Source organism: Dipteris shenzhenensis, chromosome 16, assembly GCF_047967505.1.
Source record: "Dipteris shenzhenensis isolate YYH24624 ecotype China chromosome 16, Dip_SZ_1.0, whole genome shotgun sequence".
NCBI lineage: Eukaryota > Viridiplantae > Streptophyta > Polypodiopsida > Gleicheniales > Dipteridaceae > Dipteris > Dipteris shenzhenensis.
In genome coordinates, this window is record NC_141611.1 from 41846620 (window position 1) to 41918708 (window position 72089).

General features: G+C 40.9%; 1 protein-coding gene across 1 annotated transcript; it reads left to right on the forward strand.

Annotated features, from left to right (window-relative positions):
- Window positions 1-45598: 45598 nt before the first annotated feature.
- On the forward strand, window positions 45599-56859 carry LOC147892970 (peroxisome biogenesis protein 2-like). The gene is made up of 7 exons (XM_087387243.1): window positions 45599-45864; window positions 46970-47032; window positions 47131-47248; window positions 47356-47514; window positions 47737-47873; window positions 56193-56310; window positions 56480-56859. The coding sequence occupies exons 2-6, from the start codon at window positions 47018-47020 to the stop codon at window positions 56271-56273; spliced, it is 510 nt and encodes a 169-aa protein (XP_087243369.1). The 5' UTR covers window positions 45599-45864; window positions 46970-47017; the 3' UTR covers window positions 56274-56310; window positions 56480-56859.
- The last annotated feature ends 15230 nt before the right edge of the window (window positions 56860-72089 follow it).

Sequence of the window (72089 nt, forward strand, 5' to 3'; positions counted from 1 at the left end):
CTTCCACTTATCTTGGACTACTCACTAGCACTCATGGTCCCCTTACTAGATCTTGTATAGACCATAAAACAGTGGAGCTATGTCTAAACTGAGCCTCCCTATTTTAGGACAAAATTTTTGAAACTCTGATACCAATGTAACAGGGAGGTAGACTGATTCACTCTCTCTCTTGCTCAATACTATTTAAACTAAAAGAATGATGTAGTAAAAACACAAGTGATACTATGGAGTGAGTGTGAGAATCAGACGGAGAGAATTTATAGGGTCTCTAGAGAGGGAAAGTAACTAATGAATAATGGTTGTCCAAGAGGGCTGAATACAATTGTAAAATAGATAAGTACTATATGGAGGAGAATCCCTCATTACAAAAGAGAGAACTAGAAAACTGCTATAGACTAACTGAAGGGTTGGAGGTGCTATTGGTTTGCCACAGTCTTCTACTACCATAATCCTGGACTCAAGTGCTACTGCTATGGCTAAGTGCTAGAGCTCAATGAGGAAGATGAGGAAAGAGGGCTGAAGGCTGTCCTTCTATAGGGCCCTTTGGACCCTTGAAATGGTCGACTAGCTTCATGCTACTCCACCGACTGAGACACACCATTTGCCAACCTACTATGGGCAGTCCCTTCTTGGGTGGCAATCCTGCCTGGTGGTGGCTAATATGTCTGCTACATGTCTGCCTACATGGTAGCTAATGTGGTTGCTATGCTAGCTACCATGGATGATTTTTTCCTATAGTTTTGTGAAGAGACGAAACTTTTATATTGGTGTTGAAAGTTTGTATGCCCTAATAAAAATAAAGGTTTGAAAAATTCACAAAAATTTGAAACTTTTATGAGAAAAAATTTAAAGTTTTGCCATAATTTACAACTTTTTCTTTAAAATTAAAAAGAAAAAATATAAAATTGTAATATGTTATACGAAAATTGCAAAACTAAGAAAACTAGCTCGATAAACTTTCGCCAAGATTTTATATTAATAAATAAGCATAGCTTTGATAAAAACATCCCTACTAGCTACCTACGTGGTAGTCCAACATGTCCACAGGCTACGAATACCCATGACAATTTTGTGCTAGTAGAATTGTGCCACCAATGAAGGATGGTGGATGAGGCCTCCCAAGGGAAGGAAGTGGGGGGGGGGGTACATTTTTTTCACAAGCTTGTTGGACCATCCTCTAGTACTATAAAAATTTTATCTTCCATAGGAGGTAGGCATATCATATTGTCGACATTTCTTTTAGATTCAATAGAAGATACCACAGTGTGGCAACTTTTGTAATGTAATCAAGCATATCTAGAAGGAGACTAGGGCTGGTCATGAGATAACCCATGTGCCAAATGTGATGCCTGCAATTATAGGGGTAGAAAGGTAAATGTTAAGGCCGAAAAGGGGATATCCTTTCTAGAGCTCAAATCGCAAAATGCATGAAGATGTTAACATAGTTAAGGGAATCTCTAAGAATAGGGCTAATTTCCTCCCCATCAAATGTAGTCCTTTTTACCTTGGTAAATCGTTAATAGACCATGTAGATTTGGAATTGGAGAAGGTAGAAAGGGCAAGAATTAAAAGCTAGATAGCTTTGGCTATCAGTGGGTGATTGCCCTTCCAATATTTTTTTCCAAGATGTAAAAAGGAAGCATGTCAAAGAATGAGTTGATAGAGTGGTGGACAAGAATGGCAACATGATTGTAGAATTTTGGCACATTGCGAAGGTGTTCAAATTAGAACTCAACAGCATACAGTGGGTCAAGTTGCAAAACAAGATGTTGAGTGGCTTTAGAAAGCCTAGGATGTGCTATTCACTGTGCAATGTAGGGTTTCTAAAGTGCAGGCTTTCGAAAGTCTATGTTGTGATATCTATGTGAATGTAGGGTTCTAAAGTGCAAAGACAAGGCCTTACAAAGACCTTCCACCATCATTAAAGAATAATGGAGGCAACAAATAATATGGAGAGTGATAAGCCCCCCAAGCTTCATACAGTTTCATAGTGGAGTTTTTTGTAGTATTCTGGGATTCCAAGAACAAGTCTAATATTTGAAGTTGGATATTCTCTCTCTCTCTCTCTCTCTCTCTCTCTCTCTCTCTCTCTCTCTCTCTCTCTCTCTCTCTCTCTCTCTCTCTCCTGCTTCATTTGAGCTTTCCTCTTATGAGAGTTCTCCACCTTCGAGAATTCTCTTCTTTGCACTCCATGTTTTGCAACAAGAAGTGCTTTGGGAAGGTAGTCAAACTCTTTACTTCTGGTTTTTTTGATCATCTTCTTCGAAAGTGGATTTTCTCTCTCCCTTTGCAACTTATATCCCTTTTAAATACAAGCCAATTTTGAACCATCCCTTTCAAATACAAGTTAGTGTTGAACCATCCATATGGCCTATAGAGGCTGGCCCTCAAATAGGGCTAAATAATTGCTATGGTTGACATAAAACCTTCAGTGGCCCTGACTCGAGTTTCCCTCAAGCTCCTCCTATAGCAAATCCTTTCATCAACATAGCCTCCCTTACCGCATTCTCCAATCTCAATAGACAGCCCATACCATTGGGTAGGGCCAAAACAAAGTGAGAAACTTCCTCCCTAGACTTCTTGTAAACAAAAGGGCCAACCAAGGTGTATATTTAACCAATCTCCCTATCACTAGCATCCGCTTATGCATGAGCTTCCATACGATGAATTTTGAATATATTCTTGAATTGAAAGCTTCTCCAAATTTCCCACCATCTGTATCCGCTGTCTTGATAAGGATATCCCATTTTTCAATGGTGACTTTCAATATCTTGATTCGTTGGAACCCAATGCCTTGTGTCTAATAATTGCTCCCAACTTTTCACTCGATGGTACAATTTGAATGAAACTATATCAACAAGAAGCTCTCTTCAAAGAGAATTATCATGTATCTTTAGTTATTATATTAGATATTAAACCAAAAATCTATGACTCTCTGTGTGTGACTGTTTCTTTTTCAGACAATTTTTACCCCCGCCCAGTAAACTGCCCATATCTTTCCGACCGCTTCTCTGTTTCTTATGAAACTTATGTCAAAGCGAAGCCCATTTCAAGATGCATCTTAACATGGTTTGAATATTTGATATCATGTCTCTACTGAAAGTTATAGTCCTCTGTGTCTAATGATAGTTTACAAAGTATTTTGAGCTAATTGTAAAGGTATCTATGAAGGAGGTGCAATGTTTCCCCAGAACCTACCCATTCGACCTAATAAGTCCCTTCAAACTCCTCCATATATATAAGTTCATGCCATGTTGAGCCACAAGATCTTCTTTCAACAATGTATCACACTTCTCTTTGGCACATACCGGCTTGCTGAGATTATGGCCTCCGTTGATTCTTTCCTTCTCCCTATGCTTTGAGTACAGCATCACTTGGGATGTTACCATCTTCATTCTCATATAAGGGAGGATAGTATGGTGTGATCTCTTGGTATAAAAGCTTCTTTTTAATGTCCCTTTCCTAGTGATGAATATCTCTATCACTCAGTTCGAAAGCAACAAGAAGGGAAGAGGTGCGTGAAGTTTATTACCCCCAACTTCATGTCACATCTTTTGGTGGAGATGCCTGGTATGTTTGGTATTGGATTCATCCCACCTTACTAAATGGTCTCGGGTGTACTTGATTTCATGTAAAGCCTAGTATAGGTATGTGGTTTCTGATGTGATAAAGAAGATGCCTGGAAGAAGTCCGTTAAAGAGATTGTAGCCCGTTTAAGAGAACTAGAAGATTGTGAAGGTGATGTTCAAGCTATTCGCACGGTCACCATGATCATATCCTTTATGTTTACACTCTTGAATATGTTGGTGAATCGACAATGCCATCAGTAGGCATAATGATAGATTGGGGATTGTTTCATGCACTGGTAGCTTGGTGCGAAGAAGAGTTGAGTCTTTGGGTAGTTTTTGACTATAACAATGGAGTGGTGATTCTCAATGCTTTCAACTTCTTTTGCTATGCAAATGATGAAGAGTACAATATCTTGAAGTTGTTATGTGCACTTCCAATTGTGAGAAGGGTGATTCTCGAATGCATGTATACACAATGTTTTCATGGTGCTGGTTGGTCACTTATTTTTGAAGATTTTATTGAGGATCACATTGTGGAGGGCTTTCAACAAGTGGTTATGTATAAGAAGTCGGTCTTGGTATACTAAGGCTCTGTGGTATCTTGTTTGGGATATTATTTGGATCTTGATGTTTCCTTTTTGTGTTTCATCATGGTGAAGATTCTAGTGCTTCGAGGGACCCAAGGGGAAGACTCGAAGTCTTATCTTCGGGATTTTGTTTGAGGATGCCGGCTTAAATTTGGATGGTCCATGAAGGATCAGGCCGAGATTTTGCCTGATTTTCTTGAAGGTGTAGCCTTGAGTTGGCATGAGGCCTTGCCGGACTCTACCAAGGAGGACTGGGACCAAGTGGTGGCTGCAATGAAATAGAGATTTGGGGCAGTGGAGTCGCCAAATGCTTTGATGTTGCAATTGGACCGGTTCTATCAGGGAGAGGGTGAGATGGTCTCTACATTGGCAATCCAATATGACACTTTATGGACAAAGTATAAAGGGGCAGCTTTGCGAGCTGTGGCATCTGCATCATCGGCCCCTCAAAGTCTCGTAGGGATGAAGCACTTAAAGATGAGCAAATTTGTTATGGCTTTGGAGCCTCATCTTTGCTCGAAAGTAATGAGTAAAAATCCAACAACATACAAGGAGGCACTTCGCATTGCGACCAAGTAAGAAGCTTCTCTAAAGATCGAATCCTTTTTTGTGTCTTCAATAGCTTCAACTTCTAAGGTGGAGGTAATGGGCACTCCTTAGGTACCAAAGTCCTCTGAGTTAGATCATAATATCTCCCAATTGATGGCAGAGTTTGCTGATTTGAAATTGCATTTGGTCAATGCATGACAACCTAGAGCACCAAAGAGTGAGGATAGGTCTTGAGATAAGAGTGGGATCACTTGCTATGAATGTAATGAAAAAGGTCACTATTGCCCTGAGTGTCCTAGATTGAGAAAGAAAGAAGAAAAACAAGTATCCTTGTTAGAAGCTTCTTCAGGGGATGAGGAAAGAGAGGTAATGATGGCTAAACAGGGGCATGGTAAAGCAAAAGAAGAAGAAGAAAGCAAGGAAGAAGTAGATGAGGAACGTCGTAGTAAGAAAAAGAAGGCAGCTAGAAGGAGAATTAGCCAGCCAGAATTTCATTTAGGACAAGGAATTGGAAGCTATGACTTTGTAGTATTTTGAGTTGCATTGGAGTGGAGTATCACTCTATTGCTAATGAAGGTCGCTTCAGGTTCTCTCTCTTGAGTGTCTGTTCCCTTTTTCCATTGTTTTCTCTTTCAAAGTACTCAAAAGCATTGTCTATTTGGCCGCTCATTGCACATACATGGTTTATCTATTTCCCAAGTCACAAAGGGAGCTCTTCCTTCCCTCCTAGGCAACCTCTATGGGACTTGGATCGTTGATGAAGTCTAATCATGGAGGTAGGATTGTCCCAAGAGCACCAATAGAAGGAGTAGGTGTTTTTCATGATAGTTTGACCCCTTGTCAGTATTTTGCTCATAACTTTTCGCTCGATGGTACAATTTGAATGAAACTTATATCAACATGAAGCTCTCTTCAAAGAGCATTATCTTGTGTCTTTAATTATTGTATTAGATGTTAAACAAAAAATCTATGACTCTCTGTCTATGACTATTTCTCTTTTAGATAGTTTTTACCCCCGCCCAGTAAACTGCCCATATCTTTCCGACTGCTTCTCTGTTTTTTATGAAATTTATATCAAAGCGAAGATCATTTTAAGACGCATCTCAATATGGTTTGAATATTTGATATCATGTCTCTATTGAAAGTTATAGGCCTCTATGTCTAATGACAGTTTGCAGAGTGTTTTGAGCTAATTGTAAAGGTATCTATGAAGGAGGTGCAATGTTTACTCGGAACCTACTCATCTGACCCAATCAGCCCCTTCAAACTGCTCGATATATATCAGTTCATGTCATGTTGAGCCACAATATCTTCTCTCAACAACGTATCACTCTTCTCTTTAGCACAGACCGGCTTGCTGAGATGGCACATCAGGTGCATCAAAATCCCCAAAACCCAAATCCCCCACAATGAAATACCCCAAACCACATGCATGCAATAAATTATAAGGTTCATAGTTTCTTGATGCTAGGAGGTGTCTTTTTGTAAGATCCCCACCTTTAGGAGGTGTGTTTTGTAAGAACAATGATAGAGAAAACTCCATTTGGTCAATCACATATATAATGAAGTATCTCCCTTTTCTATTTATGCATGACTCAAAATCTTTTATTGTCGTGTTTAAATACTACAACTTTCTTTACAGGAAGCTTTGCTCCGATTGGTTGTATAATAGTTATCTAGATACCTCCCTTCCTATGCATTGCCATTGATTGGTCAAGAGGGGGTGTCATGCATGTTGTGTGGGTGCCACAATGTTTGCTTTGACATATTTGCAAGCATACATGCCTCGTAATTTCTTCCATGTGTGCGCATACCAACCATAGTGTTTCATGAAGAGTTAAAGACATTGTTGTGCCCCGGTCAACCAGAGAAAAAAATGACATTGTTGGCTCTTGGAAAACCAAAGAAAAAAAGATGCCAAGAGAGAATAGTAGAGGAGGACATAGAGGACATTGTTTGAGTGCTACCTATCCGGTAAAATGTTGTCCTTGTTGTAAATCTTATGCCACTTGCAAAGGAGAATGATTGTAAAGAACACTGTATTCATAAAATTTGGACTTTCTCACTTCGTTTGGACTTTTTTTTTTGAACCGGTCACCTCCACTCAATATCACTTAGTAGACTCATAAATTGGGTATTTTGGGAGCACTAGATGTGTAAGTTCCACATAATAAACCTAAGAATTTCCTAAAGTTGTAAGTGGTGCCCTCTACTTGAAACATCATGGGTAAATTTGCAAAAAAATGGATCATCCCCACACAAATATGGTTTGATAAAGCTTAAAATGTTGTGCACCTCCACTCAATATGCAATATATGGAAAGAGTTGGTTGAATTAAATATAAAGGGGGTGTATAGATACACTATTTTATTGTATGGAAAAGAGTTTGTCGAATTCAATATATAGGGGGTGTATAGATACACTGTTTGATTGAATAATATGTTTAAAGGTCACGGTGTAAAGATATACCATTTTTAAGGAACAAGCCATACAATATATTATCCTATGCTTCTTAATCTCATTCATTGTCATTAGATTCTGCTATTGCATTTTCACTTGATGGGTTAAGCCTAGCCAAATGATGTTTTAATATGTGCAAGGCTAGGATCACAGGAATCATGATATATTTTTCAACATCATGGCCATGCTTATTTTTGTAACTTTGAGTCCTTGATGTCCAGCAATGAATAATGCTACTCACTTCCACCTTTGTCAAGCCCTTTTTATTTGGAATCCATTCACGTTTCTTTTACAAGCAACCCTCATACAATTGTTTGATTGTGTATTTTTTGGGGTGACTTTTCAAAGGATTTGGTTCATACCATAAACTTGTTGTGAATGTTATTGGCATTCCCTTCTAATCCCTTGCTATATGAGCAACCTTTGCCACCCAAATTGGGCCACCTTGTTCATCCAACTCTGAATCTACATAAGATGCCCAAACTGCACAACAAACATATCCTCTTCAATCTCATTAGATGGTACAAACTCTAGTAAGGGTTTATCCCCCTTCCTAACACAATATTTTCGAGGTAAAAAGCATGGCTCAGCTTTTGTTGAGATATCCAGCTCCACTCATGATATGCTAGGGTGACCATTGTGCATTTATGTCAGTGACTTGTTAGCTACAGATGTGGTTGGTACACTGCCCATGAATAGATGATAGCTATCTTTATGTACTCTAGTGGCTCAGTTAGTATGCCACCTTAGTTACCTAAGTTTGGTTTGAGACCCACATATAGGGTTCACCTATTCTTTTGTACTTAGAGTTCTTTTGGATTTCACAACTAAGAAGAGAAAAATTGTTTTCAGCCTCCACCTTTGTGTATATTCCCCCATTGTGTATGTCAGAAAGCTGCAAGTGAGACTCCTTCCTTCTCTCCCACTCTCTTCACATGGTATCAGAGCTCGGTTTATGGAAAGGAGCTCAAGAAAGCAAACCAAGTTCGCGATGTCCTAGTAAGAGGATCAGTATTACTTTCCTTTTTTTTCGAGTTTGGGAGCAAATCTCTGTAGGTAGCACAGTTGAAAAGTGCAAGAGTGCACTATCCCAAATTGGGATGCCCTTCGCGGTGTGGTGAGAGGGTGGTGAAATTATTTTTTTGATTTGAGGCCATTTCGGGGCCCGTTTTATTGGTGGAAGTTTTCCGTAGGCACTCAAGAAAGTGCCCTGTTTTTGCTGTGCAACCACTTTTCTACAGGTCCGTGAAAAGTTATCACAAAAATAACATCATATGCCTGTGCACAAAGATATTGGGAGAGACCGAATCATTCTTATTGCCTGTTGATGCATAATTGTCACTAGGAAGTGCCTGTGTGGTCAAATACCACTCTCGTCAATTTGGCAGATTTGCCCTTGTGAGGCAGAAGTTGTGTTTTTTTGTAGTGACAATATATTTTGTAGTGTTCTATAATGGCATCCAATGCTCTTTCACAGATTGTCATTGAAAAGCTTGACAAGGACAACTTCCAAGCATGGAAGTTTAGAATGATGAATTTCCTTAAGGGAAAAGGCTATTGGGAGCTCATTACTGGAGGTGAACAAGAACCAGTTATTCCTAATGTTCCCAATCAATAGGTTTTGTAGGAATTCTCATTTTAGTGCTAGAAGACCTATTTCATGTGAAAGCTTAAAGACACATGCTACTGCACTTATCACATGTAGATGATTTCTTTCAAGGATGCAGTCAATCAGCTAAGGACCCAAAGTTTTGGTCTTCATGGAGCATCTTGCAACTGTGACTGTCAAATATGTGGAAATAGTGAAGATTGTTGAGGTTTTGGATAGGCTTACAAGGGTGTCACCTTGGTGTCACTCCCCTTTGGTAGTCTATGGTGTGCCCCAAATTTGTTGGAGCCACATCCCACTATTGTCAATGTCTATTGGGTGAGTGCAAAAAATGTGGTCCAAAGAACATGTCATGTTGCCCTCATGAGATGAATCAAGTTTCCAAAAAGGTGATGGTGAAGGTGTTTTAGAATGTGGACACAGGAACCACTGTGAATGGGAAAAAGAAGCAAAGAACACTATTCTACACCATTGCAAATGAAGTGAGAACTATTTCGTAGAAACGAAAACTGAATGGAAGATTCTTTTTTACACCGTTAAAAATTGCCATTTTTAACTCATTTTTGAAAAACTGGCTTCCTATTATATGTCCCAACAAAAAAAAACATTGGAAAAATGGAATTCTTGACTTGAGTGGATTTGCATGAATACATTAAATTGAGCATGTTCTCCATTAAACAGATGTACACACAAGGAAGAAAGTTAACATGATTGCAATTTATCATATCAAAATAAAAGAAGAATGTACCCATCATACTCTCTGCATATTTTTCTCTCCTCATCAAGCACATATTTTCTAATTCCCAGATGATGCCAGCATGTATTGCATCCTCATCTATTTGTGAAAGTTTAAATTTGATCTCCATCCTATGATAAAGGCATCTATAGGTCATCAGGAAACTTGATGTTATTATGACTCATAGCTCATGATAGAAGTTGATGATGTTATCAAGTTATGTCATAAGTTGCAACAAAATAGCAATGAGCCATAATATGATTTGTCGAACATGGGAAATTAGAGCTATATTTATGCTAGGATTATTGTTTGGTGCTTGTACGGTATATGTGTTGGTTGGATGGAATTTCCTTTTATAAGGAATTTTGTAGTAGATAATGACCCCCTTACCTTTCACCAGATTTTGGAGTGCATTCAACTTAAAATTATAACAAAGTGCCAAAATATGATTGTTGAGCCACTCGTGATCTAAATTTTGAGTTAGATAGCTCCCAAAATGGAGTCTTGGTTTAAAAGTTATCATCGTTTTACTATTTCTATATTTGTTGTGACGAAATTCGGTGATGTTATCGAATTCTATCATAACTTATGACGATATCATCAAGTTTTGTCATAACTTATGAAAAACTCGATGATACCATCAAGTTTTATCACAATCATTCCAAAATCTGATGATATTATCGACTTTAATCATAACATTCGCTACAACTTGATGCTATCATCGAATTTAGGGTCAACTTTATGACATGGCTCAATGATATCATCAAATTATGTCATAATTTGCAATTTTTAAAAGGGTTCAGCGTACTTTTTAGGAGAAAAGAAGCCTATGTTCTCTGTTTTTCTCACATAAAGTGAGAAATCTGCCATGGAAATCTGAAAACCAAGAGTGACAAGATACTATCCTATCTTGTCAGACCATGCTCTGGGTGCTTGCTTCAAGCCATACAAGGCTTTCTTCAACCTGCAAACAAACTCAGGATGAACATCATGCACATAACCTGGTGGCTGCTCCATATAGACCTCTTCTTGCAAATCACCATGCAAGAAGGCATTATTTACATTCATCTGATGTAGAGACCATCCCTTCGATGCAGCCATAGCAATGACTACTCTTACAGTTGCCATCCTTGCAACTGGACTGAATGTTTCTTCATAATCAATGTCATATGTCTGTGCATACCCCTTGACAACTAATCTTGCCTTGTATCTGCTCACAGAACCATCTGCATTGTGCTTCATCTTATAAACCCACTTGCAGCCAATTGCATTATTGTCTTTAGGCAAAGGCACCAATTCCCATGTAGCATTTGCTTCCAAGGTATCCATTTCTTCATCCGTGGCTTTCTCCCATTTTTCTTTTCCCATGGCTTGCTCAAAAGAAGTGGGTTCTAGTTCTTGTATCACTTTGACCATATGGGCATAGTTAATGGCTATAAATCCATCATATTTCAGCCTATCCACAGTATTCTTGACTCTGGTAGACCTGCACAAAATAGGCTCACTACTAGGTGCTCTCAAAACATCCCTTGTCTTCCTTACTCCAGGTGTAATAATAGAAGGAATACCCAACTCATCATCAAGGCTCTATTCTGAGCCATTGGATTCACCATCCACATATGAATGACCTGCATTCACATCAACCATGGGCTGATCTACTTTCTCTTTTCATTTTCATGATACTTGCATACCACTATCTGCATTGCTTTGAGGAGATTCTCCTGATCTCAATCTCCCTATCCATGGCAAAGTATGTGAACCACTGCTAGAGGACACTATAGGTCCACTAATATTTTGTGATTGTTGCTGTGAATTCCGTGCAGCATTACCATTTTGTGCATCTACATCATCAATCACATTTACTGGTTTATACCAATTGCTCATCTCATAAAAAACAACATCTCTGCTCACTGTAAACTTACGAGTAGAAGGATTATAGCATCTATACCCTTTCTGCTGCAAAGAATAACCAATAAAGATGCACTTCTCAGCTTTTGGATCTAACTTGGAGCACATGAACATAGGCAATGCAACCAAAAACTTTCAAATGAGAAATATCTGGTTTCCTACCAGTATACCTCTCCTCTAGTGTCATGCCATGTATTGCTGCAATGGGAGTCCTGTTCATTATGTAGACTGTTGTAGCAACTGCTTTAGCCCAATAATTATCTGGCAGGTCTTTTTCGTTGAGCATGGCATGAGATACCTCTCCAATATGCCTGTTTTTCCTTTTTGCAAGTCCATTTTGCTTGGGGTATGACCACATGAATATTGCTGCTTTACGCCATGCTCCTATAGGAATCTTGCAAACTCATTTGAGAGGTACTCTCCCCCTCCATCTGACCTTAGGCATTTTATTTGCAAGCCTATTTCTTTTTCAACCATAGCTTTAAAAGCTTTGAAATGCCCAAGCACTTCACTTTTCTTTTTCATAAAATACACCCAAACTTTTCTGCTATAGTCATCAATAAAAGTGACAAAATAATGACAGCCTCCAATAGATGCAGCTTTAGTAGTCCACACATCAGAGTGGATTAATTCCAATGGCCTCTTACTCTCTTGAACATGTTTAGGAAATGGTTTCCTTGGCTGTTTTCCAAATTGATAGGCTTCACATACCTTATGCATATTTTTGCAACCTTGAACTTAGGCAATCCTGCAACAATATTTTGGGCCTGCATTAATTTAAGTCGCTGTACATTAACATGACCAATGCGTTTATGCCAGATATCAATATCTGCAACTACACCATCCCATGTGCAAACATTGTTGCACTCAATTCAGGCATGTCCACATCCAACGTAAACATCCTGCCCTTCTTCTTCCCTTTTGCTATCAAGCAACCTTTATTTTTCATATCCTCAACAAAGCATCCATGAGGATTAAATCTGACCTGCAAGCCTTGCTCAACCATTTGACCAATAGAAACTAGGTTCTTGGTGATGTTTGGGACATGAAATACATCAGACAAGTATTTCTTTTTCCCATCCTGCATAAACGAAGGAATTTTACCAATCTGCACAATTGAATGTGTAGGATCATCACCAGTCTCCACAAATCCTAGCTTTTCCATTTTCCTTGCATCCTGCATCCATTTTGCATGACTTGTCATGTGGTTTGATGCACCTGAGTCAACATACCACATATCATTGCTTTCTTCTGCACTTGTCACAGAATTGGTCATGTGTTGCACCATAAACAAATGCTCATTTCTGTCATCACCCTGTCTACTAGAGGATGCATAATTGCCTTGCTGCAATTTTCCATTCATAATGTCATTCTACTTTTTATAGCAATCTTTAGCCATATGACCCATTTTACCACAGTAGTAGCATTCAACATTGCTATTTGCATTTTGGCCTCTCTTCCATCCACCATGACCTCTTTGGCTCCCCCTGCCTCTAAGGCTACCACGTCCTCCTCCATAGGATTGGTTTTCTTGAATTTGCTGCATATTCTGATTTCTGCCACGGCCTCCAGATCGGCCTAGTCTACCTCTACCTCTACCTCTTCCAGCATTTGAGTAGAAGATAGTTTCTTTTGAAGTTCCTCCTGAAGATCTCAAACTTCTGCTTCAATAGCATTTTCACATGAAAGATATCTTCATCACTATCACCTGTGATGATCAAATCATCAACAAAAATGACAAGCAGCATTGGGAGAGCTGCGTTAATTCTTGGGCATTGAGGTGATTAGATCCACAAGTGGGATATGGCTTTTGCAGTGGTAGTATGGATTGGACATGCTGTCCAAATATGGGATAACAGGATGTAAGCCTATTTCAGTTCCTTTGGAGAAGAATGTGAAGCTGAGTTCAGACGCAAGTGAGCTTCTGGAAGACCCTACTATGTACAAATGCATAGTAGGAAGTTTGATTTATATGACTATTACCAGGCTAGATTTGAGCTATGCTGTTGGGTTGGTAAGTCAGTTTATGCAGGCTCCAAGGAAATTGCATTTGGATGCGGCTAGACACATACTGAGGTATGTGAAGTCCACATTGTAGTATGCACTATTTTATGAGACTGGGGCTTAGATACAATTGCATGGATACACTGATGCTGATCGGGTTGGTAGTATTTTTGATAGACGATCTACCAGTGGATATGTGCTTTCTTTTGGGAGTGCTGCAGTCACTTGGAGCAGCAAGAAACAACCTACATTTGCCTTGTCAAGCACAGAGGCTGAATACAGGGGTGCAGCAATGGCTGCATGTGAGGCAGCTTGGTTGCATAAGCTGCTTTATGATATGCATCAGTCTATAGATGGGCCACTTGTCATTTATTATGACAACAAGAGTAGTATACACTTGGCAAATAACCCAGTCTATCATGCTAGAACAAAGCACATTGAGGTGCATTACCACTATGTGCGGGAGGAGGTTCTAGTAGGCTTTATTGATCTAGTTTATGTCAGCATAGAGGATCAGGTAGCTGACATATTCATGAAGGCATTGGGCACAGAGAAGCTGCACAAGTTCAGAGACTTGCTTGGTGTGCAGGAATTGGGATTGAGCTCGAGGGGGAGTGTTGAGATATTGAGCTCCACTCATGATATGCCAGGGTGACCGTTGTGCATTTATGTCACCAACTTGTTAGCTACAGATGCGATTGGTACACCGTCCATGAATAATAGCTGGATGACAGCTATCTTTATGTACTCTAGTTAGTGGCTCAGTTAGTATGCCACCTAGGTTAGCTGAGTTTGGTTTGAGACCCACATATAGGGTTCATCTATTTCTTTTGTACTAAGAGAGAGAGTTCTTTTGGCTTTCACAACTAAGAAGAGGAAAACTGTCTTCAGCCTCCAGCTTTGTGTGTATTCCCCCATTGTGTATGTGAGAAAGCTACAAGTGAGACTCCTTACCTCTCTCCCACCCGCTTCACAATCTCGTCCTGTCCATCATTGATGATCGGGACCGGAGAAAGATTTCGTTGGCCCACCCATCTAAATTCTCTTGTTGTGGGAGGTAGCTGACCACCTAGCTAGGGGAGGTTTTCTCTGGCCCAAAGAGCCTACTGTTCCTTTATCAAGGGAAGGTGGAATCTAGTTAGTCTGTGTGATTTTAGTAGGAAATAATCGTAACTGTGCCACTTACCTTGAGCATGGTCCCATAGATCTCCCCAGACATTGACCCCTCTCTTAGTCTGAGGACTGCTTTAAGTTGGTCCTCTCATAGTAGATGGGCACTAAACATGATCAAGAACAAAATTGAATCTTGGCTAGAGAATGTGCCTGTTTTCCTTGTAAAACCCTTCCATTTTAAAAAGGTTGCATACTTTCCTAGGCTCTCCACATCCCTTTCGAAAGCTCTAATCCTTTTGTGAAACATCTTTCTTGCCCGAAAAGGAGGGATCCTAAAGGAATCTCTTTCCAGTGCTTGCATCAGTCAGGTTTGACTTTCCTCAAATTATTCAAGAGAAGAGAAGCCCAAACTAAATCTGGGTTTTGGTAAGCTTTTAGGATCCACTGAGCCATGAATCTTGTCGATGAATTTTCGACATCTACCATTCCTAGACCCCCTTTCGTCTTCGACAGAGTACAAAAATACCATCTAACCTTGGCACTTCTCTTGTGCTCTAAGGAGCCCCCCATAAAAAGGTTTGAAACAATCTATTGAGTTGGTCAAACTATTTTTTTGTAGGGAACCAACAAGCTATAAAATACAAAATGGACAGGTAGATGTGATTTAGCACAAACTTTCTCTTGGTAGGTGAAGGTTGTAGCCCTTGCCATCTACTGATTTTGCTCCTGATCTTGTCAATTACCCAGTCCCATCTGTCTTTGTTTGTGCATCTAAAGCCCATTGGGATTCCGAGGAGACAAAATATCTCACCCTCCTTGAGGATCTTGCATCTCTTATCTATGAGAATTCGGGGAGAAGCCTCCCTAGTTCGAAAGACTCTTATTTTCTCATCATTAATTTTAGACCTTGACCCTGTGCAGAAGGTGTCCAAGCACCTAAGGACTCTCTCAACTGATCTGGCATCATTGCTTGGTGTGAAATTTGTGTCTTTTGCAAATTGCTGGCAGACTATTTGTACTCCATTTCCCACTTGGACACCTATGATATTCCCATTGTCTTCTTCCTCCTTGATGAGCCAACCAAGAGCATCTGTGGTGGCAATGGGGCGAAAAGGAGAAGCGCTAAGGGGCAACCCTGTCTAATAGATCTTTTAAGCAAAAAAGAGGAGGAAATAGCTCCGTTAACTTCCACCTTGGCTCTGGCTTGGTTCAGCAAAGTGTCAACGGATGATATAAACCCAAGACTTGCACTTATGTCTTGGAGGGAGGACATAACAAGTCCCCACTCCATTCTATCATAGGCTTTATCAAAGTCTATTTTTTCAAAATAGATATCTTAGTTTGTCTCATCAGCATGCTCCAGTCCTTCCTAAAGAGTTAAAACGGCCTCTAGGATGTGTCTGCCTTGGATGAAAGCTTTTTGTTCTTCCCTTATCCGGTCTTTCATTTTGAATTTGAGTCTGATGGCTAAAGCCTTAGCAAAGATTTTGTAACTAGTATTAAGCATGATGAGAGGTTTCCAATTCTTGAGTGTTTCCTTAGGGCCCCCTTTGGGTATATATTTAATCATACCTGTGTTTATCCGTGAGTCATGGAAACCTTTTGACTTGGACTCTTGCCAAAGGAGGAGGAGGCACAATCCCACTATGTCCCAAAAAAATTGGTAAAATTTGATTGGAAGTCCATCTTCACCAGGAGTTTTTCCCCTTGCCATGGCAGTAACTGCACTTTTTAATTCTTCGATGGAGAGTTCCTTCTCTAGAAAAATGGAGTCAAATCTTTGGATAGTACTCCTTCTAGACAGTCGACATTTTTCTCTTGCTATGAGCTTATCTGTGGAAAGAGTTTCGGGTTCCCCAAGAATCCTCTGGAAGTGCTCCGCCATGACCAATCTCTTTTGGATCTTGGATTAGTCATCGTGTGTGTAATAGAGTATCTATCGATTCTTGAGCCTGCTTTTTCCTAAGGCCTCTAAACATGTCATCATTTGGCCTGTCACCTCTCCTTGTCCACCATTCTCTTGTGAACACTTTGGATTGCGCTGCCTCAATGCTTGCTTCTATCCTGGCTCTGTCTCTAATTGCTTTGAGTCTTTCCTGTCCCTGGGTGGTTGTGTCCTCCTCTAGAAGCTTGATTTGATCTTTAATTTTTGCTCATCTGGTAGCTCTAGCGATATCCGATCGCTTCTTGATAGCCTTGAGGAAAGTACTTGTTTTTTTTGTAGCCCTAACCCACTTTTCCATTGTAGTGGCTATGCCATCAAATGCTTTTTCCCAGATCCTGACTACCTTCTATTGGACATAGGGAAAACGAAAGAAGAAGGGGTTTGATTTGAACCAAGATCTACTTCTGTTTCCCTGACTTTTGTCTAGAGTAATTAGGATTGGTTTGTGGTCTGAAAAGGGAAGAGAAGCAAGAGCTAAGCTCTTGGTACACAAGGTTGCATCAGCGATGTCTCTTCAGAAGTACATCCTATCTATCCTTGCTTTCCTGTGGAGAGATCACGACTGATTGTTGGTCCAAGTGAAAGAGGTATCTTCAGAGATGACAATGAGAACCGCAGAATCTTTGAGGGCAGTCCAGGAAGAGAGTATCTTGTCTCTTAGTGTGTTGTTACCTATGCCATTCCATCTATCCCTATGGGATTCTACCATGTTGAAATCCCCTATTAAGATAGCATTGTATCTTCCCCTCCCAAAGAAGAGCTCGATCTCTCGTGGCATTGCAGACATAAATGGAGAATATCTGACATGGAAGTTGAGGGTGGGAAAAGTCAACTCCAATCCCGATAGCCTCAAAAAGGGGTAGGGGGTGCATGACTGCCTCGCCAAGGTGGCCAACTGCACCTAAGATGGCTCCACCTCTCCCTTCTTCACGGGTGGTGTAGAAATTTTGCCTCTTGTTGTCAATAAGGTTGAGATGCCAACATAGTTTATCCCCAGAAACTTTGACCTCTTGAAGTGCTAAAAAATTAGGTCTCAGGCATGACGTTTTTAACCACCTTTTAAGGATGGCGGGCTTGAGGTCGTTTGTTAAGCCGTGAATGTTGATGCTAAGAAAGGAAAAGTTGTCTTGCATCATTGAGGAGTGTTTTTGTTTCTCTTCTTCTTAAAGCTTATAGGACTATTCTGTGGAGAAAGATCGAAGCCTTTGGACATCCTCCTTTTCTCCCTTTCAATTGAACTTTCAATTGAATTGAGTTCCTTTCCCCTATCATATAACTTGTGCCTTTCCATTCCTTAACCCTGTTTCTTTTCTGCCTTTGACAACTGTGAAGGGAGGACCATCTTTGTCAACTGACTCATGCTCTGCTTGCTCCAATTGTGCCTTGAAGTCTTGGGTGGCAACCACAAATTCTTCCTCACCAGAACTATCTTCCATCTAATCTTGTCTTCTAGTAGTAACCTCTTTACCTTTCCTTTCCGTCTCTCCCCTTGATTTCTCAATAGTTAACTTGCTCTGAGCCTCCTTTCGTTCCATGGGAGGAGAAGGGACCGGATGCTTTGTAGGTGTCTCAGTGTCCTTGCTTTCTTGAGGGTCCTGTTGGACCGTGTCTAGTTTTTCTTTTTTTTTGATTATTTCTAGATGGACAGTCCTTGATAAAGTGCCCTCCCATACCACAGAGGAAGCAGGAGTTAAGAATGTTCTTGAAACAAACTTTTTAGATCATTTCAGCTCCATCCCCATCAAGGATATGAATGGCACTAGTAGGGTCAGAAGCGAGGTCCATCAGGACACAGGCTTGAGGGCTATCTCGAGGGCGTATAAACTTTTCTGTTTCCACACCGAGGAACTTGCCAAGCGGTGCGCAGAGAGTCTCAATCTGGGGAAAGAGAGATAACAATAAATCAGAGAATTCAACCCATATGGGGGCCTTAGACAGAGGCAAGGAATGGGGACTAAAGGAGGGCTCCTAGAGCTGGACTGCCAGTAGCTGATTTCTAATAGTCAATGTCCCTTTTGGCACTACTTCTGTCACCATCTCTGGTTTTTCAAAGATGAAGATGATATACTTGTTCTTGAGGAAACGAATAGTTGTGACAACTAGACCTTTATGTGACCAGAATTTACAGACCCAACCTTCAAGGAAAAGTGCAAGTGGCCTTGGGCCATGAATATATCCTACAACAGTGCATGAATAGAGACATTTCATCATTTTGTTAAGAAGTCCATTGTGTACTTTGACTGTTGGAATCTTACCTTTGAGAGGCTCTGCAGCCTTTGCAGCATTTGGATCAGTGGCAGAATGGAACTTTGTGGGTTTTAAGGCAAAGGAGGGTGGGGTGCCACTAAAGATTCTCCTAGCTCGTAGCGAGAGCTGCTCCTAGGTTGACTATCTCGACATCGGTGGAGCCTTGAAAAGGCCTCCTCCACTGACAGCACCAACATAGGTGCTCTTCGGCAGCTCTTGCACGGGGTTCCCTTTCGAGACTTGCTAGTGCACTGTGGACTTGACGGCTCCATTGGGTCGTGGATCCTTTGCAGCGAAGGGAATGAAGAGAGGTTTTTGGCTGTTACTAAGAAGATTACCGGTCGGAGGGGTTTTGAACTCAGAGAAAAACTTACGCAAAGTGTTTGCCTCTCTGCCACCTTGTTTAAGTTGAAGAATGTCACTTTCATCTAGGTGAAGGGTGAAGGAGAGGACAGGGGTATCACGCTTATCATGATCTAGATCTTGCATGACAAAATCTGATGCACTGCTGATGTCTAATTGATTAGACTCCAGATTGATAGGAACAAGACTGATGGGATGGGGAGAAGGGGCGGGATGTGAGAGCTTCAAGAGAAGAAGATAGAGAACCCTTGTCTGCATCCCCATAGCTAGGGCCGCCATCGCTAGAGATGCCATCGCTAAAGGAAGCCATCGGTGTAATATTTCTTGCAACCTTTAAAATAAAATTCATAATTTAGTATGTGCTTTGAAGCTGGTATTCATGTGTAGTAAAGTGTGAAAGCCTAAGTATATGTATCTAGTTCATCTTAAGAAGTTGTGTTGCATAAATTTGTGCCCTTTTGTAGAATCAATTATTTTTGGAGATGGACCAATGATAAAATAAAATAATTTTAAAAAGTGGCCAATAATCTTAGGACTTTGAATGGAATCTTTTTTTCAGAAGCCATGCAATGTTCTCACTTCATATGCAACAGTACATTAAGGGAAAGACCTTGTGAGGAAGGAGATGAATTGCAGTGATCTTATACAGTTAATGAAGAAGAACCTAAAGATATTCATCAAGCACAATTACAGTTATAAGTGGCAAGCTGAACAATTCAAAGAGTGCATGCTAAGATTTCCTGAAGATGTGGTATTTTCGCTAGACAACTTCACAAAAAACTACTATTTCAAGGAGCAAAACGAGATTCCGTCCATGCATTTGCACTCCAGTCAGATTATAATTTGTGTGCACATATATATGTTTGTATCAAAAGTGAGGTGGATAAGACATTTCACTTATTTATTTCCAGATGACAAGGTGCACGACACCCTCTTTGTCCAGCCTTGTTTTATGCTCCATCATAGGTGCTCGATACATCAAGGGTTGGAGCTTACCAGTCATTTGGTTTGGTCAGACGGTGTAGGTGCCTCCCAATTCAAGGGTAGAGGCCTTTCTATTTCCGATCTAGATTTGAACAGTGCACAGGTTTGCAAGTGACATGGAATTTCTTTGGATCTGGACACGGCAAGTACGAGCATGATGGAGCTAGGGCTATTGTGAAGAGAGCATTGACACATGAACAACTTAAGGAAAATGTAGCCACCTTATTGTGCATTTGATGTCGTAGGTTTCTTGATGACCAACTTGTGTCATGGGGCTCAAGCTAGCTATGCATCTAAGGAAAGGAACGTAGCACGGATGTTTTGGGAGGTTAAGGAAGGAGACATTGATAGATCTATACAGTGGGATTGTCAAATTGTTCCCAAGACAATCCATGCACTGAATTAGAGGAGCTACACAAGGGGCTAGCAAGGAAATAGGATTGAAAAGGTTGTCACGCTACTGCAATGCTTGTATCCAAGACTCAAGAGTCTTGGAGAAAGTGCACCAATAAAAATCATGTGTCCAATTGGTAATATCACATTGTTGTTCCTAAATTATGATGTCGCTGATTTGGGTAGTGATGATGAGCTCCTTTATTAACCTATGTATGCATGGAATGATGATGCAATTAGTGCTACTCTTTGCATGGGGGAAAATTTTGTAGTGAATGTAGAGGTAGACAATGAAGAAGGTGTAGACTTCTACATTTTAAAGTGTACCAAAGCTAAAGAGTGGAGTGAAAACGTGGTTGCTATGAAAGATGGTTGGGGCAACATAATAGCATAAAAATCTTATGTTGTGAAGGGTTTATTCTATGGCCATCAAAGTCACCGCCACTGTAAGCTTCTTCATGATCAACCTAAAGTCTTATTATACTCCCATCTTGTAAGATCAATCAAGTTTCCAGTAGAAGCCATTGAGGGAGAGAACTTTACTTTCTTCCACTTGAAGTGTATGATGAAGTCTACAATAGTATGCCTTATGATATTTATAATATTTATTTCCCTATCTTGCTTTCATTTCTAGCGATGTTTCTTTGTTGCCTTAGCTTGGACAAGGATGTGCGGCTGGTCTGTGTACTGGTATATATATTGTCTTTGGATATGTAGTATCATAATAAGATGCGAAATTGATTTTTTAAAAAAAAGAAAGCTATGTGAGTGCTTTGTGATGACTGCTTGGAAGTGCTTGATCATGGCTCTGTGAACAATGATGACACTGCTTAGTAGTGCACTGTGAGTGTTGTGAGACTTCTTTGTGACTACTTGAAAGTGCTTTGTGACAGTTACGTGATTGCTTTGTGAATACTATATGATTTCTTGGTAGAGCTTTGTGACAATTATGTGAGCTCTTTGTGATTGCTCGGTAGTGCTTTGTGAAAACCAGGCAGTCTCATAAAAGTGAAAGTTATGTGTATGCCTTGTGACCACTTTGTGAGTGATCAATGCTTTGTGACTGTTATGACACTACTTGATAGTGCTTTGTGAGTTTTGTTAGACTTCTTGGAAGTGCTCTGTGACTATCTTGGAAGTGCTGTGTGATAGTTATCTGAGTGTTTTGTGACTATTATGTGACTACTTGGTAGAGCTTTGTGACAGTTATGTGAGTGCTTTGTGACTACTTGGTAGTGTTTTGTGAATACCAAGGAATCTCATAATAGCGAAAGCTATGTGATTGCTTTGTGACTACTCTGAGTGCTTGATCGATGCTTTGTGACTACTTGGACTTCATGTCAAACATAGTCATAATGGATAGCAAGATGTCCTATTCTGTTGTGTTGAACATGATTTTTGTTAAGGGTGAATAACACTCTGACTATAAGATCTGAGTAGTGCTTGACTATGAGAGATTGATAGCACTCTTTTCAAGAACGTCCCATGCACACCCTACTACATTTTATAAATGAACAAATTTGGAATTAAGGGGTGGAATCTATGTAAACAAATTTGGAATCTATGAAGGTTGAACAACACCACTATTAAATATATTTATGTTATTGTCTTACAAACATTATGCTCTAGTGAATTCATGCAAACATGAAAATGACATTCAAATCTTTGGTCAAAGGACAATCATTAATGCATGAAGGTCCATGGTTGATGATAATATTACTTAATGTGCTTATAATACATTTTGCAAGCCTTATAAAAACTAAAATGAACCTGGATCAATTCACAAAGTACATAGATAACATCATTTAGTTACAATTCATACATGACAATACATTTAGTGCCAATGTACTACACCTTGTCAGGGTTTTGGGGTTTGACATATGTCCATGTTTTCTCAGGATCAACCATCTTGTCTAGCACCCATCCTGGATGTGACTTGCAAGCATTCCCAGTCTGACCAAGCCCCAAAAGGGTCTCCAGAAGCAAACTGCAGCCGATCCTGTACACTTGGGTCAATGGCTGCTTGGGTGTAGCCAATTTCAAAACTATGTTTGGGGCCATTTTGGATCTGCAACGTGATGTGCTCTTGGGTGAGATTTTGAATTTGGGGTGGACCCACGCTTTTACCAAAAAAGTTTCTCACATCATGATGCTGCACTGGCATAATAACAAGATGCAATATATCATTCTAAAATTTGCAAAGCTCGACACACTGCAGCTCTACCTTGCTTCGTGTAGTGCAGTCTCTAGCCTAACTACATTGTGCATCTTTGCACTACTTCATGCATCACAGCCTTTGGCCGGACCATCTATAATCACGTAGCATTTTGCCATAGCTTTTCCACCTTTCATTGGGCAACTCGCCCATGCATATCCTGAGAATTCAAGGTTGGCTTGGAGAGACCAACACGGTGGTTCTTGGCATGATAATGAGGCACAATCTATCATTCTAAACACCACAGAGCTTGACACATAGAAGCTCTACCTTGCTTTGTGTAACCCAGTCTCTGGCCTATGACCACCTATCATTGCCTAGCCTTTTGCAGCAGCTTTGCCACCTCTCACCAAGGGAGTGCATTGGTGTAGATTAAGAAAATTCAAGGTTGGCTTGGAGCGACCACCGCGTTGGTTCTTGGAGTTATGGAGTTACCTATTTTTACTTATTACAGAAGGAGATCTATGACAACCATCACCCTGGCAAACAAAAAGAAATCTATGACAACCACTACATTGGTTCTTGGAGTTATATATTAGTGCAACAAGGAAAATGTATTTTCTTATGCAACCCAGGAAAATCTATTTCCTTGTGCAACCAAAGAAAATGCAATTGTTTGATATGGCCCTTGAGGGGTCCCCTTTAGGGGCAAGGGCCATATTGACATGCCTTATCTATCCAGTTGCATCCTAGACATTATATAATGCATGTCAATATATGCCTGATTTGTCCAATGGCATCTTGGACATTGTATAATGCATGTTGATATGGCCCTTGCCCCTAGAGGGGACCCCTCAAGTCGTATCATCAATTGCATTTTCTAAAAGTTTAATTGTATTTTTCTAGATATATCTCCATGCACCGCCATCGTGATGGATTTTTGGAGCTATTTTATCACTATTTTGGTTCTAAATTAAGGAAAATATAGTCCTACTTTATTGGTATTTTAGTCCTTGTTGCAATAAATCCTAAATGAGGTCAAAACTATTCTGAGCCACCATGGTGAATTGAGGCCCGATGGTGCCATCCAGATAATCAACTACAATTCTTCAAGAAACTCTAGCATGCCCTTCACATGCATTTTAATAAATGATGCCTGTATCTCATCTTTCTCAAGTGCTACACAATTTCTCCCACTCTTGACAACACAAGCTATTGTAGTGTTTATGTTATAGAATGCAAATAATTTAGTATAAGATCTTATACTACCTACTCTATACATCTTTAGAATGCTTATTTACATCTCTAAATCCTATACTTTAGATTAAAAACCCTAGCTGTGAACCCTAAAATACAAGCAATAATTTAAAATTCTTGGTGATTTGTGCAACAGGTTTGGGGTGTACCCCCAACTTGTTGCATGTGCAACAAGTTGGTGGGTGCAACCCCAACTATTGCACAAATCACCAAAATTTGGTGAGGGTGTACCCACCAAGCTGTTGCACATGCAAAAGGTTGGGGGGACCACCTTGCAACCTGTTGCATGGGCAATAGGTGGTGGGTGTACCCACCAACCTATTGCACATGCAATAGGTTGGGGGGACCATGTTGATTTGTGCAACAGGTTGGGGTTGCACCCACCACCTGTTGCACAAATCACAAAATTTGTGCAACAGGTGGTGGGTGCACCCACCAACCTATTGCACATGCAATAGGATGGAGGTACATTTACCATGCTGGGTTTGGAGTTTAGGTTTACGATTTAGGGTCAGAGTTTAGGGTTTAGGATTTAGGATTCAAGGTTTAGGTTGGGGTGCACATCAATATATTTTGTTTTTTTATTTCAAGTGTGAGATTTTTTGGGATTTTTTATAGTTTTGCTAATGTTTTTTGTCTAAAATTTTTACAGGTATTTATCCTAACAGAGGGTTTAGAAGTGGTGTTATATGAGAAGAATGAAGTCATAGGATTTGGACAAATACATAGTCTTGATCCTATGAATGTGTGTCATTTTCAACATTGTGGTGAGAGAAGATGTGTAGTGATAATCACCAACATGCTAAGTCTTGCTGTGCATTTAAAATATCCACATGGAGACTTTGAAACATTGGGTGATATCTTACAATGTGACATTTTTGATATGCAATCACTTAGAACTCTTTGGGACCAAGATGAAAGCATTCCAAAGATATACTTTCAAGATATCAAGAGAGCCTTTATTGAGGGGGAAAAAGTTGACATGTTGTCTTGCTCAGGAGAGGTGTTAGCACTTGATATATTTAAGGGCTATGCTTAGAATATTCTTTGTATCATGGAGGTAATTAAGCTGACTAGTGAAGGGGTCATTCACAATGCAATAAATAATATGTCACATCTAGAGGTCCTTTAATACTACATCTCATCTTCAAGTTCATAGCATTGTCAAATGGGGTTAGATTTCTTGAAATCAAATTTACGTATTAATAAAGTTTCCTTCAATGTGGTGGAAGATATAGGAAAGTATTATGAGAAGAAAAGAACTGCGCACAAATGGGCTCGAGATTAAGAAATCATGGCAGCTCTAAAGACTACCATAGTGGCATGATTTCAGGTATTGAGGACATTATAATAAGTGATGTTGATGCAAGAGAGGTTGCAAGTCACTCAAATATGCTCATTGGTATAGAGGACATGTCTTGTGTTGCAAGTGACTCAAACATGCTCAATGGTATAGAAGACTTGTCTGGTGTTGCAAGTGTCCAAAATATGCTCACTAGTATAGAAGACTTGTCTTGTATTGTAAGCAACTCAAACATGTTCACGATTATAGAATACTTGTCTTGTATTGCAAGTGACTCAAACATACTCACTGAATCATTGATATTAATGATCATGGTCATGATGTTGTCATTGGAATGGAGGGCAAAGATGACAGAACATCTAAGACTTATGATGGTCCTAATGTACCCACTAGCATGGAGCATATGGATGGCAGAACATCCAACTATGAAGGAGAAACAATTTAACCACAAAATTCAAGAGGCATTGGCAACAAGTTTACTTTAATGAACAAGTTGTCTACTAGATTGCTAATTCCAAGATATTATAAAGTGACATCAAATAATTCCCAAGGGCACTCTGCATTTGATTTTTAGAGATGAAGATTAAGGAGAAATAGATTCAATGCCAGATAATGGACCCATAACTTGGAAACGCAAGACACTGTTCACAAAAATAAAGTATGTGAGTGTCAAGAGGCGACGAATCATGACACCAAGAGATATGTAATGTTCCAAAACCCAAGAGATATGTGATGTTATCTCAGGAGAATATAGAAAGGACTCCTATGCGCATTTGTTGCAGGAAAATTTGCATAAGAAAAGTTGCAAAAGATGATTGTGAAGCCATGCGCATCAGCATTTGGAGTAAGACAGGGACTAATAGACATAACTATCTTCTTCAAGAGTTTTCTTGTTTTCTTCATCAAGGTGATAAGGACTTGAGGACAAGACACTGTAAACCCAAAGTGAAACCCATGGTTAATGGAACATCCATATGTAATCGAGGATATCAATGTGGTTAATTGGACTATCACATGGTACATATTGGACCATCTGGGCAGAGGTAAAAGACAAAGTGGTTCATAAAATTCATGGAAATGCCTACAAGCTTAAAGGGAAAAGAAGCACTAGAAATGCAATTGCAACATTAAAGCAAATCCTTGACAATCATGAATTACCATAGCCTCATCTTCCACCACAAACAATGCCGGATGGAAGTGTGAAATGCCAACATCATCTTCCTTTGGGAATGACAAAGAAGGCTGTGCTAGAAACAATCAATAAAAGTTTACAAGATAGAGAAGAGAGCATGATTTCAAGGGCATCCTTGTATAAAATTTGGTGTGGACAGTTTTTCCATGTCAAGACACCATCAAAGCAAAGGATGTCAAAATGCAAGACATGTGATGAATTGAAAAATGCCATTGAACATAGTAAATGTGAGCACAAGCGAGAAAAATATATAAGATGGTGAACAATCCATTTAACTCATGTGCAAGATGCTAGATTGTTGTATGCCACCTCTTGGAGAGAGGAAGCTATTGTGCATGTCAAAAAGTTCCATGTGCATTACCATTGATGGCATGGATTAGAGTACAACAACATTACCAATGTATAGATGTACCTCACCATCATTGGAGGGTAAACGTGGACTACAAACACATTTTTGTGGAGTATGAGTGCATGGATTTCAACTCTTTGAAACATCACATATATGCACAACTTCATAGTAAAGCGAAGACTGAAACAAAGAAGTTGAAGTAGAAGCAAGAAGCAGGGCTACCCTTTTCGAAAGTGTTTGTCTCAGTGTCCATCGCCTCAGGTATGTTCTCCATATCTGCCATCTCAGAGACATGAACGAAGCATGCAAGCGGCGGGCCAACGAAAAGGGTACAGAACAAACAAACGATGTACGCAAATTTATAGGAAACCCACACCCATTCGCCCGTCTGTGCCACTACTATCATCGAATTATGTATAAAATCCCCTTCTTGATTACCGTATCTTCCTCCCAAGTGACAGAACACCTCATGCAAGTCGAAAATCCTTATTCTCTACGCAAAAGGCAGTGAAAATTGAACGAACAACTGCCAAAACTTTACTCCGCCTTTAATATCCACATATCGTCACCCAAAAACCGCCTTCATTCCCAAATCTTTTCTCAGCAGCAGGGAGTAACATAGAATTCGTGTTTCCTGCATGCATCCACAGATACATGCAAAGCTTCTGCATAGACATCTGGCACGAAGATTTAATCCCTGGAGGGTCCCATGCACACATGATTAGACTGGGCCACCAATAACAAAGTTGAACTTGGCATAACATCTTGTAATCGAAAAAATTCAATTTACCTGTGAAAGGACAATCGTCACTATACCCTTCCGAGAGTGAAAAGAGGGGGAGTACAAAGTTTGATTAGCACAACATAAACAAGTCATTCCATGGACCGTATGCAGGTGTCAAAGAAGTTTTGGGTGAACACTCGAGAAGGTGGAGGAACATTCATGGAAACAAGAAAAAGAAGTTTCAAGAACGTTCTTGAGGCTTCCTGTTTTCCGTGTTATATAAACGAGTCATGACCGTTCTGACACTCGTGAGCAAGTCATTGGAAAGTCTTCATCGCTCGTCTTCGTTTCCCAAGTACTCACTGATCAATATTGCTGCAGCAATGGCCCTCGCCCCCTTCGGTTTCGGTCGCCGATCCTCGGCTTCCTCCTCCATCTTCGATCCCTTCTCTTCCTCCTCCCTCTGACAAATGGCACAAGGTTGAACGTTCTCACGGTAGTTTCCTCAGGCGGTTTCGTCTGCCCGAAAACGCGAAACCGGATGATATGAAGGCACAGGTGGAAAATGGCGTTCTCACCATCACGGTTCCCAAGGTACAGCAACCTAAGCCGGATGTCAAGACCATTAGTATCTCTGGCTAAGCAGCCTACTGCCTCCCGCTGCTATCTGCCTTGGCACTTGAACAGCTTGTATGGGGCTTTAGAAACCCAGTTTTGTGTGATTATATCATATACGAGACACAAGAGTGCGTGTCTTTAGTCCGGTGTGATTATATCATATATGAGACATGAGGGCGTGTCTTTAGTCCAACGGTAATGGGTGGGAGAGAGAAGACAGCGGTTACTCCCTCCTGCCAGAGACAGTCCCGGTTTTGCTAACCTTGCCACTGTATATAATAGATTGAAGGAGCAGATTGTAAAAAAGAGTATGAATAAAGAAGCACAACTTTCAGTAGATTTTCACTTGCGGGTGCTAAGCTTTCCATTGTAAAACAGAATGAATTAAGAAGCACAACTTTCAGTGGATTTTCACTCGCGGTTGCCAAGCTTTCCATTGTGAAAGAGTATGGTTAAAGAAGCAGAAGCAGAACTTACAGTATCTTTTCTCTTTTCTTTTACTTTCCCATCGAGTGTTTTTAGTGTTAAGTGTCATGAGAACTTTCTATGCGCGAAAAAGCTAGCAAATGACTATGTTCTATGACACTTGGGAATGGTCACTCTAGTAAAACAAAATTTGTCCGGTAAACCTCGCTTGCAGATGGTAGTTGTCCACATTTAGTCTAGTTCTGACCCATGTATTGTAGAATGTGATGTAAATAGTCTACTTAGGGGCTTAGCACATGGGAAGAAATAGGATGAGAATGGGAAAAGGTGGGGCCAAGTGGTCCCATGCATATTTGTATCCTATTCCCATCCCACTATGTGCTAACCAAAAAAGAACTAGGGATGGGTTTAGGAGGAAGAGGACACATGGCATCATTTCATGTGTTTAAAAGGTGGGGACCTTGTGGGAACAAGGACATATGTCATCCTTCCATGTTTTTAAATCCCAAGAAAAGGGGAACCCATTCTTGTTGCCAGGGTCTAGAGGCCATGGTCCAGGATGGGAGAAAAAGTGGCAACTTGCATGACCGTTTTTAAACATCAAGCAACAATGCATTGTTAGTCTGTACCCGCCATAGTGTTGTCAGACATTGCAAACAATCCCCTTCCTTTGCTATCAAAATTTGCATGCTCTAAGATCGGAGTTGATACTATTGCCCGTTTCTAGTTTGTTTTAAATGACACAAAGGTGAAATGAAGTTATGGCAACCACTGTAGTCATCCAGGCCTTTATGTACATAAAGGTGCAACTACAAACAAGCATGGTCAAATCCTCATCCTTGATTTTCCACATATAGGTTTCTCAACCATGTGGCCAACTCCAAGCATCCAAACACTTACAATCATCCATAACAACAATCATCCAAATAGGGGGGCCTTATTGGTGAAAATTTCCAATAGAGCATGAGAGATGGGGCGAAGGGGGAGGGATAATCTGCCACGAGTCACATCTGTACTTCTTTGACATCGCCTTGCTCTAGGATAAAACACCTACCATGGCTTGCCTACCTCTCCGCTACAAATGGAGGTTTAGCTATTGCATCCACCATAGCAGTTGTCGCTTTCGCGAGATTTGCCTTCCACCTTCTGTCTCTTGAATCTCTTAAGCAACACAAATAGAACAATAGTCTCAGTGAATATGCAAGCATCGTGATTAACATATGGACAGTCTACAATAGTAAACGGTTAATATACAAGGATCGCAATCAACTGATTAGTATTTTGCATTCTTTGGCAGTCTTTTGAAACACCCCTTGCTGGCCCGAGGGAGAAGCCAAGAAGGTTAGTTACAAATAGGGAGGGAGGAAGGAGAGGCACCGAGGACAAAGGAGTAGGCAGGTGAGCCACCAGGGGGAGGGATGAAAGGAGCAGTAGGGAGGGAGAGCGAGTAGGGCTAGAGAGCAGGGGAGGGTAGAGGAGGAAGATGAGGCGAGCAGATGAGGAAGAGAAGGGCATGGGAGATGAGCCACAAGGAAGATGAGCCACGAGGGAGATGATCCAAGAGAGCAGGGTGGGGATGCGAGCTGCGAGGTGGGCCTGGGGATTGCAGAGGTAGGGCTAAAGTTGTTCCGAGGTTGTAGCACTAGCTTAGGTTCATTTTGTTATTTTCATGATCCTTTTAGCCTTTGGGATGCCTTTGGTTAACATAATTTATTTTTGGGAGCTAAAATAGGGAGCTCCAGTTGATCTAATGCAAATTCTGAATGTGAAGACAATTGGAACACAAAAGTACACACCTGATGGAACAAATCCCATGGAGTTAGTATGGCCATTAGGTACAACATCGCCTTGCTCTAGGATAAAACACCTACCATGGCTTGCCTACCTTGCCACTACAAATGGAGGTTTGGGTATTGCATCCACCATAGCAGTTCTCGCTTTCGCGAGATCTCCCTTCCACTGTCTGTCTCTTGAATCTCTTAAGCAACACAAACAGAACAATAGTCTCAGTGAATATGCAAGCATCATGATTAACATATGGACAGTCTACAATAGAGAATCTACAATAGTGAACGGTTAATATACAAGGATCGCAATCAACTGATTAGTATTTTGCATTCTTTGGCAGTCTTTTGAAACACCCCTTGCTGGCCCGAGGGAGAAGCCAAGAAGGTTAGTTAGAAATAGGGAGGGAGGAAGGAGAGGCACCGAGGACTAAGGAGTAGGCAGGTGAGCCACCAGGGGGAGGGATGAAAGGAGCAGCAGGGAGGGAGAGCGAGTAGGGCTAGAGAGCAGGGGAGGGTAGAGGAGGAAGATGAGGCGAGCAGATGAGGAAGAGAAGGGCATGGGAGATGAGCCACAAGGAAGATGAGCCACAAGGATCCAAGAGAGCAGGGTGGGGATGCGAGCTGCGAGGTGGGCCTGGGGATTGCAGAGGTAGGGCTAAAGTTGTTTCGAGGTTGTAGCACTAGCTTAGGTTCATTTTGTTATTTTCATGACCCTTTTAGCCTTTGGGATGCCTTTGGTTAACATAATTTATTTTTGGGAGCTAAAATAGGGAGCTCCAGTTGATCTAATGCAAATTCTGAATGTGAAGACAATTGGAACACAAAAGTACAAACCTAATGGAACAAATCCCATGGAAATTTGATGCTTGAATGCAAAGATAATGAATTTTCAGATTAGTAGACCTATTAGTATCCATTAGTAACAAGAGAAAAGAGAGATTTTGCATTATAGCTAGTTCAATGAAGGCTCCAACTAAAACCACAAAACTCTAATCTAAAAATTAATCCATCTTGTAAGAAAACAATAAGGATTGAGCATCACAACCCATTTTCAATTATATGTAAGTGGTAAGTACCCCATTAGTAACAAGAGCAAAGAGAGACTTCTCTAACACTGCCTTGCTCAAGGATAAAACACCCACCATGGCTTGCACTACCTCACCACTACAAATAGAGGTTTAGCCGATGCATCCCCCATAGCAGTCGTTGCTTCCATGAGATCTCCCTTCTGCCACGGATCTCTTGAATCTCTTGAACATAACAAAGAGAACAACAGTCTGCAGGAGTATACAGTGAATATACAAGAACCACAATTAACATATGGATAGTCTACAAGAGTAAACGGTTAAGATACAAGGATCGCAATCAACTAATTATTCTTTTGCATACTTCGGCGGTCTTTTGAAACATCCCCTACTGGCCCGAGGGAGAAGCCAAGAAGGTTAGTTAGAAATAGGGAGGGAGAAAGGAGAGGCACCAAGAGAGAGGGACTCAGGAGTAGGCAGGTGAGCCACCAAGGGGAGCGACGAAAGGAGGAGCACGAAGCGAGAGAGAGGAGGGCTGGAGAGCAGGGAAGGGCATAGGAGGGAGATGAGATAATAAGAGGAGGAAGAGAAGGGGATGGGAGATGAGCCACGAGGAAGATGAGCCAAGAGGGAGATGAGTCGGGAGTAGGGTAGGGATGCGAGCTATGAGGTGGGCGTGGGGATTGCAGAGGGAGTGCTTAAGTCATTGCATTAGCTTGGGTTAATTTTATTTTTTTCATGACCCATTTAGCCTTAGGTTAATATAATTTATTTTTGGAGGGGAGAAAAGCTAAAATAGGGAGCTTCAGTTGATCTAATGCAAATTCTAAATGCGGAGAAAATTGGAACACAAAAAATTTACAAACCTAATGGAACAAATCCCACGGAAATCCGATGCTTGAATGCAAAGATTGTGAATTTTTCAAACTAGTAGACCCATTAGTACTTACTATTCCCAACTTAAGTTAACCTGGTTCTTATTATGTTTTCTTATTGGATGGTGGCAGGTATGCAGATTCTCCTCTTTGGTAAATACGATGCTTGTCAGGACTGCACCGACATTATTATTTTTTACACTTTTGTACCAACTTTTGGTTTTATGAACATTCATGTAATAAATAATTTTGTATCCACCCTTATCTGAGCTTCGTGTGCCATGTTATTTAAAGGTTTTTTATTTTAAACACACACACACACACCCAAACCTTGTTAATCTTTGGCTAGGTTTACCATGTGCCACGTTGGTAACCCTTGGTCGGGTTGTCGCATGGCACATGCCACGTGCCACGTTGCTCACTAAACCTTTATCAGGTTGTCCAAGGATGAGCTTCTTGTAGAACTCTTCTTGAGGTAAGACTTATCCCTTTCAGGTTGTACTCTTTGGTGGAATTGTCATAACTATGCAATCATTGTGCCTGGTGTGGGATTGTTTCAAGATAGTTATGGTAATTTCAGTATGTGTCAAACTACATTGAACAACTTGATAATCACAAAAATAACCACTTAGAAACACTTATGATATAATCCCTTTTGCAACTTATATAGCCGTATTAGGAAAAGTGGGAATATCCCAAGTCCCATTTTTTTCAACACTCACCATTTTGGTCCCAAAAAAGAGGAATTTCGGAATAAATTCTTATCAAGATTCATGGCATAAATCTGTGGAAAACACTACACTCATGAGTACATATTGAAGTTAGTGTGGCCATTAGGTACAACATATCGCCAACAATCTATGGAAGATTGGGATTCAAATCCTTTATCATTGCCTCCATTTTCAATTCACTATACTAAAATTCACTTGTACTTGCTTGTTTTATACAGATTGCATTATAGATATTACTTAGATGCTTTCAATGTTTTTTTTGGTGAGGAAAAAGGAGAATGTGGTGGCTAGATTAGTGACTTGCTTGGATCCAAATGTGTTTAAGATATCCTTGGCATTGTCCTAGAATCTCCTTTTGTTGACTCCTTTGGGCAAGTATTTTGCTTTTGCTTCGAGGATAAACTTTGAATGGAATGAAAAATATGAATGCATATTAATAATCAAACAACCCAAAGAATCGATTAAAGCATTTGATTTAGCACAATTCTTTCAAGCTTATAAACATTGTATTATTGTCATTGCCACACTAATAATAATAATAATTTTGATGCCAATTCTTTGAGTATTAGGCAAATTTCTAAAGGAGCAATTTAAAGAAGAACTAGATAATAAGTTTGACAAATTCAATCATTTCTTGCTTGTTCTCTTACTGCCATGATGACTTTGCCAATATTCCAAAGGTCAAAGGTAAAGCTTGCAATTCCACCCCTAATATATCGACCCGAGACTCTCATAGCCTCAATTAAGTTTTGCCCAGAAATGATAATGTAATCTACACAAGGAATGTCCTCTTTTCTCAAAGTTTTCAATGGGCATTTATTCTTTCTATCAAAATCAATTTTGCACTTGTGTCCATGGGATGTGGTGCTTTACAAAAGTCCATCACTAACTTTAACACCACTGCTTCATTATGTGGCTTGTACATGTAATTGACTCATGCCTCGTAACTACTTTTTACATCAACTTCAAAGCTTGTCTCATAGCCAAATGGCTAGTATGCTTTCCCTCGCATTAAGGATTATGCAACTGCCACGTATTCCATCTCCTCCTTTTACTTTCCCATCGAGTGTTTTTCTCTTTTCTTTAACTTTCCCATCGAGTGTTTTTAAGTATTAAGTGTCATGAGAACTGTCTATGCATGAAAAAGGTAGCAAATGACTCTGTTCTATGTTTTGTCGTTACACTTGTGAATACGACCTCTCTAATTGGCAGAGACGCTTGGGAATGGGCACTCTAGTTACACTTGTTAATACAACCTCTCTAATTGGAAGAGACGCTTGGGAATGGTCACTCTAGTAAACAAAATTTGTCCGGTAAACCTCGCTTGCAAATGAGTATTTGTCCACATTTGGTCTATTGCTGACCCTTGTATTGTAGAATGTGATGTAAATAGTCTACTTAGTCGAGTCACATGTGTCATGAATTCTTGTAAATTGGAAAGTTCTTTGCTCAGTTCATGTTAAAAGTCAAGCGATGATGTGTGGTGTCATGTGATATTTCGTGAATTTATTTTTCATTTCTCAAGTTAATTCTTAAAGTTAACAATTTCACTTAATTCCAAAATTTTTCTAATTTAAATTTTCAAGCTAATTCTTAAATTTAACAATTCATTTAATGCCAAACTCAAAATTATTAGCTCATGAATTCATTAATTTATTCATATCGTGGTGTTCTAAAGCTTAGTCGAAATTCCTCAAACCTGCAATCCTCTAAAACTCAATCCTTAAATTTAACAATTCATTTAATGCCAAACTTAAAATTATTCCTCAAACTCAATTCTTAAATTTAACAATTGATTTAATGCCAAACTCAATTATTAACTCATGAATTTATTAGTTTATTCATCATCGTGGTGTATTTGTCATTTAAATCCTCTAAAGCTTAGTCAAAAAATCCTCTAAAGCTTAGTCAAAAAATCCTCTAAAGCTTAGTCGAAATTCCTCAAACTTGCAATCCTCTAAAACTCAATCAGGGATTTGTCTAACTTGCCCTCCAAATAGCGGCTCAAGGTGCATCAAGATGTTGCTAGCCAAGGAAAGTACTGGTGGATGTAAAGTGCATATGACCTCTTCCTCGATTACCACGTTTAACAATAGCATGAATCAACGCTATGTTGTACATGCTTTTGAGCTCACTACAACCTTAGACACGCATGAGTAGTTCAAGATATCCTATAGCACGTAAGAGCATGACATAGAAGCACTTCTTGCTTGGAATCCCAACCAAACTATCTATTTATAGCACTATAATATCCGGGATGCTTGAAATCTAGCAAGCATTGCTCATGGGCTCCTCTTCTTCCTCCAACAATTTGGCCTCATTTTAAATATTTCGAATGAAATGCATCATCAACGGAATCTCTCCAAAATATTTCTAAAAGTTGTGTCAACTTGCATGACCATTTTTAAACATCAAGCAACAATGCATTGTTAGTCTATGTACTACTCATTTCTTTTATTGACCGCCATAGTGTTGTCAGACATTGCAAAAAATCCCCTTCCTTTGCTATCAAAATTTGCATGCTCTAAGATCAGAGTTGATACTATTGCCCGTTTCCAGTTTATTTTAAATGACACAAAGGTGAAATGAAGTTATGGCAACCACTCTAGTTATCCAGAACTTTATGTACATAAAGGTGCAACTACAAACAAGCATGGTCAAATCCTCATCCTTGATTTTCCACATATAGGTTTCTCAAGCATGTGGCAAACTCCAAGCATCCAAACACTTACAATCATCCATAACAACAATCATCCAAATAGGGGGGCCTTGTTGGTGAAAATTTCCAATAGAGCATGAGAGATGGGGTGAAGGGGGAGAGATAATCTGCCACGAGTCACATCTGTACTTCTTTGACATCGCCTTGCTCTAGGATAAAACACCTATCATGGCTTGCCTACCTCGCCGCTATAAATTGAGGTTTAGCTATTGCATCCACCATAGCAGTTGTCACTTTCGCGAGATTTGCCTTCCACCATCTGTCTCTTGAATCTCTTAAGCAACACAAATAGAACAATAGTCTCAGTGAATATGCAAGCATCGTGATTAACATATAGACAGTATACAATAGTGAGACAATAGTAAACGATTAATATACAAGGATTGCAATCAACTGATTAGTATTTTGCATTCTTTGGCAGTCTTTTGAAACACCCGTTGCTGGCCCGAGGGAGAAGCCAAGAAGGTTAGTTAGAAATAGGGAGGGAGGAAGGAGAGGCACCGAGGACTAAGGAGTAGGCAGGTGAGCCGCCAGGGGGAGGGATGAAAGGAGCAGCAGGGAGGGAGAGCGAGTAGGGCTAGAGAGCAGGGGAGGGTAGAGGAGGAAGATGAGGCGAGCAGATGAGGAAGAGAAGGGCATGGGAGATGAGCCACAAGGAAGATGAGCCACGAGGGAGATAATCCAAGAGAGCAGGGTGGGGATGCGAGCTGCGAGGTGGGCCTGGGGATTGCAGAGGTAGGGCTAAAGTTGTTTCGAGGTTGTAGCACTAGCTTAGGTTCATTTTGTTATTTTCATGACCCTTTTAGCCTTTGGGATGCCTTTGGTTAACATAATTTATTTTTGGGAGCTAAAATAGGGAGCTCCAGTTGATCTAATGCAAATTCTGAATGTGAAGACAATTGGAACACAAAAGTACAAACCTGATGGAACAAATCCCATGGAAATTTGATGCTTGAATGCAAAGATAATGAATTTTCAGATTAGTAGACCCATTAGTATCCATTAGTAACAAGAGAAAAGAGAGACTTTGCATTATAGCTAGTTCAATGATGGCTCCAACTAAAACCACAAAACCCTAATCCAAAAATTAATCCATCTTGTAAGAAAACAACAAGGATTGAGCATCACAACCTATTTTCAATTATATGTAAGTGGTAAGTACCCCATTAGTAACAAGAGCAAAGAGAGACTTCTCTAACACTGCCTTGCTCAAGGATAAAACACCCATCATGGCTTGCACTACCTCACCACTACAAATAGAGGTTTAGCCGATGCATCCCCCATAGCAGTCGTTGCTTCCATGAGATCTCCCTTCTACCACGGATCTCTTGAATCTCTTGAACATAATGAAGAGAACAACAGTCTGCAGGAGGATACAATGAATATACAAGAACCACAATTAACATATGGATAGTCTTCAAGAATAAACGGTTAAGATACAAGGATCGCAATCAACTAATTATTCTTTTGCATACTTCGGCGGTCTTTTGAAACATCCCCTGCTGGCCCGAGGGAGAAGCCAAGAAGGTTAGTTAGAAATAGGGAGGGAGAAAGGAGAGGCACCAAGAGAGAGGGACTCAAGAGTAGGTAGGTGAGCCACCAAGGGGAGCGATGAAAGGAGGAGCAAGAAGCCAGAGAGAGGAGGGCTGGAGAGCAGGGAAGGGCATAGGAGGGAGATGAGGTGATAAGAGGAGGAAGAGAAGGGGATGGGAGATGAGCCACGAGGAAGATGAGCCAAGAGGGAGATGAGTCGGGAGTAGGGTAGGGATGCGAGCTACAAGGTGGGCATGGGGATTGCAGAGGGAGTGCTTAAGTCATTGCATTAGCTTGGGTTAATTTTATTTTTTTCATGACCCATTTAGCCTTAGGTTAATATAATTTATTTTTGGAGGGGAGCGGAGCTAAAATAGGGAGCTTCAGTTGATCTAATGCAAATTCTAAATGCGGAGACAATTGGAACACAAAAAATTTACAAACATGATGGAACACACCCCACGAAAATCCGATGCTTGAATGCAAAGATTGTGAATTTTTCAAACTAGTAGACCCATTAGTACTTACTATTCCCAACTTAAGTTAACCTAGTTCTTATTATGTTTTCTTGTTGGATGGTGGCAGGTATGCAGATTCTCCTCTTTGGTAAATAAGATGCTTGTCAGGACTACACCGGCATTATTATTTTTTACACTTTTGTACCAACTTTTGGTTTTATGAACATTCATGTAATAAATAATTTTGTATCCACCCTTATCTGAGCTTCGTGTGCCGTGTTGTTAAAAGGTTTTTTATTTTAAACACACACACACACACACACACACCCAAACCTTGTTAATCTTTGGCTAGGTTTACCATGTGCCACATTGGTAACCCTTGGTCGAGTTGTCGCATGGCACATGCCACGTGCCACGTTGCTCACTAAACCTTTATCAGGTTGTCCAAGGATGAGCTTCTTGTACAACTCTTCTTGAGGTAAGACTTATCCCTTTCAGGTTGTACTCTTTGGTGGAATTGTCATAACTATGCAATCATTGTGCCTGGTGTGGGATTGTTTCAAGATAGTTATGGTAATTTCAGTATGTGTCAAACTGCATTGAACAACTTGATAATCACAAAAATAAGCACTTAGAAACACTTATGATATAATCCCTTTTGCAACTTATAAAGCCGTATTAGGAAAAGTGGGAATATCCCAAGTCCCATTTTTTTCAACACTCACCATTTTGGTCCCAAAAAAGAGGAATTTCGGAATAAATTTTTATCAAGATTCATGGCATGAATCTGTGGAAAACACTACACTCATGAGTACATATTGAAGTTAGTATGGCCATTAGGTACAACATATTGCCAACAATCTATGGAAGATTGGGCTTCAAATCCTTTATCATTGCCTCCATTTTCAATTTACTATACTAAAATTCACTTGTACTCGCTTGTTTTATACATATTGCATTATAGATATTACTTAGATGCTTTCAATGTTTTTTTTAGTGAGGAAAAAGGAGAATGTGGTGGCTAGATTAGTGACTTGCTTGGATCCAAATGTGTTTAAGATATCCTTGGCACGGTCCTAGAATCTCCTTTTGTTGACTCCTTTGGGCAAGTGTTTTGCTATTGCTTCGAGGATAAACTTTGAATGGAATGAAAAATATGAATGCATATCAATAATCAAACAACCCAAAGAATCGATTGAAGCATTTGATTTAGCACAATTCTTTCAAGCTTATAAACATTGTGTTATTCTCATTGCCACACTAATAATAATAATAATTTTGATGCCAATTCTTTGAGTATTAGGCAAATTTCTAAAGGAGCAATTTAAAGAAGAACTAGGCAATAAGTTTGACAAATTCAATCATTTCTTGCTTGTTCTCTTACTTCCATGATGACTTTGCCAATATTCCAAAGGTCAAAGGTAAAGCTTGCAATTCCACCCCTAATATATCGACCCGAGACTCTCATAGCCTCAATTGAGTTTTGCCCACAAACGATAATGTAATCTACACAAGGAATGTCCTCTTTTCTCAAAGTTTTCAATGGGCATTTATTCTTTCCATCAAAATCAATTTTGCACTTGTGTCCATGGGATGTGGTGCTTTACAAAAGTCCATCACTAACTTTAACACCACTGCTTCATTATGTGGCTTGTACATGTAATTAACTCATGCCTCGTAACTACTTTTTACATCAACTTCAAAGCTTGTCTCATAGCCAAATGGCTAGTATGTTTTCCCCCGCATTAAGGATTATGCAACTGCACACATATTCCATCTCCTCCTTTTCCAAAACCTGTAATATCAGGCACCATTGTGTCAAGAGGTGGCATCAATGTGGACCAAGAAGCAAGTCTCCACCCTCACCTCTTTATCCCATTTTATGCTTCTTCTGCCTTATACATTTTTGGTCTTTTTTTTATATTTTTTTCTATATGTTTGATTGCATAGTTTTGAACCCTAATACTATGTTTGCCTTGCAAAAACTTACACACACAAATGAATTTGAAAATGTTTTGAGTTCTCAAATTGACCTTGGGTCTATTTGCACTCCCCCCCCCCCCCCCCCCACACACACACACACACGCATGCACGCACACACATAGTCCAAACACTGTAAATTGACCTTGGGTCGATTTGAGGAGTCATGATAGTATAGGGTGTTGAATTCAATTGCAAGGGTTGGCAAATCGACCTTAGGTCGATGCGATTATCGTTCTCACAAACAAACGCATTTAAAGCATATTTTGAGTTTTCAAATTATCCTTGGTTCAATTTGCACTTCATGGATGTTGGCAATCACTATACACACCCACAAACACTGCAAATCTACCTTCAGTTGATTCCAGGAGTGATGATAGCATATGATGTTGAATTTAATGACCAAGCTTAGCAAATCAACCTTAGGTTGATTTGATGATTACTCAAACACACATAGATGCATTGAGAACATGTTTTTAGTTTTCAAATTGCACTTAGGTCGATTTTCACTTCATGGATGTTGGAGATCACTCACACACACCCACATGCATTGCAAGTTGACCTTGGGTCGATTTGAGGAGTGTTGATAGCATTGGGTGTTGAATTCAATGTCTAGGCTTTGCAAATTGTATTTAAAACATGTTTTTAGATTTCAAATTGTCCTTGGGTTGATTTGCAGCTCATGGATGCTTGTGATCACTCTCTCTCTCTCTCTCTGTCTCTCTCTCTCTCTCTCTCTCTCTCACACACACACACACACACACACACACACATACACATAGTATACTACAAATTGAGTTTGGTTCAAGGGCTAGGCTTTGCAAATTGCCCTTAGGTCGATTATATGATCATTCACATGCTAATGCATTTAGACCATGTTTTGAGTTTTCAAATCAACCTTAGGTCGATTTGCACTTCATGGATGTTGGGCGTTGAATTTGATGGCCAGGCTTGGCAAATCTACCTTAGGTTAATTTGATAATCACTCACAAACACAGAAACACATTCAGAACATGTCAATTTGACCTTAGGTCGCTTTGCACTTCATGGATGTTGGAGACCACTCACACAAACCCACAAACATTGCTAATCGGCCTTGGGTCAATTTGAGGAGTGACAATAGAGCATTTTTAATTCAATGACTAGGCTTCGCAAATGACCTTAGGTCAATTTGATGCTTATTCACAAACACACATTTAAAACATGTTTTTGATTTTTCAATTCGACCTTGGGTTGATTTACACTTCATAGATTTTGTTTATCACTCAAGAACACACACCCATAGAGATTGCAAATCTACCTTGGGTTGATTTGAGGAGTGCTGATAGCATAGGGTGTTGAATGCTTTGCAAAACAACCTTAGGTCTTTTTGATGATCATTGACACACAAACTCATTTAGAACATGTTTTGAGTGTTCAAATCGGCCTTGGGTCGATTTGCACTTCATGCATGTAGGTGATCACACACCCACACCCACACACACACACTCACACTCACACTCACAAACATTGCAAATTGACCTTGGGTCAATTTGAGAACTAGAAATAGCATATGGTTTTGAATATGATGGCCATGCTTGGCAAATCGACCTTAGGTCGATTTGATAATCATTCACACACTATTCAATTAATATGGCTTGTTCTTATTCAAAATAAGAATAAGATATAAGGAAATGGAACTAGCTCTAAAAGCACATAATTTATTCTTTTATTTTAATCTGGCAATGGGGGGTTTTGAGCCCTCTATGGCCCTTCATTGGCCAAGGGCTAGTTGGCCCTGATTGTACTGGTTTAATGGTGCAGGCAAAGTCAGTGTCTATCGTTGTTGATACATTGGTTGGGGAATAGCCTTGGGGTACCAACATTGCGATATCTCATGATTTCCCCATCTTGCATAGTGGGCATAGCAATGTGCCTTGCCTAGCCCTAAGGCAGGGGTGTTTGCTCATGTAGAGACCACACCAAGGGAACATATGAGGATTTCTCGGGCCTTCTCTTAACAATCCACCCTTAAGTTGTTGGGCCACTCTATTTAGAATATCAGTGGCTATTTCATCAATATTCATGCCCTTAGGAATTGGAGTTTCCTCCTTAGCCTCGTGAGATGAAGCTACTTGGAGCTTTTTATGATGGGCCTTATCCTTCATGTTGTCATCCAAGAGTACAACAGTCTTGCTGCACAGCTCAAACGATATGGGGTTTAGGGTAATGGGATGGTCATGAAGCTTAGCATCCCTTAAGCTGATGAGGAAGCGTGGCAATAAGCATTCATCCTCTCAGAGGCTTGCACTGGGAATTCAAGTGTTTAATCCTTGCAATATATTCCCATAGGGCTCCATATGGGACCATTGAATGCTTGCCTAAGCGTTTCCCGATTGAATTTCTCTTTCGCACCTAGAGCCCTATCCTATTAGGCTAGGAATAGCTAACACAATACCTACACAGCCTACAACCTTTTACAATCCACCCAAAAGGCCACCCAATCATGGCATCATGCGAGCCCCACAAGTACCTCTACCTCAACCACAGACTGTACTTTCAGATGAGGCTATGAGGATCCTAGTGCAAGCACCGGGCTGTGTGCTTTTGTGGGGAGAGATATATTGGTGCTTTAAGGAGCCGTCCATTACCAAATTCCTAGGAGCGGGAGACTCGGTGTCCCATGTCGAAAGGTTCGAGCAAATCTACAAGACCTTTGGCGACATTGGTAACTTAGATAAGGTGAATGCTTTCACGTTGAGCCTTGATGGTAAGGCAGGCCAATGGTACCTAAAGCCAGCATATGTGGCAAACTTGGTCATACTAGCCGCACTAGTGTGGCCCTTGGCAGGCATATCACATTAGGTGCTATAGGGTGCAGCCATGGAAAAGGAGTGTCTTCTGGGACTCCTACCCAAGTCCAATAGTACAGATTGGGACGAGGGGCCATCGTGTGTGGAAAAGTATTCTCCCCAAAGTCCATCTATTCATTTCCTTGCCCTTCTCGACTCGGTGGCAAGAAATTGGGTACCTAGCGCTCAGAGGTTTTAGTAAAGGATGGCTCACCTTCATAAAATTGAACATGTGGCCACATAGGATCTATGATCGAGATGGGAATTGGGTTACTTTGAGTACTTCTTGATGTAGATGTTGGAGGAGGGTCCTCGCAATTTGGTTTGCTTGGCAAAAGGATCGACCAAATCAAGGTCAGCCAAGCTGAACCACCTTATGAATTTAGAGAATGATTCCCTCAATCACGAGGCTATGGTTGGAGGTGTGGGGGATTGGGGCCTAATTAAACTGGAGTTAGGAGCCATGCCCCAGGATTTGGTTTTTCCCCCATCTCGACATTGAAGCTCATCGCATCCCTCGAGCTCGAGGACTTCGTGTGTATGAGATCGTGCACTAAATATGAGCTTAGGGTTGAGATCCTAGATGGAATTGATAATCCATTGATGGGCTAATTAGAACGTTAATTGAGGCACCGTGTTCCAACTTTGTGTCAATCCTATCACTCTGTTAGACCTGAGGTGCATGTGCTCCATTCTGAATTAGTCGCTGAGTCTCCTAGGACTTCAAGGAGCAGTCACTGTATTAGCCTTAAAACAAAGACTTCTTAAGTCACTACGTCATCAGGTTGATGCATAATCATTATAACGTAGCAACTCCTTAACGCGATGGTTTTTTATAACGACTCTTAGCGCAACGACTTCAATAATGCAGCGAGTGATTATCAGCAATGACTTTTTAAGTGGTAGGTTTGTAAAACGGATTGGTTGAATATAGCAGTGACTCCTTATCATAGCGCCTTCGGAGTCGCTATGTCAGCCTTAACGTAGCGGGTTGACTTTTGATGTGACAGTTATGAGTTCATTTAACACCATGTATCAGTTAGGTCAGGAAGTTGACCAACTATCAAATAGCACGGGCAATCATTGTATTATAATGCAATGACTATTGCAGTTGCTACATTAAACTCGCTAACCTTAACGTAGCGACATGCATTTTGGCTATGTCACCGACTGATTTTTGGTGCTCGTAAATTTGTGAGTTTTTGTGCAAGGTTTGTGAGCATTGGGGGGTGCTATCCTATCTAATCTACCTACTCAAATAAAAAAACCACAAAAAACAATGTAAACGTGACAAATGAGAGATTTTCCAAGGGAGTGGTTGGGAACTCACTCACACCTCTTCCAAATCTGATTTAAACTCCATTTCTTAGTGTTTTTAGTAAGATTTGACAATGCACACACCTTAGCAATCACTCAAACTAACTACTTCTGTGATTTGACGACAAAACACACTGCAAAACAAGCTCAAATGCATTAAAATCACCCCGTGAATAGAAATGATAGTTTTTGTTTTTTCTACTCCAAACACACTCTTTTTTCCTTTAACCAATCCTATTCTCCACTAACAACACTCCTGGGTAAGCTATAAAGCATTGTGCGATGGATAGAAAGCTTATGCATTGCAAAGGCTTACCTCAAAATCCCCAGCAGTGATATAAAAAATGTATAGTTTAGCGGTGACTCCGTGTGTCGTAGGGATCTAGGAGGAATGCCAACGAAGACTCCACTCCCGAGCAACTCCTTGTGAGAGCTTAGCACAAGCGCGAGCCAAACACTTGCATCACACAAGTATCTACCGGATTGTGTCAATGTGATTCCATGAAGGAGGGGAAGGGAAGAGGAGAGGGATGGGAAGAGAAGGGGAAGAGAGTAGAAAGGAAGGGCCTGGTGAAGGGGGAGGAATGGCAATCACAAGGCAACAACTCACAAGAAGATAGAGAGAATGAGAGAGCTTGTATTCCAAAAGTTGTACGTACACAATGAAGACCAAAAAACTTTTGGCATTCTACCTTTTCAAGTGAAGGCTAACCCTATACTCTCTTTCTGGTCTCTCGCTTTCTTTTTACAAGCACTTAGGTTCATACGGCTCCAAGGTGGATATCATATAGCCTACCTCACATCCTCTCCTACTTCTTCGCTTTATCTTTACAACTACCTGGCGCTTGCATCAACTGTTAACTGCGGCGGTTAACACAAGTCTATAAAAAAGTATAAACAAGAGGAAGGAAGAAACCCCTTAAGCAGCTTGCTAAAGCTATGTTTATTTGTCTAAGGGCAATAGAGACTAGGATAATAGAGCAGAAAAACTCCGACACTCCTCATCAGAGCATGCACATTTAGGACGCTAACCTTGGAGTCACCCACTCATACACCCATCCACATTGTCCTACTTGGAATCATGCGTAGTCCTGATAGTGACTCATGTGTCGTGGGGATGTTACCGATACGCCGGTGAGCTCTTTTATGAATGCATGAGGGCCTACTCACAGAAAGGCCTTTGTTTGTAAGCTGTCAGCCCGTACTTGGAAACTGGTTTTTGGGCTACTCCCTAGTGTAAAGTAGGAGCCCATGCGGCAATTAGGTTAGCAAGCACTTGCATCAGGTGATGTTGACAACTAAAGGACTTCACGTGCCCCAAAAACTACTTATTGAAGACCGTGTGTGCACAGATCCTAATTTTTTGTTTCTACCTGGTTCGTAAACCACACCCTTTGCTTCAAGAGGTCTTTATCGCCATTAAACCTTGTTTATCTATGAACACTCAGTGCGGTTACACACCGCCGAGTGCCCGCCCAAGCAAGAAAAGGCATGGGCAATGCGGATGAAATAAGAATAAGAAGACTTTCATTTATTGCAAGCATGTCAAATTGCCTATGTGGTTTAGGCTGGGTGACTTATGATTGGATGGCGCGAGTTCGAATTTTGCTGTTAGAGGTTGGGTGGGTGATGAGTGGAGGGTAGTGGCTGCCCATGAGGATGGGTGCACTCACAATGTTTACACACTTGCCCACCCGTGGGCATGCCTAAGGGTGTTTACAAACTTGCCCGCCTGTGGGCACGCCCAAGGCTCATGGACAGGCAAGATTGCCCGCCCATTGCCCACCCACGGTTAGATGCCTTTATTGCATCTCGGGTGCCCATAGTGAGTAAACACCCTCATTAGAAAGCCCAATCATCATCATTGAGCTCCAGTAAAGGCAAGTTATCACGTAGTGCCCTCCTTTTTGTGCGGCAGCGCGGCAAATCACGCCTCTCCACGTGGAAAACACTTAAGGGGACACTCCTTCCGAATGCCAGCATCCTATAGTGCAAGGACGAATTATTCTTATGTGTTTTTCTGAGCTCTCCAAGTTCTCCTGTTTTCCCCGAGTGGTTTCCCTAATCCGGCTTTCGTGTTCTTTTTCGTTGTCCTTCTGAGGTGATCTTCTCCCGAGGTAAGTGCTTGTTGTTTATGGTTTTGTGGAAGCCATTTTTGCCGCATGATTGTCGGTTGTTTATGGTCTTCATCATTCATTATGGATTAGCTGAGTTCTTGTGCGTGTTTCTTTTCTTTTTCTTCTTTTGTTTGGTTGCAGATCTTCTTCTGTTGATTTCTCATGCTTGAGGATTCATAAGAATCGCAGATATTTTTTTGGTCATGACAGATATTACATTAGAGCTGTCCGCAGCTTCAATCTTAGACGATAGAGACTAGAGTAGCCACATGAGCGTCAGATGCTTTCAAGGAGATAATCTATCTCTGTTTTTTTGGTGCTCTCAGCTCATCGCAAAGTCACAGTATGTTTTCTGTGCAAGCACAGTGCCGATTTCATGTCTTTTTCTCCCTGTCTGCAAGATTTGCCTTATCAAGAACGGGGTGGTCTTGGTCTTCGGTGTGAAGCTATTTTGTTTGCTTCTGGATCCTCTTTTGGGTAGTTCCTTCTTTCCTTTGAAGCATGTTATAGTTGTCTTGTCTTCTGCTTTCCTCATTTTTTTTCAGTTTAGCAAGTACGGTTTCTTACTACTTCTCTTGTGGTTTTCCATGTGTCGTGCTAATGCTTTTGTTACCTTCTTCACATATGTTGTAGTCGCATTGGTGCCTAGCTTTATCGAATTTGGGTTAATTCTCAAGCCAGTTTGTAGCTAGTGTAAGACTTTCTTGTTTTTGATTGCGGATTTTGTAGCACTATTTTAGTTGTGTAAGTGATGTTTGATGCTTGTGGTTGAGCTGCTAAGTTTTTTGTGTGTTGTGAGTTATAGCTCTCAATGGCTTATTCTGTTGGGGTTGTTGTATTTGTGTTGATCATTGTTTGTAAAGACTAGAATTTCTGTTATAAGTTCTTGGGAGGTTTTTTGTGTTTGGTCTCTTTTTTTCAGAGAGATTTTTTTCAGTTTCATACCTCTTTTTTCTCTTTCACAAATTTTATGTATGAGAATCTGGTAAACAGAAGTTCAAAAAAGAGTACACAAAAGTTGTCAAAAGCATCATAGATAGCTTCAAATTGGAATCTTTGTACTCTCATAGCTTTATTCGTGGTTGTTTCTCTGCATATTGTGCAGGCTTTCACTGTAGTTGAGCGTGTTTGCTAACTGTAGCTTGCTGGTAGGATGGCTAGTAAAAAGGTACGAGGATCTATCTTCTTGTGTGGGGAAAGGTGCGGTTCAGTGATAGATTGGAATGTGTTGTCTTGACCAGAGTTCATTGTCTGTCAATCTTGTAGGTCTCTCCTTGGGTACCTATATCAAGGGTGAATCAGTTTGATGCAGCTAAATTGGACATGGAGATGACAGCTATGCTAAAGGAACAGCTTATGAAGGTGTTCTCCTTGATGCAGGCAAGTGCCGACTTTTGTTCAGTAGATGAACTTCTCTTGCTGCCACTGCAGGATCATTTTTCCAGAGTTTGTGCACTCCTTTGTGATGAGTGGAACTTATGGTGCAGCCAGGTTTTCTTTCTCGTTATGAGCCAGAATTGCAGGCCTTTCTTGAATTTATGATTTGGAGATTTTCAATATGGGTGGACAAGCCAACTCCTGGAAATGCTCTTATGAATTTGCGATACAGGGATGAGAGGGCATTTACTTCACTAGCCACTATCGGAAAAGGTGTTATTTATTTCGGGCAAATTTGCAATCAAAGCAGTAACGCAAAGGAAATTATAAGGTACCTGACATGGTAAACCTGAGCCATGAATACTCTCAAATGTGCATTTAGCTTGGAATTATGTAATGATGTCAGTTATGTTTTTGTGTGCTTGATGTTTAGCATAAATAGATTTTGGCTTTATCATTGCTAATCAGGAGAAATTTTGTTTCTTAAACTTTCAGTTAGAACTGGGTTGGAAGGTCCTGGACTCACTCGATATCAGAAGCTTGGGTATTGTTTGGCCTTGGTTGGTTGTCGTTATGGATGGGCTTGTCTGCAAATGATTTCGGCCTTTCGACAATGGGGTGACATCGGCCAGGTATAAACAAAAGAGGTGGTCACTTGAATTCTCCTTGCATGCAACCCGATTAGTTTTTTTGCAGCATATATATGTATGGCTACACATGGAGCTCATGGTCTTTGTTTTTTTGGGGACTTAAGACTCTATAGCTTTAGACAAAATTGTGCCTTTTAAGCTAGCATCTCATGCGATACCTAGAGTGCCATCAGAAATGCAACGAGTTTTTAGAATTAAATCAAGATGGGTCTCCAACATGGTGGTTTCGGTTCCCTAGATTATGCATGAGTTCCATTTGAGGAATTTGAGAGAGATTCATTATGCACCTATGCATAAATTCGAAGCAAGTACTCATATGAGGCAAGGGGATCTAAGATAAACAATGTGGGGCCTAATAATCCATCAGATTGAGGCTTACCCCCTTTTTCCCCTTCTAATCCCTCGACTTGCCTTTATTGGAATCTCCATCAGTTTGAGGCTTACCCTTGGCTTTTCCTTGCAAGACAAGCCTTGTCATTGGATTTGTCAAGCTTCTTCCTGCAAGAGTAGGGGCACTTAATTGGTGCCGACTATTGCCTTGCAATGATGGTTGTCACAAAAATTTTGTAGCTCCTGGGGAGTATGCCAAGCAAAAGACTGGCTACCCGACAGGAATGCTGAGAACTGATCCCTTACTATTTCTATCTATGTGATGTGGTCCTGTATTTAGCCCCCTTCGTTCATGTTAAAAAGCTATGTCTTGAGGCCGAGGACTTTGGCTGCGGTGTTGATCTCATTCATGTCTGTCAGGATGGTCCATGCTTGAAAACATTGTATCCACAGCTAAATATGTGGGAGGACTAAGTCTGCAGTTGTGCCAATGACTATGGCTAGGGAGTCTGGATCATGCAGCACCCAATCTTTTGACTGCAAAAGGATTTACTTTGTGTCATTACTACTGGGCCGCATTTTGGATGTCCTGAAGCCTCAGCTCCACTCCTGTATCTCCAAAATCACCCTCACCACAACCCTATTAGAAAACTAGAGGCAGGCTACTTGCTTAGGGCCAACACTACTCCGCAGCGGAACATGATCACAAGAGACTATTGCATGGAACCCAACTCAAATACATGTGCTTTAGTTGAAATGAAGAGGGCAATCCAGATGTGAAAGAGTGCTCAAAAGTAGAGCAAAAACAGATATGTGTGCACGCACACGCACACAGTACTTACTATTGGAAACAAACTGAATAACATTGGTTGCTGCCACATTCTCAATGGCCTTCATCCAAAGCTAGCCAACCTCTCGGCTAACCTTTGAATTGTCAATAGCTTTAATGCAAAAGCTAGCTCCTTTAGAGTATGCAATGATGCCCTAAATAGAGCGGCTCCTGCATGATCTCTACAAGACCAAGGACACAGGGAGGATTATCATGCTTCAGAGCCAACTATTCAACCTATACATTGACGAAACTTTCTAGTGAAGGTAAAGATTCAGAGAGATCAACTCGGACCGATGGGTCGCAAAGTGGATAGTAACCAATTAGCCATGCTCTTGGTCAATAAGCTTCCCAAGAAATACCCAAGGGTTGGTGACTCTCTACTTGGAAAACAACGGAGGCCACACACATTTGAGGAGCTAGGTCCATTGTTCCTTCAAGAAGATTATGTACATCAGTAGGTCCCTACAATAGGCTTTTTGTTGTATGCGATGACCCACATTGTGAGCACTAGTTCGAGGACGAGTCAGGCATAAGCTATGTGCGTCAGTCTCCAACCCTTAGGTTAAAGTCTTGTTTACCCACTGGAGAACTAGCTAGATTAGCTAGAAGTCAGCCTAGATTAGTTTAGGGTTAGTTTAGATCAAGTAGCCGCCTTAGGGCTGCCATTTCAAGGCCTTCCATGTAGCGGGAGATAGACTATCCTCACTTTCTTTCTTGCTCAATACTAACTTCAATTGCAAGATGATGCACTCAATACACAAAGAGATGTTGTGGATTTGAGCGAGAGAATCAGAGGGAGAGAATGTAGTGGACCTCCAAAGAGGAAATAGGTACAACTGGATAATGAATGCCCAAAGGGCTGAATACAACTATATGAAGGGACTGAAACCCTCACTGCAAAACTGGAAAGACTAGACTACCTAGAGGAGGTGGATCCCTGAAGAGGTTGAGGCTACCCTATTGGTTTGCTGTGGGGAGGCCTTGTTGCTGCTATTCCGAGGGCTGAGGTGCCCAACTGTGGATGAAGAATGAGGGCCAAAGGCTGCCCTTTTATAGGCTGCTAGGTTAGCTTGGCCGACCAAGTCAACACCGACCGTTGACCCTGGTCGGTTGGTCATTGCAATTGTTGACCAGGTCAGTCAAAAAGTCAACGTTGACACAAAAAGTCACCTCGATGTTTTTTACATGCGATGACGTGGTGTTGACTGTCTGTTGACTGTGTGCTGATTGCTGACCTCGCAAGGCTGCCTGCATGGCTGTACGTGATGCCTGCGTGGCAGTTAACTTGGTTGCTTGCATTGGCAGCAGCTAGCATGGCCACGGGCTTGTGGATGCCCGTGACATCCCCTTCTGCTGAAACTCGAACTAGGGTATGAAAGGGGCCTCCCATCGTGCTGACGTAGGTGATTGTCTGTGGTATACCTAGATGATTAATCCTGATCTGAATGCCTGGTTCATGAATCCGAAGGTGATCTCTTGGTTCGATGCCTGATTTGTAGGAATTGAATTCCTACGTCTGGTGCTAACTTCTGGTAAGGATATTGGATGTGGGTTAATGATACAGGATGATGCTCCATGTGTTTTTCCTCGGTGCATATAGGTGATAGGGATGGAGGACTAGGTTTGAGAGAGGCATCCTGGTCTTGTTGTAACCCGTTGCTTGCTGTAATACTGTATCCTATAATCTATTGTATGACTGCGTCTTGATGGCGCCTGTCTTGAACCCCTTGAATGACCGATATCAAAGGTCAAGGTGGAACACCCTTATTCCAATAGATGAACCCATGGCCTGGGATTTTGACATCCAAGCCTTGGTGCTGATAATCTGGTCGACTTCAAACTGGTGCCACCATTGTGCTCCTAGGATGTCACATGCACCCTTGCACTTGGGTGCAATGTGACACATTGGCTACATCGACAAGTGCATAACAATTCCCTAATAGGAGATTTTGTCGTGTGCTGTGATCCCTTTGTGAGCCCTTGTCCAGGGACAGTCAGGCACAAGCTACGTAAGTCAGTCTCTAAGCCTTAGATCAAGTCAGAAAGTCATTCTTGCTCACTGGTACCCACTGGAGAACAGTATGATAGTGTTTCCATCTTAGGGTTTAGTTAGGTCTAGGTCATAGCGTAGGTTAGGAGCCCGAGAGGGACCCCCAAAGGCTGACCAGGATGCCCAGAGCAAGCAGGGAAGGCAGCCTGCAAAGGCTGCCTAAAAAGTCCCCTGGCAAATGAGCCAGGGTTTTTTTTTAATAGGCTGAACTGAGCCAAGCAGGCTGCAAAACAGCCGACTCAGTTGGCTATTTGCAGCAGGCTGGTTGGGCCAGCCAGCCCTATAAAAGGGCCCCTTCCAGCCCTCTTTTGCTCATTGAGTCCTCCCCCCTTCAGCCTCCTACAGCTCCACTCCAGCCCCCCGTCTGAACAGCCTGACACTCTCCAGCAGTGGGCCTTTGACCAGCCTCAGCTCTTGGCCTCAGTTCGGCCCTCCTGGAAGGTGTTCACGCACCGCATCAGACGGGGAGTTGGGACAGCAAACGGAGTGACGTTTGGGGTCTGTTTCAGCAGCTTTTTTCAGTTATCCTTTACAGTTTGCACAGCTCACTTCTCAGCTCTATATTTTCAGTCATTTCTCAGCTCTCTTTAGGATCTACCACTCCTAGCTTTCACTCTCACTCATGCAGTAATCCTGCATTCTGGTGGACAGCACAAGCCTCTCCCTTGCCTTGCAGAAGTGTCCTACATTGTCAATGTGGACAGCATTAAGGTCTCGGTTTCGCTCAACGTTGCCTCTCGGGTCTTTGGGTTTGCTATATGTGCGCACAGTGAGCTCTTCAGAAGCGTGTTTCCGTGCTTTCTCGAAGAGTGTTATTTGTATTTCTGAGTTCCCGAAGTATAAAGAAAATTCTCCCCTGATTGGGGAGGGGGGTCCTTAGTGGGTACATGGACTCAATCAGTTGTCAATTCAATTCCCTCTCTACTCTTATCTCCTTTCTCTCTTTATGGTGCATAACGCTAATTCCTCGCTAAAGCTTTAAAGGTCTTGCTGTGATTACACGATTAGATTACTGTTGCATGTTACACCCTTTTGCCCGAGCTCAAAATCTGAGCAAGCTCGTGTGCACACTCATAATCCCGTGGCATGAAACTTCTGACATACCACTGGATGTCTGTACACAGCCCATGGAGAAATTTGCTCAGCTTTTGATTGTCCTCCGGCTGCAGTTGTAAAAACACTTGAGTAAATTTGTTGGCAAAATGATTCACTGTCTTGTTTTCTCCCTTGCGTAGCTCGTAGAACTGACTCTTGAACCTGTCCAGGTATTGCAGTGGCAAGAACCATGATCGAAGATCTTTCACGAATTTCGTCGAGCTGTAGAAAGTTGTCTCCTCGTCTGCAACATAGTGGTCCTCTTGCCACTTGAGCCACCGGGTGACCACCACCTCTGTGAGGTGCATGGATGCTAGGATGCACCGCTCGTTGTCCTTCGTAGGCATCACTGGAAAACAAATTTTGAATTGATTGAGCCACGAAGTCAACACTAAGGGTTCTTGCTTACCATGGTGTGTGAAGTTGAGTTTCCCCGGAAAGGAAGGCTTGGCTTGAGGTGGAATTCTCTTTGTTTCTCCCCCTGTCGGTCGGAGTAGAGAAATGAGAAGCTACCGGTCCCATTCTTCCTTCTCTTCTCGAGCGGTACGTTCTCGGTGCTCCTTGGCCTCATGAGCCTCGCAGTTTCGGAGTTTCTAGGCTTCCCAAGTCTCTCAATCGTGTTCATGTTTTTCTTTTCCTGATCGCGTGCCTCCGGAGTGTGTCTTTTACGCTCTCTGGCGGGGTGCTCATGATCTTCCTGCATCTCCTGAAGCTGGGCCATGCGGGTGAAGAGAACCTCAGACTGTTGTTGGTGCATCTGCATCATAGCCTATAACATGGCTGTCATGGTAAACATGGAAGTGTCTGCAGGATTCTGTGGTGGGGGGTGTGTGTGTGTGTACGCGCGCGCAAGAGGGCAGCATAGAAGATTCTTGAGGATCATCATGCTGAAGCGGCTTTTTAAGCTGAAAACTTATTGGAGGCAGCTTGTTACTTCTTCAAAGTGGAATGCATGGAATGAACATAATTGTGTGAGGCCCCAGAGACTTAAATCCATTGTTTTGGAAAGATGTTGGCCTATTGCTTCAGGTCACAAAGCCTATTCTCATTACATTGAGGCTTCTTGATGGGGATGACCCTTATAATTGGAAGGTGTATGAATTGTTGGATAAGGATTGAGACAATTCAAGTTTTAATGCTTTGTATGGTTGGAGGAAGGTTGAGGGCACTTACAACCTCTCGGCCGACAGTATGATTCACCTTTGGAGATTGCAGCCTTTGTTTTGGATCGATAATTTCAAGGGCAAGGGCTATTGAGGCGGTGGAAGGATGGGAGATAATATTGAGATCAGCTGTCTCAAATGCAGACGATTGAAGGAAAGTGAGGGAGGAGCTCACATATTACAAGCAAAGAAAAGAGTTGTTTGGCTTGGAGGATGCACAAAATGACAAGTTTAAAATTTCCTCGTTTGTTGGTGGAAAGGACTATGGAGCAGATGCTCTATTGTTACAAGGATTGGCCATTCGCAATACTCAAACAAGGTGCTAGCTCTTTGCCTATTGAGTGCCTCTGGAGAATTTCTGAAAACATTGTATCTGAAAGAGGAACATGCTTGTGGTCCAGAAGGCTAATGCTTGTATTCGCTAATGCAAAGTTGTCTATGCTTAAACAAGTTTAGGATAGAGTGCACTCCTAAACCATATACTGGATTTTGACCTGACAAGGATAATGACAATGATGCAGCAAAGGCTGCTCCTAAGCATGAGGATGATGATGAGGTCCAGATGAGTCAAAAGGAGGAGGGGGCTGACACCACTTTGTTAGAAAATGTAGAGGTAGGTTGCTTGCTTAGGGCCAACACTACTGAGCAGCAGAAGATGCACTCTAAGATCACAAGAGATTAATGTGGAACATGACTCAAATAGATATTCTTTACTTAAATGGGCAATCCATAAACACAGCCTACTGGGTTTGTTTTGCTGCATTGTCTATAGGAAACTCTTTCTCTCTGCCACACACCTCTGTGGTGGGCTTTAGTAGCTGCTCAAGGCTGAGCACTCATGCAAAGTTCTGCTCCATTGTTCTATGCTGACAGACGCTTCCTCTTCAGATTAGTTATGCTCTCCTACTGGATGTAATCTGCACCAAGGTTTGCTCTGGATCTGCTGTGTGTCTGCTCCAACATGAACGGTTTCTGACCTCTTTGCTGCCCTGGAATGCAGCTTAAGTGTGTTGTCCTTGGATTGTGAAGTAGATCCCTGGATCTCCTGCTCCTCCTCTCTCAGAATAGTGACTGCAGGTGAGGCTTCAGGAATGACTTTGGCTCCTTGTGTGGGACACTAATTATAGGGGGAAATCCCCTCCAAAATGGCCAACTGGTTGGGCAGACTGCCGACACAGTCTTTGGTCCACAGACAGCTGACCTGCTGCTATCTCCTGGGTCCACCCAGTCTGCAGATAGCCGACATGCTTCTGTCTTCTCATGATAAAAGGATTTCCTTGAAGGCACCTTGATGATGGTTCTTCCATGCCTCCTGTACCTGCTGCTGTTGCCGACCTGTTTGTGCTGCTGTACCCACCGCCCTCCTGATGTACTTGCTGACCAGGTACTGTTGCAGCCTTTATTTACTGCTGCTCACTGTTCTGCCCTTTGCTTGGGCTGTTGGCTGGGCTCTTTCCAGCCCCACAGCCAGCCCATGTGGGCATCCTGTGGTGGCCGTGCCAAATAAACCCTAACAGGGACTTCAGTATAGCCATGTTGCTGCCCACATGGCACCTAACCCCTTCCCCCTGTAGGTTCATCCTCCCAGAAGTATGCTAAGGTGTCAACCCCGTGAGCTCTCCTCATTTGGGGCTCATAGGTTGGGCATTGGCCCTATTTCTCCAACACCCCCTCTCATGACACACTCTGGCCCAACACCAGCTCTATCAAAGAACTGCTCCATCAGCTCCTTTGCAGATGCTCTTAGGAACATGTCGAGGATGTCTTCTCATCTGGCCTGAATCCCGCATATTGTGTGTGCAATCTATTTTTGTATTATTTCTTTTTGTTGACTTCATCTTGATGCTTCCAGTCCATGGCTGAGTCTGTCCTTCACCTCCAGAGTGCTGACAGAAACTGAGTACAAAGACTTTGTATAAATGGATGCTCAAGTATGCGTGGGTGTGTGGATTTGTATGTGTTAGAGCATATGTTTATACGATGGTCTACACCCACTGTTGGGTGCTGATGATGTCAGTGGGGATGTCATAGTAGCTAGTCCCTGCTATGAGTGATGGGTTTATGGTTTTCAACCTAATGAGTGATTATCACGAGATTGAAACTGCACTATGATGAGTTTGGGCATGTTCCTGGACTCATCTAGGTACATGTCACCTACTTTATACATGCCAATGCTTTTAGACCTGTGAACTCCATAAATGTCACAAATGAAAAGCAGGATTTCGTGGGGAAGTGGTCATTGTACAGGGTTCATCAATGTGAAGGCTTCTGAAATTTTAGTAAATGTGATTGTTGCCCTTTTCGTACGTAGTTCACATGCATGCATGATGACAAATAGTGAATTTTTTCTGCTTGTAATCTATGTTCAAATTTACATCTGTGTATGCTTGTTTACTGCAAGCTAGCGACTGAAGGTAGAAATCTTTTCTTGTCAAAAGTTAGAGCTTATATGCCATTTAAGAACATAATGCGTTCCCATCGTTCCAGAAACTTCATTGGGTGGGGATATCTGTCATTACGTGGGGTCTCTCCTAATTTATAGAAAGAATAAAACTCATCGGGGGCACCTACTTGTCTCTAAAAGGTTTACATTCTGAAATCATGGCTCTTTTGTTTGCCGGCTAAGCAGTATGTTTTTTGGCTTGCATAAACCTCCTTGGGACACAAAGCATGGGAAACTGTGTTCCAGCTTGCAAGTTTTGTCAACCTGCTTTTTTTCCTTTGAACGGGAAGGTCATATTTTTTTCTTGAATCATTGGATAGTAGATGTCGCCGATCACATTTTGCTATTGTAACTGTTATCTAATGTATCGTTCTTCTTTGTGGTGCAGATATCGAAGCTTGATAGAGTGTTTTCTTGGTGCAAGACTTATCTATCAAAGGCCGAACATGGATCGATCAGTAAGCTTTGAGTACATGAACCGGCAACTTGTGTGGCATGAATTTTCGGTATCCCTCTGTCAATATTTTTTGTGAGATATGCTTTTGACCACTGGAGTGGGATTGTGCAATAATTGAAAATGTTCACAATATAGAAAACAACTTTTATGGCAGTGCTACTTACTAACCTATTTAATTTTTATTTGTACCAAAATAACAAAATGCCATTAAATTGCAGGAACTTTTACTGTTAGTTTTACCACTTTTGAACATCACTTCTATTAAAAAGGCTTTACATTTCTGTTTTCAAGTGGAGAAGGGGCAAAGGCAATCACGAAAGAGGATGCTTTTCCTGTTTGCGAGCGATGCCCGATAACTATCACTTACATCGCACTTCTGTGTGAGCATCAATATTGCTACTATTGTTTGAGCACTAGATGTATAGCAAGCTCATCATTTCGATGCATAAAATGCAATGTACAGGTTTTGGCCATGAAACAACGTCATTTGCAAGTGACCGTTGAAACAAAGAATTAATGGAAGTCAGCCGGGTATTATAAAAAGTAAGCGTGTGAGTCACTTTGTATGAAACGACTCCTTTATGAGTGGAAATGTAAAATGGGTATTCTATTATAAAAGTTGGGTTTTCGTCCAAGTTGCGGCCTGTTGGTATTGCGATAATTCTTTCTATCTTAAATGGTGCGTTGCCCTATGAGCTAGATTTAGATTTAGATGCTCGTTTGGGAGAGACTAAAATGAAATCGTTAGACTTCACAAGCAGTTGTAGCTTGAATGAAGAGATTTGGACTACTTTTTGATTGGCCTTCTCCTTTAGTGCTAGCCTTCGTCATGGCTGAGTTTGCCCTTCACCTCCGGAGTGCCGATAGAAACTCAGTACGAAGACTTTGTATAAATGGATGCTCAAGTATGTGTGGGTGTATGGATTTGTATGTGTGAGAGCATACTTTTATACTATGGTCTATACCCACTGTTGGGCGTTGATGACGTCAGTGGGGATGTCATAGTAGCGAGTCCTTGCTTTGTGTGATGGAGTTTATGGTTTTCAATCTTACGAGTGACTATCGTGAGATTGAAATTGCACTATGTTGTGTTTTTAGAGGATGAAGTTGGGAATGTTCATGGATTCATCTAGGTATATTCTATTATAAAATCTTACTCAAGACTGAGAAGTCATCCACTAGAGTTGGTTTAGTGGTTGCAGGGTATTGGTTTATTTTGTAGATGCTCTAGGTCATTACAGGGCAATTTGGCTTGTGAAGTATTCATAAACAATAACAAATTTCATAAAATAATAACAGGTGGGAATGAACCTTATGGATTTGGTACCCCACCAAAATCCATGGAGGATGAAAGATAAAGTTAGGCATTGATATTGGTTGGACATCATAGTAGCTATGGTGTGCGTAATGAAGCCCTTGGTTTTCAAATTTGTGCATGACTATAAAGAGGTTGAAACGGCATTGTTTGCTTTGTTTCTATAGGATGAGGCTCGGTCGTGTGGAAATATGCTCTAGAGTTTTACTAAATACATTTATCTCCTTACTTGGCCTTGCAAGACCTCACTTGTTATCTTTGTATCCTCATTAGTTCGCATTCTTGAAGATTTTAGATCTACATTTTTCAAAGCTTAGTAGCATAAAATAGAGATTCATAAATAAGGAGTAAGAAAGCCACCCATGTGTCATAGACCCTTCTGGTTATGCCTTTTAATTTGTGAATCCCTTGATAACTTTCATAGCCCACTTATTCAATGAGCATGCTCTCTTAGTCAAAATAATATGTGAATGTAAAATAAACAAAAGATTTGTAGAAGTAATCTATATGCATGCTTGCTTACCTTACAGCTACCCTTAGAGACTTAAAATCCAAACGTGAAGATTCTTAGTCTTAAATTATGTTACAAAGGCCAGAATGTAGCTATGTCATATAACAACTTGGGAAGAGTTGAGCCTTGTGCACTCCTTGAATTCTTCAGTTCTCCAGATGCAGTAAGTTACTTTTTGTGGTTTATACTTTGTCTCATAGCCCCATGAAACGTTAGTAGATCTTTCTTTCTTCACATATCTCTTTTTCCAATCTAGCCCACTTCTTGTCAATATGCAAGAGGTTGGCATGGCCTTGTTTCTCTACATGGTGGTAGGATGTTCCTATCATTTGGATACATCACTCTTCTTAGGCATTAGTATATTTGGTATCCAATTTCTTGTCATATGCTTGACATTTATTAAGAACCTTGGTAAAGTCTTTTACAAACAATTAAAGAGTATGTTTATATTAACGGATCAATACATATTTTAAAAAAATGGTAATGACATAATACATGAATTTAAAGAGAGATTGGGATCATCATGAATCATCCATATTAATATGCCATGTAGTGTGAATCTTTCGCTAGTTTAGAAATGTCAAATATGTCAACACCATTCCATAGAAGCCTGAATTCTTCTATTACTTGCTCCAAGTATACATCCCATGTTTTTTACTTTATGTTTTTGGAGAGCATACACATCACATACATGTATAGAAATTAAAACATTAATAGAATATATGTTGATCATATTGCAAATGTATATGCATGTGAAAATTAAAAAAAAAGTTCATACTAAGAATGAATAAGGCTAGCATTAGAATGCTATTTTCTTATCACCAAAAGTTGTTAACAAATATAACTAGCCACATTATTCCTTGTGTTTCAACTAAATGCTCTTTTCTTATCACCATAAATGGTGGAATATGGTAGTTAACAAATACAACTAGCCATGTAGACCATTTTGTTAAGTGTGTTCCAAAAAAACTAACTCCCTCAAGAGCAAGTCCCATGTTCACATTACGAGGTTGTCACCATTAAATCCAATTTCTTCTGGTCACTTAGTTATGTTGTAATCCCAAACCTTTACTACGTCCACAGATCCTAATCTACCCTTTGCTAATCTCAATCTTATCAAGTGCAAAGGCAAGATTGGGAGGACCCATCAGAGTCCCAATCTGATGACAATCATACAAGTCTTCCACTTAGGAGATCTAAACCAAAGGCCATATGGGACACAATGTAATCAAGATCTAGAGAACATGACATAATCGAATCGCCCTTGCATTGGCCCACGCATGAGATATCTCCTTCATAGTCTCCGACTTGGGGAGATAGATGATTGGAGCAATGGTGGCCCTTGCCAGATGGTGAGTTACAACTTGTAGACCATAAAGGAGGAGGAAGGGTATCAAAATAGGTTGATGAGATTGAGCACCAAAAATGTCCTATTAGTTACTTCCTTTCTTGACGACACTACTCCTCAAGGATTAGACCCTGATCGCTTGTGCATATATTTATACTAGGCTATGCATTCCCTTTTGGAGAGACATTCTTGTCTCAAACACCAGCCTTGAGTGTTGATGCTTGGTTTAGTGGATACTGTGTGTGTGTGTGTGTGCGTGCGTGAATGCCAACTTGTGCATATGTGTGTGCATCCATGTTTGTGTGCAAGTGCTAATTTTTCTTTGGGAAAATTTTAGAAAACTTAGCGCTCCTTTGGGTTTGGCGAAAACCATGGCCTTTAAAAAAGAGAGGATAAATGTGTATTGGTTGCCAAAGATAGCCTAACTTTGGTAAACTGCATCTTTTGATTGGCAAAACCAAAACAGGTTGATGTTATATATCAAATTACATACTAAGGCATGATTTACATCAATATAATGTTTTTTGCACCATTCAATAACTCTGCACTCATGAAAATAAGTAGTTTATGAAGTTATGGCTCAATTTTCCATCAAATTTAGGGCAAGGTTGCCCATTTTAGGCTATCATTTCTCAAGGATTGGGATGGTGGATAGCCCACTTAGGTTATCCTCCCTTGAAAAAGGTCTTGGTAGGCTATTAGTTAGGTGGTACCTTGTGTGTTTGTGTGCAGCACAAGGAGCTAATGCAACCCTTAGGCTTTGGCATAGCCTAGTTAGTCTCCTCTATTTCTTCCTTATCCCATGACCTATTCCAGCTCTCTTGTCTCTCTCCTCCATTTCAACATCCTAATTGGGTAGCGACCTTCTTACTTGAGGACCGACATAGAGATTACCCAACGGGTGTAGGAGTGAGACTAAGTTGACCATCCGGAGCCCAACTCGGGGATGATCATAGACTTCTACCACTTATAGACATAAAGGACGAGAAAGGGGCTCAAATAGGTTGATGAGGCTGAGCAACAACAATGTCCTATTTAGTGACTTCCTTTCTCGATGACACTAGCCCTCACTAGAGCCATTATCATATCCTCTATCCTTAGTTGACTAATAGATTTGGTTCCCCAGGCAACATACAAAGGTTCAAAACATAGAATGGGGATAGCTAATCGACTAATTCACTGACAAGGATCTGCCCCTTATCTCTCGTGGATATAGTTATACTAGGCTATGTGTTCCCTTTTGCAAAGACATTGTGGTGTATTTCTCTTTTTTTAATTATCGTCTCAAACATTAGCATTGGGTGTGGATGCTTGGTTTAGTGGTTCCGTTCCGAGTCAACGTTTATTCTATTTCGTTTTCTATAGTCTCATAGACCCTTTGATCTTTTAAAGACTTTAGTATTCTCTCTCTCTCTCTCTCTCTCTCTCTCTCTCTCTCTCTCTCTCTCTCTCTCTCTCTCTCTCTCTCTCTCTCTCTCTCTCTCTCTCTCTCTCTCTCTCTCTCTCTCTCTCTCTCTCTCCCCCCTTCGCGTGAGTGCAACAGTTGTGCATATGTGTGTGTATCATGTTTGTGTGCAAGCGCTAGTGTTTTCTTTGGAAAATATTCAAGTTCGAAAAAGTTGGTGCTCCTTTGGGTTTGACAAAAAAGAAACAATGGCATTCAAAAAAGAGAGGAAAAATGTGTATTGATTGCCAAAAATAGCCAAACTTTGGTAGCTCGTATCTTTTGATTGAGAATCCAAATGGGGTCATGTTATATATCAAATCAAATAGTAAGGCATGATTTACATGAATTTCATGTTTGCTTCACCATTCAATAACTATATACTCATGAAAATAAGTAGTTTATGAAGTTTGGGATCATTTTTTAAATCAAATTTAGGGCAATATTGCGTATTTTAGGCTACCACTTCTCAAGGATTGGGATGGTGGATAGCCCACTTAGGCTATTCTTTTTCAATCGGGGTCTCCAAAAAAAAACAATGGCAAAGCACCTCCTAGTGAACTTGGCCTTGAATTTGGCACCATTGGCAAAGAGAGGTGTGTAGGATGATGTGTTCCCAAGTTTTTGCTTTAATTATGAGGCATGGAAAGCTCAAGAGTGAGGAATGAACTTGAAGGAAGGTGATGCTTCAAAAGTAGAAGACAAGAACTAGTTGGCAAGTTTGTCTATTGAAATCATGGAATTGGATTGGACCTACATACTTGTAGCTATCATCATAGCTAGATATCATTGAAATTAAATTGCAAATGGGCCATGATGCTCAAGCCATGTTTGGTCTTGTATGAATAGAATGGATCTTTGCCCATGGAGGAGGATTGGATATGCTTTATTAGCACTGGCTCTCCTAGAGACAATGCTTTAGGATTGAGTCGAGTGGGAGTTTTGTGATTATTATTAGTTTTTTAGGAGCTTTTATTAGGAATTTCTAAAATTCTTAACCTCTACTTTACATGGCTGTTGGCTTTTCAGCTTTTAGCTTATGTGTTCTTTTAACCCCCCTCCAACATGGCTATAAATCAATTCAAGGACTCCACTCTCCCTCCATTCTCCCTAGAACAATTTCCTTGGCTTCCTCCAGCTACAAGTATTCAAGTCACTTCAAGCTCTCCGGTCGCTCATCTAGTCTCACGTGTTCATTTGTGACCAAGATGCTACTGATTCGCTTGCTAACTACTGCTGAAGCCGTTGCCTGGAAAAAAATTACTATCCAGAAAGCTGTTTGCCAGAAAAGCAGGTTTGCTTGTAAAAAAAAATCCATTTTCCTGTTGAAAGGGCTTTATGCTAGCCAAACGGACTTTATCCTACCTAATGGCCTTTATGCTTGCTAGTGAAGTGATTGTCGTCTACTCGATCTTTTTATAATAATAAAGTTTAAAAAAAAACCCAAGGAAAAAGTTGACATCAAAACTTTGCAGGTATCATTGGTAAAACCTTCAAGGAAAAATAATGCTAATTTACCTTTCAGTTTTAAATTATAGTTTTTTTTAAAGAAAGGCGATGGCTTTGTAGTTAGTGGGAGACCATCCAAATAACCATAGAACCTTGGCAAAGCCTAATGGATCTTGCGAGTACTCAAAGCGTTTCTTTCCTGTTATTTCCTACTAAACAATCGACACTGTCTAAAGACCCATAAAACCCACAAATTGGAGCCAAGTGCTTTCGTGTGTACATGCAGCCTTGTTCTTCTTAGCCACCACCTCACTTGTAAGGTGCATGGATTTCAGGATGCATAGCACATTGTTGTTCGTAGGCACAACTTAAAAATAACTATTGAATTGATTGAGCCATAAGGTCAACACTAACACTTCTTGTTTACCATTGTACCACATGAAGTTTAGCTTCCCAAGGAAGGAAGGCTTGATGGGTGGTGAGAGTATGTCCCTGTTCCCCCCAACTGGTTGGAGTAGAGAAATGAGGAGTTGTTCTTCCTTGTCCTCTCGAGGACTACAGTCTTGTTCGTCCTTTCTCTCTCAAACACTATGTTCTTTGAGCTCCCTAGCCTGAGCTGCACGGTCTCGAAGTTCCTTGGCTTCCCAGTCCCTAAGTTTCTAGGCTTCTTGAGCCTCGTGGTCTCAGAGTTCCTTGGCGACCTAAGCTTGACAGTCACGTTCCTATTTTACCTCCTGAGCTGCTCTATTGCACTACCTAGCGGCTTGCTCACAATTGTCCTACATTTCCTGAAGCTAAGACATGGGGTTGAAGAGAGTCTCGCACTGTTGTTGCATCTACATCATATTCTACATCATCACCATCGTGGTATACATTGGAGTAAAAGTATCTGTGGGATTCTATGGTGACAGGGGTTGGAAAACTGATCCTCCTTCCACTTATCTTGGACTACTCACTAGCGCTCATGGTCCCCTTACTAGATCTTGTATGGACCATAAAACAGTGGAGCTATGTCTAAACTGAGCCTCCCTATTTTAGGAAAAAATTTTTGAAACTCTGATACCAATGTAACAGGGAGGTAGACTGATTCACTCTCTCTCTTGCTCAATACTATTTAAACTAAAAGAATGATGTAGTAAAAACACAAGTGATACTATGGAGTGAGTGTGAGAATCAGACGGAGAGAATTTATAGGGCCTCTAGAGAGGGAAAGTAACTAATGAATAATGGTTGTCCAAGAGGGCTGAATACAATTGTAAAATAGATAAGTACTATATGGAGGAGAATCCCTCATTACAAAGAGAGAACTAGAAAACTGCTATAGACTAACTGAAGGGTTGGAGGTGCTATTGGTTTGCCACAGTCTTCTACTACCATAATCCTGGACTCAAGTGCTACTGCTATGGCTGAGTGCTAGAGCTCAATGAGGAAGATGAGGAAAGAGGGCTGAAGGCTCTCCTTCTATAGGGCCCTTTGGACCCCTGAAATGGTCGACTAGCTTCATGCTACTCCACCGACTGAGACACACCATTTGCGAACCTACTATGGGCAGTCCCTTCTTGGGTGGCAATCCTGCCTGGTGGTGGCTAATATGTCTGCTACATGTCTGCCTACATGGTAGCTGATGTGGTTGCTATGCTAGCTACCATGGATGATTTTTTCCTATTAGTTTTGTGAAGAGACGAAACTTTTATATTGGTGTTGAAAGTTTGTATGCCCTAATAAAAATAAAGGATTGAAAAATTCGCAAAAATTTGAAACTTTTATCATAAAAAATTTAAAGTTTTGCCATAATTTACAACTTTTTCTTTAAAATTGAAAAGAAAAAATATAAAATTGTAATATGTTATACGAAAATTGCAAAACTAAGAAAACTAGCTCGATAAACTTTCGCCAAGATTTTATATTAATAAATAAGCATAGCTTTGATAAAAACATCCGTGCTAGTGGTAGTCCAACATGTCCACAGGCTACGAATACCCATGACAATTTTGTGCTAGTAGAATTGTGCCACTAATGAAGGATGGTGGATGAGGCCTCCCAAGGGAAGGAAGTGGGGGGGGGGGTTACATTTTTTTCACAAGCTTGTTGGACCATCCTCTAGTACTATAAAAATTTTATCTTCCATAGGAGGTAGGCATATCATATTGTCGACATTTCTTTTAGATTCAATAGAAGATACCACAGTGTGGCAGCTTTTGTAATGTAATCAAGCATATCTAGAAGGAGACTAGCGCTGGTCATGAGATAACCCATGTGCCAAATGTGATGCCTGCAATTATAGGGGTAGAAAGGTAAATGTTAAGGCCGAAAAGGGGATATCCTTTCTAGAGCTCAAATCGCAAAATGCATGAAGATGTTAACATAGTCAAGGGAATCTCTAAGGATAGGGCTAATTTCCTCCCCATCAAATGTAGTCCTTTTTACCTTGGTAAATCATTAATAGACCATGTAGATTTGGAATTGGAGAAGGTAGAAAGGGCAAGAATTAAAAGCTAGATAGCTTTGGCTATCAGTGGGTGATTGCCCTTCAAATATTTTTTTCCAAGATGTAAAAAGGAAGCATGTCAAAGAATGAGTTGATAGAGTGGTGGACAAGAATGGCAACATGATTGTAGAATTTTGGCAGATTGCGAAGGTGTTCAAATTAGAACTCAATAGCATACGGTGGGTCAAGTTGCAAAACAAGATGTTGAGTGGCTTTAGAAAGCCTAGGATGTGCTATTCACTGTGCAATGTAGGGTTTCTAAAGTGCAGGCTTTCGAAAGTCTATGTTGTGATATCTATGTGAATGTAGGGTTCTAAAGTGCAAAGACAAGGCCTTACAAAGACCTTCCACCATCATTAAAGAATAATGGAGGCGACAAATAATATGGAGAGTGATAAGCCCCCCAAGCTTCATACAGTTTCATAGTGGAGTTTTTTGTAGTATTCTGGGATTCCAAGAACAAGTCTAATATTTGAAGTTGGATATTCTCTCTCTCTCTCTCTCTCTCTCTCTCTCTCTCTCTCTCTCTCTCTCTCTCTCTCTCTCTCTCTCTCTCTCTCTCTCTCTCTCCTGCTTCATTTGAGCTTTCCTCTTATGAGAGTTCTCCACCTTCGAGAATTCTCTTCTTTGCACTCCATGTTTTGCAACAAGAAGTGCTTTGGGAAGGTAGTCAATCTCTTTACTTCTGGTTTTTTTGATCATCTTCTTCGAAAGTGGATTTTCTCTCTCCCTTTGCAACTTATATCCCTTTTAAATGCAAGCCAATTTTGAACCATCCCTTTCAAATACAAGTTAGTGTTGAACCATCCATATGGCCTATAGAGGCTGGCCCTCAAATAGGGCTAAATAATTGCTATGGTTGACATAAAACCTTCAGTGGCCCTGACTCGAGTTTCCCTCAAGCTCCTCCTATAGCAAATCCTTTCATCAACATAGCCTCCCTTACCGCATTCTCCAATCTCAATAGACACCCCATACCATTGGGTAGGGCCAAAACAAAGTGAGAAACTTCCTCCCTAGACTTCTTGTAAACAAAAGGGCCAACCAAGGTGTATATTTAACCAGTCTCCCTATCACTAGCATCCGCTTATGCATGAGCTTCCATAAGATGAATTTTGAATATATTCTTGAATTGAAAGCTTCTCCAAATTTCCCAGCATCTGTATCCGCTGTCTTGATAAGGATATCCCATTTTTCAATGGTGACTTTCAATATCTTGATTCGTTGGAACCCAATGCCTTGTGTCTAATAATTGCTCCCAAATTTTCACTCGATGGTACAATTTGAATGAAACTATATCAACAAGAAGCTCTCTTCAAAGAGAATTATCATGTATCTTTAGTTATTATATTAGATATTAAACCAAAAATCTATGACTCTCTGTGTGTGATTGTTTCTTTTTCATACAGTTTTTACCCCCGCCCAGTAAACTGCCCATATCTTTCCGACCGCTTCTCTGTTTCTTATGAAACTTATATCAAAGCGAAGCCCATTTCAAGATGCATCTTAACATAGTTTGAATATTTTATATCATGTCTCTACTAAAAGTTATAGTCCTCTGTGTCTAATGATAGTTTGCAAAGTATTTTAAGCTAATTGTAAAGGTATCTATGAAGGAGGTGCAATGTTTCCCCAGAACCTACCCATTCGACCTAATAAGTCCCTTCAAACTCCTCCATACATATAAGTTCATGCCATGTTGAGCCACAAGATCTTCTTTCAACAATGTATCGCACTTCTCTTTGGCACATACCGGCTTGCTGAGATTATGGCCTCCGTTGATCCTTTCCTTCTCCCTATGCTTTGAGTACAGCATCACTTGGGATGTTACCATCTTCATTCTCATATAAGGGAGGATAGTATGGTGTGATATCTTGGTATAAAAGCTTCTTTTTAATGTCCCTTTCCTGGTGATGAATATCTCTATCACTCAGTTCGAAAGCAATAGGAAGTGAAGAGGTGCGTGAAGTTTATTACCCCCAACTTCATGTCACATCTTTTGGTGGAGATGCCTGGTATGTTTGGTATTGGATTCATCCCACCTTACTAAACGGTCTCGGGTGTACTTGATTGCATGTAAAGCCTAGTATAGGTATGTGGTTTCTGATGTGATAAAGAAGATGCCTGGAAGAAGTCCGTTAAAGAGATTGTAGCCCGTTTAAGAGAACTAGAAGATTGTGAAGGTGATGTTCAAGCTATTCGCACGGTCACCATGATCATATCCTTTATGTTTACACTCTTGAATATGTTGGTGAATCAACAACGCCATTAGTAGGCATAATGATAGTTTGGGGATTGTTTCATGCACTGGCAGCTTGGTGCGAAGAAGAGTTGAGTCTTTGGGTAGTTTTTGACTATAACAATGGAGTGGTGATTCTCAATGCTTTCAACTTCTTTTGCTATGCAAATGATGAAGAGTACAATATCTTGAAGTTGTTATGTGCACTTCCAATTGTGAGAAGGGTGATTCTTGAATGCATGTATACACAATGTTTTCATGGTGCTGGTTGGTCACTTATTTTTGAAGATTTTATTGAGGATCACATTGTGGAGGGCTTTCAACAAGTGGTTATGTATAAGAAGTTGGTCTTGGTATACTAAGGCTCTGTGGGATCTTGTTTGGGATATTATTTGGATCTTGATGTTTCCTTTTTGTGTTTCATCATGGTGAAGATTCTAGTGCTTCGAGGGACCCAAGGGGAAGACTCAGAGTCTTATCTTCGGGATTTTGTTTGAGGATGCCGGCTTTTTGGATGGTCCATGAAGGATCAGGCCGAGATTTTGCCTGATTTTCTTGAAGGTGTAGCCTTGAGTTGGCATGAGGCCTTGCCGGACTCTACCAAAGAGGACTGGGACCAAGTGGTGGCTGCAATGAAATAGAGATTTGGGGCAGTGGAGTCGCCAAATGCTTTGATGTTGCAATTGGACCGGTTCTATCAGGGAGAGGGTGAGATGGTCTCTACGTTGGCAATCCAATATGACACTTTATGGACAAAGTATAAAGGGGCAGCTTTGCGAGCTATGGCATATGCATCATCGGCCCCTCAAAGTCTCGTAGGGATCAAGCACTTAAAGATGAGCAAATTTGTTATGGCTTTGGAGCCTCATCTTTGCTCGAAAGTAATGAGTAAAAATCCAACAACATACATGGAGGCACTTCGCATTGCGACCAAGTAAGAAGCTTCTCTAAAGATCGAATCCTCTTTTGTGTCTTCAATAGCTTCAACTTCTAAGGTGGAGGTAATGGGCACTCCTTAGGTACCAAAGTCCTCTGAGTTAGATCATAATATCTCCCAATTGATGGCAGAGTTTGCTGATTTGAAATTGCATTTGGTCAATGCATGACAACCTAGAGCACCAAAGAGTGAGGATAGGCCTTGAGATAAGAGTGGGATCACTTGCTATGAATGTAATGAAAAAGGTCACTATTGCCCTGAGTGTCCTAGATTGAGAAAGAAAGAAGAAAAACAAGTATCCTTGTTAGAAGCTTCTTCAGGGGATGAGGAAAGAGAGGTAATGATGGCTAAACAGGGGCATGGTAAAGCAAAAGAAGAAGAAGAAAGCAAGGAAGAAGTAGATGACGAACGTCGTAGTAAGAAAAAGAAGGCAGCTAGAAGGAGAATTAGCCAGCCAGAATTTCATTTAGGACAAGGAATTGGAAGCTATGACTTTGTTGTCCGACCTTAAAGAAAAGGAAGCTCATATTACCATTGGTCAATTACTTGCTTTGTCTGATGTACCTGTGGTTGATGTGATCATTGATGGTCAAGTGATTTCTAATGTGTACATTGATGGAGGTGCATCGATTAATGTCATGAGTGAGAAGACCATGATAGATGCTGATTTAAAATACTCTAGTACTATCTCTCCTTATCGCATCAAATTGGCTGACAACACTAGGGTAAAGACCTTGGGAGTTGTGAAGAATCTAGAAGTGGATGTATGTGGAATTTCTGTGCCGACTACTTTTCAGGTGATCACAAAGGCTTCCACAGAGCAAATAGTCTCCCTGCATAGTTGAAAGACCACTTGTACCCTGGTCGGTGCAGGTGCCTATCCATTGATTTTGGGAAGGCCTTGGCTATGCAAGGTGAAGGCTGTTCAAAAGTGGGATACTAGAGAATTGATTTTGCAAGGAAATGATAAGAAGGTGCACTACAACATCAGAAGCCACAAAAAGGAAGTTGTCAAGGAAGAGTCTTCAACATTAGAAAGTTCAAGCTCTGACTTAACTGATGAAGAAGAAGAGACAGGGTGTAGCTCCGAGGAGTCTAGCTCAGAGGGTGAGGTGGAAGGAGTGGCCTTTGGTCTTTGTCTTGGTGCTGATCGAGATGAGTTAGGAGGGAACAAGGTGGTGGTACAAGAAGATCCTATAGGGACACTTCATGTGGAGGATGTGGAGCACACTAAATGACACCAATGAAATGAAGAGCTTCTTGGTGATTCTCTATCAAGTAGTGAGAAGCTCCAGTACTTGGATATGTTAGATGATTTTCCATGTCTCTTTGCAACAAGCTATTGACCAGTCTCTCTTGTGGAGCACAAGATTGAGTTGAAGCCAGAAAGCAAGCCAGTTGTGCAACGCTTAAGGTGATTGGAGTGATCCAAGCTAAGGCACTAAAGAAAGAGGTAACACAACTACTTGAGGCAAGATTCATTTTTCCTGTTGATGATTATCTCCTGTAGTTGTCACACCAAAGAAAGGAAATAAGTGGTGGGTTTGTGTCGACTTTCGTCCTTTGAATGCATGTACTAAGAGGGATCATTTTCCTTTGCCATTCCAAGATGAATACTAGACCAAGTAGCAGGGCATGAGATGTATTATGTATGTGATGGCTATTCTGGGTACTTTCGAATTTGTATTCGGGAGGAAGATCAAAAGAAAACATCATTTGTCACACCTTGGGGAGTTTTTGCTTATAGAGTGATGCCTTTTGGGTTGACCAATGCACTAGCTACAGCTTTAAAGGTTCATGAGTCAAGTGCTTGAGCCTTACTTGGGAAAGTTCATAAGGGTGTTTTTGGATGATTTTTGCATTTATTCTCGGTGCATAGATCACATGGAGAAGTTAAAGATGGCCTTAGCTAGGATTGATGAAGCAAAAGGGTGTCTAAATTCTAGCAAGTGCCATTTGGCTCAAACAAAAGTAGTCTTGCTTGGGCATATTGTGTCTGAAGAAGGCTTGCAAATGGATCTTGACAAGGTTCAAGCAATCATGGCATTGCTAAGTCCTAGGAGTGTCACTGGTGTTCGTAGAATTCTAAGAAAAAGCAAGTATTATCAACGCTTTTGTGATGATTTCACAGAGATAGTGTATCCCATGAACTTGTTGACAAGAAAAGAAGTTTCTTTCCAATGTGCTGTGGAGCAACAAGAGTTTTTTCAGCAACTTAAGGAGGCCATGAGTAAGGGCCCAATATTGAAGCCCCATGATTGGTCTCAAGACTTTTATGTAAATCCAAGTGTATCTTTGCATTCAGTTAGTGCTGTATTGCTACAAAAAGGAGAGGCAGGTAGAATGCAACCCATCTATTATGCCAGCCACTGATAGCTTATAGAGGTGGAAACAAGGTATGAAGAAATGGAGTAGCAAGCCCTCTCTTTGCTATTTTCAGTCAAAAAGTTTCGCTCCTATTTATTACTTCGGCCATTTTTCTTCCTTACCTCTCAGTCTGTATTAGCATATCTAGTTCGCAAGCCTAATCCTGGGGCGAGATTTGCAAAATGGTTGTTACAGCTTCAAAATTTCTCTTTCTCTTTTGTAACTAAAAATACCACTAGGTCCACTATGGCAGATTTGCTCACAGGATAGCAAGATCTAAGAGAAGAAAAGAAATCTAAGGAGGACATTAATGATGAAAGGGAGACACCACCAATAGCTTTTGTCTTGTATTTTGATGGGGCTTCTAGTCCTTCACACCAACAAGGAGCCGAGGGGATAGTCTTGATGAATTCTGAAGGTCAAGAGGTGTGGGCAAGAGGACAAGAGCTTCCAGGTATCACAACTAACAATGTAGCTGAGTATAATGCTTTGATTCATGGTTTGGAGGGTTGTCTTCAAAGTCAAGTTAAAGAATTGGAACTAAGAGGAGATTCTCAGCTTATTATAAAGCAAATGCAAGGGCATTACAAGACAAGAAGTCCTCTTAATCAAAAGGCTATGGCACTATGTAGTCAATTTGATTTTTGCAAGTTTGTTCATATAAACAGAATAGAAAATCAAAGGGCAGATGAGTTGGCTACTCAAGCCATTGTAGTACAAGACCGGGGGGTGGTTTCTTTAGTAGACACTGGATGGCCAAAACTGCAAGATGTGTAATATTGAAAGAAGGCATGTTTCCTCGAGGGTTAACTCCACAATAGAAGCAGAAATTGGTTACTTTTGGCCACGCCTCCATAAGGATGTATATGAATGTCACCAATGGAACCTATCAACTTGAGGATGTTGATGGCATAGTGATACTCGAATGCACCAATGAGTTTCTCCTTAAATTCTTCTATGCTCGACCACTTGAGGGCCAGTAGACCCTCTCTATCACTAGAGAGGATCTGCTAGGGGGGGGGGGAAGATGTGACACCAGAAACTGATATTTCTTATTTGGCATTGGTATTGTTTTTCTCTATGTTTAATAAGAGTTTGAATATCAGGTGATAGCCTAGTGGGTCTCACTTATTTCTATTTTCTAAGACATTGTATGGGATTGAGAGGATGAGTGGAATGGATCATTGTAAATACCATGTGTATGAATGATAAATACCTTGGTATGGGGTGAGAGTTCTTTGTGTATGGGATATTATGGGGTTTTAAGAAAATAGGAAGAGTGAGTCATATAAAGAGGTGGGCTCATGTCCATGTGTTTCAATGATGTAAGAGAGGCCACATGCCAAGTGTGTGGAAGGCATGTGGAGGAGTGTCGAGTCAAGAGCAATCCTTCTAGAATTCCTATGTGGAATAAGGAGGACGCGGACATATGGAAAAGAGAGGGTCCCTATCGGCTCCATGTGGAAAGACTCTTGACTTTCTCAATATTTTAAGAGTCTTGAGCATCTTTTGATGGGACACATGGCAAGAGTAGCCAAAAAGGACATGGATGGTGGCATACGGGCTTATGTGATCGATGGGGAAAGGAATCTACATGCAGCAATTGTAAATGGGTGAAGGAGGGTGACAAAATCTCTATAAAAGGAGCCCTCCTCTCCCTTATTCATCATCTCTTCCACCATTAGGCCTCATGTTTCTATAGCTCTAGTCTCCTTAAATCTCTTCCATGA

What these genes read in the sequence shown, in the direction of transcription:
- LOC147892970 (XM_087387243.1), top strand. An exon ending in ACTAGCCACTATCGGAAAAG is followed by an intron (nt 47,515 to 47,736) that starts GTGTTATTTATT and finishes TTAAACTTTCAG; the next exon opens with TTAGAACTGGGTTGGAAGGT. An exon ending in AATGGGGTGACATCGGCCAG is followed by an intron (nt 47,874 to 56,192) that starts GTATAAACAAAA and finishes TTTGTGGTGCAG; the next exon opens with ATATCGAAGCTTGATAGAGT.